The sequence below is a fragment of the Rhinopithecus roxellana genome, chromosome 13, assembly GCF_007565055.1.
Source record: "Rhinopithecus roxellana isolate Shanxi Qingling chromosome 13, ASM756505v1, whole genome shotgun sequence".
NCBI lineage: Eukaryota > Metazoa > Chordata > Mammalia > Primates > Cercopithecidae > Rhinopithecus > Rhinopithecus roxellana.
The window spans coordinates 70,450,842-70,519,089 of NC_044561.1; the positions used below are offsets into that span (position 1 = coordinate 70,450,842).

Sequence of the window (68,248 nt, forward strand, 5' to 3'; positions counted from 1 at the left end):
GCTGTCCAAGGTAGCAGGAGCCCAGCTCCCATGTCAGAGAACGGGGGAGTAAAGACCCGGGCAGGGGTGGGGACACAGGCCCTGAGCCAGGGACCCAGGCACACCCCTGGGCGAGCCCCCACTCCACTCCCAGCCCCACAGCCCAGATCCCACTGAGATGTCAGCAAACAGGCACAAGACGCTGACCTGCCCGGCACAGGGAGAGGCAGTGGGGGCTTTCCAGAGCCTCAGCCCCACCTACCTCCTTTCTGCCAAAGGCCTGAAGCCATCCACTGCTTGGACTTTGTTCCATTTCAGGTTCTCCAAGGGGAGGGGGTGGCAGCTCCCAGTGGCCGCCCCAGCACTGCTCCCCCAGGTGCTCTCTGACCTTGTCCCCACAGGCCTGCGTAAGTGAGGAAATTGCTGATCCTGCTCCTGTGGACTCCAGCCTCAGCAACCAACCAGCGACAATGCCAGGAGCCCCCAGGCCTTGGGACGCACCCCCACCCGGCACCCTCCAGGTGGCCGGCAGCACCTGCCCTGGGTTCTAAGTGCTGGACACCACCCAGGGCGGCAGCCACAGCCGGCTGCAACTTCAAGAGAGTTTGTAATTTTCTTTCTCTTAAAAAAGAAAGCAAACAAGCAAGCATACAAAAGAAAAGGCAGAGCCCCACATGCCCACCGCCTCCGGCAACGTGGGGGACACAGCTCTGCCCCCAGGCCGTCGTCGCGTGGAGGAGCCCCTCTCTCAGGTGCCCAGCTGGGGCCGCTGGACCCTCGGGCTGCAAGCACCGCTGCTGGGGCGCAGCGAGGCGGGAACGGCACAGCACCCCAAGAAGTCAATGTGAGCCCTGAGACTGTGAGCCCCGAGACCCGGCAAGCGGCGAGGGCCCCCGTTGAACATGGAGGGTGCCCAACCCCAAACTTGCGCCAGAAGAACCCCCACCGCCGCCAGGAGCTGAGGCTGATGGAGTCCTGGGGTGTGGGCTGGGCTTGACCAAGAATGGCAGAGCCAGGCCCCAAGGCATAGCGCAGGGCATGTGGTGGTGACAAGGGGGCGGTACCCTTGTAAAGAGGGGTCTTGGGCAAACAGTCCCAAAGGCTCCCCCAGGTATCATCAAGTTGGTAAATAAACAGGAACATGGCCCTCGCCCACCCTCCAGAAGATGCCGAGTTTGGGGGACAGTCGGGTACAATCTCAGGTGGGGCCTGAGGCCTGCCTGTTCCAACAGTTCTTAAAATGCTGGAGGACAAGCGCGAGGGGAAGGAGGCGAGGGCCCCGGAAGCGGGTGTCTGCGGGAGTGCGGGAAATTTGGGGAGCAGCCCGGAGCCGGCTCCTGGGCAGGTGCTGCCCTGCCGGCCTGGAGAGGTGGTGACCTATGTCAGATTGGGCCGGTGGGGAGGCAGCTCGTGGTCTGGAACAGGCTGCTGGGTACCTCCAGGGAAAACCCACTTTATTTCTATTCAGAAGCATCCAAACAGGTACAGTAAAGGCATCCCCCACGCCAAGCAGCGGCTTCCTTCTCCTCCCTGGACGGTGGTCAGGGAGTCAGGGTTCGTGGGTGCTGGATGGACAGCAGCTCTGCCGTCCTCAGCAGGCCCAGAACACAGTCCAGGACAGGCAGGCAGGGGCAGGGAGCCCACTCTGCAGCCCACCTGGCCAACCACGGTACCTAGAGGGAGAGGAGGGGTGGGTGAGTCAATGGCTACCAACGGGGCCCACTGAGCCAGGGGCCTAAGATCCCAGATTTCCCTGCCCGACCACTTTGTCCCCGCCAGAAGATCTTCAGACACATCCCGGGGGTAACTACAGAGGCTCTGGAGAGCCCCAAGGCAGTCACAGCACCCATCCCTCGGCCAGCATGGGGCATCCCACCCACTTCTCCCCGGGGGTAACTACAGAGGCCCTGGAGAGCCCCGAGGCAGTCACAGCACCTGTCCCTCGGCCGGCATGGGGCATCCCACCCACTTCTCTAAGAACAGGTTCACACACCCCCTTCCCATGCAGGCGTTCCCACCATGCCTTGGCCCCGGTTTGGGGCCAGGCTGGTGTCTCGCTTGTGTAAGCCCAAACCGGCCCACTCTGTTTCCCCAGACGCTTCCAAAGCCGGCTTTCCTTGACCACTGAGGAAAATCAAGGCCAAGAGGAGCCAACAGGCGTCAGTTAATGCAGGTGGGCAGAGCCATGGTGGCTGCCAGGGCATGGTGCTGAGAAGGACCAGGCCCCAACCTAAGCGTCAAGGCAGGTAGTAAGACTGATGGGTGGTATCAGTGGGGCCTGGTGAGCGGGGTAAGGACGGGCTGACACTGCCACCTGGGAAGGGCCTGCCGTGGGTTCAGGAGGGCTGGGCACGGCCGGCTCAGGGCCATCTCTGCAGGAGGGCTGGCTGTGCGTGGTGCTGGGACGCTCACCTGGCCTAGGACAGGAAGGTGCGCACACGGCTGCGGATGGGGGCTCTGCAGATGGGGCACAGCTGCAGGCTGGGGGCACACTCAGCACAGACCAGGTGGCCGCATGGCACAAAGACGATGGACACGGCACGGTCCAGGCACACCTTGCAAGTCCTCTCCTCCTGCAGCCGTCGCAGCTGCTCCTCCGCATCCCTGGCTCCTGGGGGCTCAAGAACCCACCACCCGCTCTGGGCCTGGGCTGGACTGGCTCCTCCTAGGAGGACAGGCCTGCAAAGTGTCCCCACACCCTGGCCCCCACCCTCTGTGGCCTGTGGAAGACTGGCGTTACCCAGCCCTCCAGGTTCCGTCAGCCCTCCCCTGTCCCGGCCCCCACCCCAGGGGGTCCCGGGCCTGCACCTGGCTCCTGGGCACTTTCAGACTGGACCTCTCTTCTCGGCGTGGGCAGCTCAGGGTCCCCAGGGGCAGGGACTGTGGACAGTTAGGATGGACTTGAGGCCTAGCTCCCTAAGGGAAGCCGGGCTGACCCAGAGACAGGTCTGCAGCCTGTGGGGTCCAGTTCTGGCCAGGAGTGGAGGGACTGCAGAGTACCCCTGCTCCCGACATTTCTTTCCACCCCTCCCACAGCATAACAGGATCCAAAGGCTTCCTGGAGGGGCCACCAGAGAGCCTGCCCCTTGTCCAAGGCCCTCTGCACATCCAGCCCATCTGGCAGTGGCTGCAGACACTGTGTGCTGGGCACTGTTGGGGGTGGTGCGGCTTGGGACCATGGGCTGTGCCCAGGGGGTGAGCTGGGAGAGAAGCAGAATGGGGACCTGGCACTGGCGGAGGCCCCTGCCGCCCCACCCCACCTCACACGGCACAGCCCCCATGAAGCCAACCCAGGCAGCGGCCTCACACCCGGTCACGTGCCCGTCACTCTCCCTGCTGTCCGGCAGGGTGGGGACACCCAGTGGTTTTGCCAAGCACAGGCTGCAGGTGCCCAAGGAGTCAGTAGGGTGTTGGCTCTCACCGGAGGGGGCCACAGGGGCTGCATCTTCCGGTTCTTCCCACGGGTCCTGGAAGCAGCCAGAGGCCGTCGGTGCCTTGGGGAAATAGGAGGGCAGGACCCCACTGCCGCCCGGAGCCCCGAGGGGAGGTGGCGCTCACCCAGGAGCCCAGCAGCTGGGAATGAGTCTCCTGCACACTGTGGACAAAGTCTCTTCCTTTTGACCGGAGCAGGAACTGACAGCTGCAGATGCCCCACAGATGTAGGTTGGGGTTCAGGGCCCCCACTGTTCAAGCCCTTGGATCCCCAGGGGTTGGGGTTGGGCCCCCTCCTCCCGCCGCCCTGCAGTGCCCGTGGGCATGGGCAAGGAGGGCTGCTTTGGAGACACCTCCGTGGGGCTTCAGGGTAGTCCCATAGGAGAGGCATTTCTGCCCCCAGCAGCCCTTCCGAAAAGGGGCCCTCACAGGAAAAGTGGGTGCCTGCCGGCCAGAAGCACCATCCACAGGGGGGCCTCCCCAGTGCCCTATGGGGCCAGGGAGGCAAAGCAGGCCTGGTGTTGGGTCGACAGAGCCCTTTGGAGCCCACCCCTGACCTGTGATCAGACCCGGGGCCCCACGGGGACAGCTGGTACCTGGGGAACCACTTGGCATGCTCCGTCCAGGGGTCGTCCCCGCGCTTCCAGCTCTGCAGGCCCCCATAGCAGAAGAAGCACCTCACCTTGTCCTGCTGGCCTGGGGTGCAGAGAGATGGTGGCCCCAGCCAGGCCCCACCCAGCCCCCTGGCCCCGGTGCATCCTTCCAAGGCTGTGAGAGCTTCAACTGGAGGGGAGTTCCCAGGTGGCAACAGGGAGGAGGGGTGGGCAGGGGGTTGGGTAGGGGAGGACACTTGCACCTCACTAGCATCAAAGGTGAAAAGGGGACAGAGGTGTCTGGAGTGCCAGCCAGGATGGGTGAGAATGTTCAGGAAAGGACTGAGCTGACATTTGCATTGTTCACAGAGTGAGCAGTGGGGGCCCCCCAGGGCCTGGCACATTTATAGCCCTGAGGCTTCAGAAGCCAAAAGGGCCCCTCCCCAGGTCTCTGCTTCCCCAAGATGAGTCCCAGGGAGAGGAAGAAGGGAGGCTGCCCTAGAAGACCAGTCTGGGGCCAGGCTTGGTTTTAGGAACTCATGCCTCCCTTTGGGGGTGGGGGACCCCTCCTCGCTCTACCTCCTGGCGGCCCCGTCCCCTCATCGGCAGGCATGCGATATGTCACCTGCCACTGACATCACAGGTTTGGGCTGCATCAGACACTGGACCTCGACCAGCCCCAAAGACCCAGGCTCTGCACCTGCCATGCCTCCTGCCTGACCTTCGCCTGCTGAGCCTTGGACCTCCAGGGAGTTGGGAGGGCTGGGCCTGCGCCTTCATACCACGGTTCCTGACTGTCCCAGCCCCTGTCCCCCCCGACCAGCTGTCTTAAGTTGGTCCAGCCTTACACCAGGATGGTGCCCCCCCAGAGCCCACTGCTGACAATGACCTTGGCTGTGCCAGTACTCGTAAAGCCCTCAGTGAGCTCTGCTGCCCTGTCCTTCAGCCAGGAAGTGGCAGAGCTGGGACCTGAACTCAGGTCTGACCACATGGTCCCCAGCTGTAAGGCCGAGGAGCAGGCCCAGGCCAAGACGAGGATAGGTACTCCGGGGACTTGATTTAGTCGGGGAAGACCAGACAGTGGCTGCAGGTTGGGGCCTGGAGAAATTCCCCACAGGCTGAGCTGCCAGGACCTTCTGGCTGACCACACCTGCCTTGGTCACCCTGATCCTGTTCCTTAAACATCTCCTCGCCCCGTGCAGACCAGCATCTGGGACGGTAAGGGCCCCAGGCAAGGTCAGCCCTACCCACTTCTTTTTTTTTTTTTTTTTTGAGGCGGAGTCTCACTGTCTCCCAGGCTGGAGTCCAGTGACCGGATCTCGGCTCACTGCAAGCTCTGCCTCCCGGGTTTACGCCATTCTCCTGCCTCAGCCTCCCGAGTAGCTGGGACTACAGGCACCGCCACCACGCCCGGCTAGTTTTTTGTATTTTTTAGTAGAGACGGGGTTTCACCGTGTTAGCCAGGATGGTCTCGATCTCCTGACCTCGTGATCCGCCCGTCTCGGCCTCCCAAAGTGCTGGGATTACAGGCTTGAGCCACCGCGCCCGGCCAGCCCTACCCACTTCTATCACAAAAAGGTACTTGCGCACCAAGCTGGCGGCCTCCACAGCTGAGACCCCCAGACCGTGGCCAGAGGCAGCCCCTCCTCATGTCCCACAGTCTGACACACTTGGCCAGCAGAGACTCCGGGGGAGGTGTCAGGTAGGAGCACGTGGGCACTGAAGTGCTTGCAGGACCACTGCTCCATCATCCGGCCAGACCCTTCCTGTTGGGGGATGGAGGCTACGGAGGAGGCAGAGCCCTGGGCTGGAAGGGTCCAGAATCGTCCCCAGGCCCACGGCAGGAAGGCCCCCCTACCCGGGACTGACCTGTGTGGAAAAAGCCAGCAGCGGCCAGCAGCTCGGGCGGCACCCCAGCCGTCAGCGGCCAGTCATAGAAGGAGGCCAGACGCAGCTCTTCAGAGCCCATGCCAGGGAAGGCAGGCCCCCTGGGCGACGTGGCCCCGGCGCCCTCCTCCTCTTCCTCCTCTGCCAGGGGCCGCAGCTGGCCCAGGATCTGCCCATCCACATGGTCCCAGGCTCTGCAAGTGTCCAGGCCTAGGGCAGGGCTGCCCAGAGAGCGGGGTCCACAGCGCTCCTGCGCGGGACGGTCACCGGCTACCCAGCGGCTCAGCTGTGGTCCATGGCGCAGGCACTTGGCACTGTCTTCAGGCCCCATGGAGGGAACACCGGCTCTGACCAGGTCTGCAGCAGAAATGGGGGCTGATGGCCAGTCCCAGAATATGCCCAGCTGGCCCTTCGGGAGCTCCTGACCCCCGGGCTCACCCCGGGGACAGCAGGGATAGGCATAGGCCGGCCACCAGACACCCTGGGAGGGGAGTATCCCAGGGTCCACCCCTTTCTGGAAGGGGCCAGGGTGGCCTCTGGGGTCACATGCTCTGTGCAGCGGGGGCGTGTCATGGGGCCCCTGGCAGGGCTGTGGATCCTGCTGATGGCACGTGGGCAGGCAGTGTCTCTCTGAACAAGACGGGAAGGAACTGGGCATGGAGACCCCTCCCCAGACTGGCACCAGTCCCAGGGCTGTGGGGGAGGGGTTGGGGAGCTGGAGATGAAGGTTCCAGGGTCAGGCGCCCAGGGCAGCTTCTGGAAGCAGAGAAGGCTCAAGTAAGGACAGATGGGCTGTGCAGCCCGTGCAGGCAGGGGCCGTGACCCCCCACCTTGCAGGGGTGACGCTGGACTCACAGGAGCCTAGTGCTGCGTCATGCAGAGCAGGGAGGCAGGTCACCCGGGTGTTCTCTGAAACATCCCTCTGCTCCAAGGGGCCTCTGCAGGTCTGAGAGCAGCTCTTGTCCTCAGGCCGTGAAGATCAGAGCAGACAGAAGGGCCTGAGCTGCCCTCCCCTCCCACTCCCGCTTCCTGCTTCACCTCCTTCCTCCTCCCCTTCCCCCTTCCCCCTCCTCCCTCTTTCCCTCCTTCCCCCCACCTCCCCTCACTTCCCCACGTCTCCCTCCACCTCCTCCTTCTCCCTCCACTTACCTCCATACCAGCGTCCCCAAGTAGCCAAGCAAGAGGCTCTGATGTCCCCAGAAGAAGAGCAGTCAGTGCTGGCCCCGGAATTGGAGCTCCTGAGTCTGCTGTGATCCTGACTGCCAGTCCAAACTCCACAGCTGTGCCATGCTGCCAAACCCCACAGTGAGGGAACAGGGAGTAGGACTTAACCCTAGAGAAGCCGGGGGCAGAACAGGAACCCCAGGGACACCTGGGCGGGACAAAGAGGACAGCTGGATGGGTCCCAGGCTTCGACGCCCCCCGACCCCCGACTGCAGACCCAGCTCATCTACCCAGCTGGCCCTAAAGGCCCCCTGTCATCCTTCAGCCACTCGCCCCTGCTGTTCTGTCCGGGATGGGAGCGTGCAGGCTCACAGAGTTTGGAAGAATAAAGAGGAGTCGCACACTGCAGGGCTGTTGGTTGCCACGGGGAGTGCAGGCGGGCAGGAGAGGGTTAGCTGCAGTGAAAACCGTCCCTGAGCTCGCCTGGAAGCCTGGCCCGCTCACTTTCCACTGCTGAGCCGCACAGACCCGCTGCTGCCCACCACACTTTCACACCCGCCCCCTCTCCCCCTACTCACGGCGGGGGCTGGGGCTGCACCCGCCCTCCCAGGAGGCCTCTGGTGACTGTTCTGGTCATACTCAGGCCAGTGTTGCCGGGCCCCAGCGAGACCCCCAACCCTTTCCTATCCAAGGCCCAGAGCCACCTCGTTTCCTGCAGAAATCAGAGTGAAGGGTGTGGCTCTTAAGGCCCCTGGGGTGTCTCCAGACCCTGCTGAGGATACAGCACAGAAGCCAGGGCTGCCGGGGGCAGAGGGAGACGCACCAGGAAGCTCAGGGACATAGGAAGGGAGGGCTGTGTCTATTGGGAAAGGGCCTGGGGGCCAGCGAAGGAGTTAGGCTAGACACAAAGTAGAACTTCCCAACGTGTTTTCTGGGATGATCTCGGGGTACCACGCCTTTGCCCCCTCTCTGTCCTCCAGTGCCCCTTCAGCACAGCAGCTACCTTTGGTCACTTCAGCAACACCCCGGGTGTGGGCTTGGGGCCCTTTCAGGAGGACGCCGGCCTCAAGCTGGGTGGATTTTGCTGCCTGGTTCCTAGTCCGCCCACAGTGCACCCGGGAGGTGGGACGAGGGGTCACTATCTCCAGCCTGCTCTTTCCAGGGGAGGGACACATGCAGCACCCAGGTTTGCTCTGAACCCTCAAGCTGGGGACCCTCTGAGGTGGGCAGGCAGCAGGGGTGGCCTCTCCCAGGCCACTACCATGGCTTGTTATGGGACCCTCTCTTCCCACTGCTTGGGGCTGGGAGAGGAGACAAGATTGGTGTCGCTCCTGGAAATGGAAGGAAAGGCCCTGGAGCCCACTGGGGAGTTCAGGGTAGCTGGGCCATAGGCCGAGCCCCGCTCCTCTGGTGGGATCGCCCCCTGAGGTCCTGTGCACCTCCAAACCCAGTGGGTGTTCTCCACACGCATCCCAGCGCGTGGCTGTGCAGGGAGCTGCCGAGGGGCGCTCAGCCTCTTTGCTGTGTGCGGCCGGCCCAAAATTCTCAAAACAAGGACTATCCATACGTTGCTTATTTAATTAAATAAGAAGAAATAAGGAGCTAAAATTAACAGTCACGTGCCTATTCCAGAAGTATTGGGAATACTGGGAGTATAAAGAAAGTAAAGTTCCCTGTCTGAGCCATCCCTGTGGGTGCTGGGCGTGCGTGTCTGGATTTGGCAGTTGCCCTGCAGCTTTGCAGGATGACGCCGTGGGGGTGGGGGCGGGGTGCATGGAGACCTCTATAGGCTTCTTTGCAATTCTGTGCATCTACAATGATTTCCAAATAAAAGATGGGAAAACCCATGCGCCTTCTCCCCACTGAGCGGCAAGCACTGCTGTGACTATTTTGCTGTTTTCTTCCAAACATCCCCTAAACATCTTTATTTGCTATTTGCCCATTTTTCAAAATGAATAAACATCTGTCAGTACCTAGGAGGGCTCCCCGTGATGCCCCCAGGTCCCTGTGAGTCCTTCCAACTAAGTCTCCCAGGTAAGAAGATGTCAGATGGGGAGCCACGGGGAGAGGCCTCCAGGTCAGTGAGAAAGGAAGCCCTGGGCCCATCAGGGACTCCCAGAAGCCCCAAGACCCTGCAGCAACTGGGATTTGCAGCTAATGGAGATGCTGGTCTCCCTGCAAGATTCGGAACCAGCAGGAGTTTGAGAATATCCCCAAATTGAGGCCCCCACAGTGGTGAGGACTAGCCTATAAAGGCAGGAAAAGAAGACCGTCATCAGGGCTGGGCTCAGCATTCTCCACCAACAGCTCCCACCTCCCCCAAAGCCACCCAGCCATCCGAGAAAGTCCATGCCTGAAACTGCGTGTGGGTGCCACACGAATGAGCCCTGCTCCACTCCAAGAAGCCTGGGGCTGGGGCCACGTGGGCAGATAGGTGGACCTGCTGGGCACATTCCTATTCCTGTGCAGAGATGGGGGTGTCAGGAGGGGCCTCCAGAGAAAAAAACATCTCCCCCAGGGCTGATGCCTGACCTTTCACCACCGGAGCCTCAGACTCTCTTCCTGTTAACTTTTCCTCTGGGAATGCTTTGTAAGTCATTAACACTTTAGTATAAACGACTCAACTTTCTCAGAAAGAAGGTAGTGGGGTTTTTAGACAGGGATGGGATTAGCCTGGGATAAGAGGGCTGAGTCAGAGCCTGTGGAGGTCCAAATGCTCTGACTAGAAGGTGAAACTGTTAGTCATGTGAACCAGAGCAACTCCATGTTGAACAGGAGCTGGGTAAAATGAGGCTGAGACCTACTGGGCTGCATTCCCAGGCGTTGAAGCCGTTTTAAGTCACAGGATGACACAGGAGGTCAGCACAAAATACAGGTCATAAAGACATTGCTGATAAAACAGGTTGCAGTAAAGAAGTGACAAAAACCCATGGAAACCAAGATAGTCACGAGAGTGACCTCTGGTCGCCCTCACTGCTACTGTAGTCCCAGCTACTCGGGAGGCTGAGGCAGGAGAATGGCGTGAACTCGGGAGGCGGAGCTTGCAGTGAGCCGAGATCGTGCCACTGCACTCCAGCCTGGGCGACAGTGAGTCTCCGTCTCAAAAAAAAAAAAAAAAAAAAAAAAACGTAGCTGGGCACAGTGGTGCACAACTGTGGTCCCAGCTACTCAGGAGGCTGAGGTGGCAGGATTACGTGAGCCCAGGAGTTCAAGACTGCAGTGAATTATTGATATGAGTGGTGGGCAGGGAAGTGCTGGGTAGAGGAGGGCGTGGTCCCTGGCTAGGACTCCACCCACAGGCCTGTGCCCATGGACCTAAGTGAGGACCGACACACCCTGCCTTCATGTCCAAATGTTGCATTTCCCAAGACCACCCTGTCCTGCCATGCCTCCATCCTGTGCCTATAGAAACCCCGAGACCTAGCGGGCAGGAACCCAAGCACTGGACATGGAGAGGAACCCATTGGCAGAACACACAAGCGGCTGGATGTCCAGAGGCCGTCGGAGGAGCACACCGGTAGAAGAGCGTACTGAGACCCTGGCAGGCCATCGGCTGTTGGAATGATGCAGAGTTTGGCTGGGGTGGTCGGAGGAGAGCCCGGGCTGCTGAGAGGCCTGACTCCAGGGGAAAGCCATCTCCCTTCTGGCTCCCCCATCTGCTGAGAGCTGCTTCCATGCAATCAAACTTTGCACTCATTCTCCAAGCCCACATGTGATCCGATTCTTCTGGTACAGCAAGAACCCCGGGATACAGGCCTCTGTCCTTGTGGTAAGGCACAGGCCTAATTGAGCTGGTTAACACAAGCTGCCTACAGATGGCCAAACTAAGAGAGTGTCCTGTAGCACATGTCCACTGGGGCTTCAGCTATCAACATTCACCCCTAGAAGCTGCCATGGGGCTCCCTGCCCATCTGTATGCTCCCCTGGGGATTTGAGCAGTGGGGCACCAAAGAAGCAAGCCAGTCCCCCATTGCACGCCCTGCGAGGGGACAAGGGAATCTTTGCCATTTCACTATGACTGTGCCCTTGAACTCCAGCGTGGGACCCTGTCTCAAAAAACAAACAAAAAATCACCAGACCAACACCAAACAACAGCAACAACAAACCCTAGCCCCAGATTCCTCTGGGAGATGGATTTGAGGTTCCCTCCCAGCAACTTCTTCAGTGACCCTATGATTAACCCCTTCTCTGCTGCAACCCAGCATCTCAGCATACAGACTTGATGTGCGTGCATCGGCAGCAAACTATCATGGTTACAAAGAGACAACTGGGGCTGGGAAGGAAGAGGGTTTCCCTCCAGCTGTAGCAGGAGGAGTTGTAGACAAAATTCCTGACACTGGATTGTGGAAGGAAAGAGCTTTATTCAGCTGGGAGCATCGGCAGACTCACATCCTAGAGATCGAGCTCTCCAAATAAGTAATTCCTGCCCCTTGTAAGGGCTCACAACTCTAAAGGGGCTGTGTGTGGGGGGTTGTGATCGATTGAGCAAGTGAGGGGTACATGACTGGGGCCTGCACACACCAGTAATCAGAACAAGACAGAACAGAACAGGGAGTTTCATGCTTTTTTATATACTGTCTGGAATCCACAGATAGCACAAGTAGTGAGGTCAGGGGTTGAATTTTAACACCAGGCCCGAAATGTGGCACCTGGTTGTCTACGATTTTTCGATTTTTCACTTCTGCCTATTCTTTTAACTTCTACTTTTTCAGCAAAGAAGAAATTAAGTATAAGGCAATATAAGGAGTGGTCTCCTCTCTGACAGCTAGATGTCAGCTTGCTTTGGGATTCTCTGGGAGGGTCCCAACCAGGACAGTGTGCCAAGCCCTGTGCTAAGGCCTCACTGATCTCCTCAGTTACCCTTTGAGATGGGCACGGAGCTTATTTCAGAGGTGAGGAAACGGAGGCTCAGAGAGGGGCACAATGAGTTGGCTGAGAGCGGAGATGCAGACCCAGGAAGCCTGTCCAGGGAGGCAGCGGCAGTCGCTGCGGGGGGAAGACGTTCCCCATGCGTGGGGTGGGGCCGCAGGAGGGCGATGGCCTGAGAACCCCCCGGGAGGTTGGTGCTCCTGTGCCCTTCCTCATCCGGGAGGGGAGATGGGGAGTGTGGACAGTTCTTTTGATGGGGCATAAATAATCATTAGCGAGAACAGAGGGACTCCAGAGACAGGAATTAACTTGTAAATGATTCCCTGTGGAATCTGAATGGTCTCTAGAGGAGACATTATCTGGGGGACGGGTCTGTCCGGGTGGGGTCTGTCCGGGTGAGGCTGCATTGCTGCTGCCCTCTTTTTTTTGTTGAGAGTCTCGCTCTGTCGCCCAGGCTGGAGTGCAGTGGCCGGATCTCGGCTCATTGCAAGTTCTGCCTCCCGGGTTTACGCCATTCTCCTGCCTCAGCCTCCCGAGTAGCTGGGACTACAGGCGCCCGCCACCTCGCCCGGCTAGTTTTTTATATTTTTTAGTAGATACAGGGTTTCACCGTGTTCGCCAGGATGGTCTCGATCTCCTGACCTCGTGATCCGCCCGTCTCGGCCTCCCAAAGTGCTGGGATTACAGGCTTGAGCCATCGTGCCAGGCCAAGAAGCATCTATCTCTACAGGAGACATTCACCTTATTTTATGCAAGTGCAGGTTTCCGAGCATGAGAGGAACACACAGCTGACGATTCCCCTGCCTGCTCCTCTTCTGTTGCAGCATGTGATTACCAAGGCCTCCCTCTTGCCCCTCTACCTGCTTTCCCCCCTTTAAATGGTGCAGCCCTCAAAAACACCTTTGGAGAAAGGCAGAGACCACAGACTGTTTCTATGACTCCATGTGCTTTTCTTCTGGGCATGTCCTTAACCTTGGCAAAATAAACTTCTTGATCGACTGAGCCCTACCTCTCATGTTTTTCGGTTTACAGCCCCCTCCCCGAGTCTTAGGTGGAGCTCTCCAGAGCACACCCCAAAACAAAAATGAGCAGTAGGTATGTTCCCGAGGGGTCACTGCCCTGGGCACCCCACTGAGGGCCTCCTAGAGCCCAGGGACTCCCCAGGTGTCCTGCCACGGGGCCAGCATCCTGGCATGAGTCCATCCCTCTGGGCTTTGGCTGCGGTGAGCGCCGGCTCCCAGCCAGGGGCTAGAGAGCCACAGGCAGAGTTGCAAGAGGCCAGCAGGGAACGTGCTGAGAAGACCAGCGTGGGCCCAGAGCAGGTCCCACCATGGGCTTCTCCCCACCTGCTGGACTGGGCTGGGCTGGATGCTGACCTGACCATGGGTCTCAGTCTGGATGGTCAACATTCCTCAGCGTGGCTGCAGCTGTCTGGACCACACCTCCCATGGCTGCGGCCCCACTTGGGTCCATTAGTCTGATTTATTTCCCTGGCATGCCTGGCCCAGGTCTGTGGGGGGCAAGGGTGGGGAGAAGCTTATTCAGCACAGCTGAGCCTGGCTCCTTCCTGCACGTTCCCAAGCCCCTGTGGCTTGTGAAGCTGAGTTGAGAGGCCACCTAAGGCCAAGGATGGACAGAAGGCCTGTCTTGATGGGGAGGGCGGGAGGATGAGAGCAGCAGTCCTCTGTTCCCACAATCCTGCAGAGCCCAGACATCCACCGGCCAGCCCTGCTGTCTGTGAGCTTCTGGGCATCATTTGAAAACATGAGATGCTCCATCTCTGGCCCCAGATTCCAGCCTGGGAATCCAGGAGGTGGTTGAGTCAGCTTTAGGAAAGGCTAGATCAGGGAGCTCTGGGGCCACAGGGAGGACTCTGGAGAGGGAAGTGGAAGCAAGAGGCTGCAAGAGGCAAACTGGACACTGCACTCCCCAGCTTCACACACAGAGTGAGTGGCGCCGGTGAGCACTCCCCAGCTCCACGCAGCAGTGAGCAGGGTGGGTGAGCAGGTCTTAGGAGTCTGCTGACCTCGCTGAGTGTTAGGCACGCATGGAGCCATCAGGCTCACCTGGAAGTTTCAGACTCAATCAGAGGCCTCCTGGACATGCAGGTCACCAACTCCACTCCAGACTACTTCAACTTCTCTGTTGGGGGCGGGTGGGGGGCAGGGGGGTAGACATGTGTGTTAATTAAAGGTTTCTGGGAGTGTGGAGGACCAGCGTTGAGTATCACTGCCTGGAGTCTGAGCTTGGCCGTCAAAGACATTGGCCACTAGTTGCGTGTGTCCACTGGAATTTAATTAAATAAAACTGAAAGTGCAGTTCCTCAATTTCAAGGGTTTAATAGCAGCACCTGCTGGACACAGCAGCCCACAAGTTACAGGATGTCCACCAGGTGGGGTGAGCCCCTCTGGCACTGCCTTCCACATGCTGCCTCCCAGCTGGGGAAACTGAGGCAGGTCCCTGGGGAGCTGGGAGGTGAGCGCCAAGGATCTAACTCCTGATTCAGAGCTCCCTCTGCTGGACAGAAAGGAGGTGATAGCACAGAGGTGACACCAGAGGCCTTGGAGCTGTCCCTGCAGACAAGTGATGACCCGGTGGTCCCACGTGTCCCAGGGTGAGCATGAGATTGTGAGGAGCCACACGAGGCTTCGGAGAGGAGGTGAAGCAGGCGACTTCAGGCAGAGGGAAAAGCATGGCCCTAGGGGATGTGGCTGGCATCCTGGGAACTGTAGGAAGATGGGGGTGCAGAGGTGTGTGGGGCTAGCGTATGGGGACCTGGAGCCCCTGGTCCAAGAGGGGCTGGGAACCAGGGAGGGATCTGAGCAGGGCTGGGTCTTGGGCAGTACCTGGACTGTCCAGACACCGTCCTCTGTGGAACTGTGGGCCAGGCCCGAGGTTCGTATGTTATGCTTGTGCCTGTGGTCAGGAGGCTCAGCCTCAGGTGACAGAAACTCAAAGCTAAAAATGAAATGTATTGGTTCACCCAACCAAAAGCACAGAAGCGGACCGTTTCAGACTCGGCTGGATCCTGGTGTTCAAGCATCTTCATTCACTCGCTTCTCCCTCTCCGGGCTGGCATCACTTCCAGGCAGGGGCGGCCGCTGACAGGTGCAGTGCTCACAGCTCAGCACTGCCAGGGAGAATGCATCCCATTCCAGAATTCCAGCCTCTGTCCTGGACGGGTGCTCACAGGCTCCAGCCAGGCCGGGTGAGGCATCCACTCCCGAACCACAGGGACTGAGGAGGGGACGTCCTGAAAGAATATCAGGAATGTGGTCACTTGACTGAAGGGAGCTGCGTGCCAAGCAGGCCAGCAGGGTCACCCAAGACAACTAGCACGCCACGTGGAAGGGTGGGGGAGTCCAGGTGGCCTCCCCATCCTGGGACAGGTGCTCCGCTGGGGAGAGGCTGCTGTTTGCAAGAGCAGATGAAGGCAGCAGCGTCTTTTGTTAGCACAATACTCAGCACCCAGCACGCCGCCCTGTAGCACTGCCCAACCCCAGGTCCTGTTCTCCAGCGCCAGCCCTGCCCACTCTCATTCCTGCCCCACCTGGGGCCCTCCCCAGGCATCTGGCCGAGGTAGATGCAGCCACTGTGGGGCCTCCGTTTCTGGGCCACCTGCAGCAGCTGTGAAGTCGGAGCCTGCAGGTGCCTATCTGTGTCACCTGATCATATTGACTCCTCTGTGGTCCTCCTCCTGGTGTGGTTTCCTCCCTGCTTTCTAGCCAGTCATCCCCATGGTCTCCCGCTTTGAAGACCTCTGGTAGAGCTCCAGAGTCCTGGTGGCGTCCAGGGACTGCTCTGGTGTCTTTCAGATCCTATGAGGGCCGGCCTCATAGGATGTGACCCAAGTGGCCCCACACCCAGAGGGTGCTGTAGTCACCATCTTGATATTAACACTTTTGTCTTTGAATTTGTGTTTTGTGAGTGCTGTCTGATGACAGGGTGGCATGCGCCTGCACTTAGGGTCTGGGAGCCTGGCTTGGCACAGCCCTCCTCCCCTCACCCCCAGGAATGGCATTTGGCACCCAGTGACCCCTGCCAACCTTCATCCCAGCAGGGACCTGGGTGTGGGCACAGAGGGGTCAGGGGCATGGCCCATGCATGGAGCCACAGGGACAGGTTCAGGTGCCTGTGAGAGTTTCCCCTCCCCCTGCCCAAGAGCACATGATGTCAAATAACAAATGAAAACACCATTGCAGGTGCAGAGGGGGGCGCTGGAAGGAAGGAAAGAGTCTTCTCTTGCTGTTTGAACAAGGGCCCTGAGTGTTCATCTTGCCCTGCTGGGATCCCGCCTGGCCACCAGGTGAGGCCTCTCCTCACCAGAGCAGAGCCCAGTAGGCACCTCTTGTAGCAGAGTCTGCGTCGTCTCACTGCTGAGGGTGGCCCCGGAGGCCGGTGGTGAGGAAGTGCAATGCAGGCCTGCAATCCCTGCAATCCCTGCAGTCCCTGCAATCCCTGCAATCCCTGCTGTCTGCGGCGACTGTGACGGGCAAAGCACGCTCACATCTGCTCCCTGAGCCTCCACCTTGGGGCCAACGCTCTGGAGACATCGGCCCCAGAGCACCTGACACTGGTACTTACTGGCAGATGACAGTTCTCTGTGGTGGGAAAAGGAGCTCTTGGCCAAGTGGAGTTGATACAGCCCCGTTTCAACTCCTGGAAAAGTAAGGAGGGAGCTGAGGCCTGGAGACCAGCAGGACCAGGGCTGGCGGCTTCACTGTTCAGGCTGGGCGGCTGGGCCCTGGGGTATGCTATGCCATGCTGACGGAGCAGGGCCAAGGACAGGGCAGGTGCCAGGGCTCAGGAGCAGGTGAAAGCTCAGGGAGCTGCTAAAGTTAACTATGTGGCCTGCACAATTTCATTAACTTCTCAGAGGCTTAGCTGCTCCAGCAATCCAGAGCTGCTCTAACTCCCTCTGCTCTCTAGATGCAATGCAGACCTTCCTTCCACGTGCTGAGCTGTCTTCCCAGCACCCGCTCTCGGCAGTGGCCATGGGGTCCCTGCTCAGGGACCTGACCTTCCAGTGGGCAGGGAGGTGCTGTTGTGTCCTACCTCCTGCTGTCCATCCACCGGGGACACCTTGCCCACTGCCTGCATCCTCAGTCAGCGAGTGCCTGCCTATCCTGAGTCTCTGGGCTCCTCTCTGTCCCACGTCCATCACAGCTCAGATCCACAGTGACCCATATACCTCTGCCTCCTATCTGGGTTGCAGGAGCAGCACCTGGCCTGTTCCATCCCCATGTGTGGAGAACAGCAGGTACTCAGTGGAGCTAGACGAACCTTTGCGGGGCTATGGAAGGTCCCAGCACCAGGAGCTCTGCTGGGCAGGGCCACCTCGTGCCCCTGCGCCCCACACACATAGTAAGTATGTGCTCAGTTCACACTTGTGCGGTGAATGGTCCAATGAGAAGCTTACAGACATGAGGCTTGAAAACTGTAAAGTGCTGTGCATCATGGGAGGCATGTCAGCGCACTCCACGTCAGCGCACTCCATGTCAGCTCATTCCACATCAGCGCACTCCACGTCAGTGCACTCCATGCACTCCACACACTCCACGTCAGTGCACTCCACGTCAGCACACTCCATGTCAGCTCATTCCACGTCAGCGCACTCCACGTCAGTGCACTCCACACACTCCACACACTCCACGTCAGTGCACTCCACACTCCACATCAGTGCACTCCCGAGGCACAGGGAAGCAGGAGGAGCCAAGATACGAGGAGCTGGTTTCATGGAGGACAAAGCAGCCCCACCAGGGAGTGCAGTGGGGAGCGCTTTTGGAAGGAGGCCTGCCGACTGGGCATGAGCCCGGGGTTGAGCTGAGGGGGGAGATGAGGACCGGAGACAGAATTCGTGGAGAAGGCAGCTGCATGAGTGGCTGGGTGTCTTCACATCAAGACAGACGGGTGTCTTCACTGAGAGTCCCCAGAGGGCAGCTGCAGGGTGAGCTGTGTCCAGCACTCAGGAGGGGTTTGGTTCAGCCAGGAATCATCTGAATTCAGGGCCCTCAGCGTTTGGAGCCTGCACCCGGCTCAGAAACCTCCTCTTGGCTGGGGGTTTTGGTACAGCCTCCTTGGGGGCCATCTGACAACATGAGCAAAAAGGCCAGTGTAAGCACCTTTGGACCCAGTGACTCCACAGGCAGGAGCCTCCTGTCAGGTGTCTTCGCACACGTATGCGTTCGTGTGTGTTGGGGTCAGGACACTCACTGGAAGAGGCTGGAGCCCACGCCCTCCCTGGAGACGGACGAGGTGGGTGGACGGTGGGTGTTGATACTCGGCAGCACCGTGGATCCCCAAAGTGCGGTTTCCCGACAAGTGAGATGCAAGGGCAGACAGTGGAGACAGAGACTCACGCTTGCACACACAGGCAAGCATCTGGAGGGCTCCCTCTGTCAGGGGTTTGCAGGGGGTGGTTTTTGCTTCCCACCTTATATCCCTTGAGGGCAAAGATAGATTTTTTTTTCTTTTTTTTTTTTTGAGACGGAGTCTCGCTCTGTCCCCCAGGCTGGAGTACAGTGGCCGGATCTCAGCTCACTGCAAGCTCTGCCTCCTGGGTTTATACCAGTCTCCTGCCTCAGCCTCCCGAGTAGCTGGGACTACAGGCGCCCGCCACCTCGTCCGGCTAGTTTTTTGTACTTTTTAGTAGAGATGGGGTTTCACCGTGTTAGCCAGGATGGTCTCAATCTCCTGACCTCGTGATCTGCCCGTCTCAGCCTCCCAAAGTGCTGGGATTACAGGCTTGAGCCACCGTGCCCGGCCAAAGATAGCTTTTTAACCACCCGCCTATATGACTTTGAAATAAATAAAAACCCAAACCTTCTTAATGCTAGTCATGTTTAGACAATCCCATACCACTTGGGGGTGCTGCCGGGAGGGGGTACTGCCGGGAGGGGGTGCTGCTGGGAGGGGTCTTGGATGAGCAACAGGTTCTCCGAGCAAGAAGGCTCCCGTCTGAAGGCAGACAGCCCACAGGGGATGGGCTCTTGTCTGTCATTGAGGGCACAGGCTTAGAAACGGCATTGTCTCAAGACCGCTGGGCCACCCAGAGAAGGGGCCAAAGCCCTGTGACCCGTTTCCATCCATGACGTGAGGAGCTGTCTGCTCCCTGTGAGGGAGAAACAGTTGGCCCCTGACATTCGGTGGTGGGTGACATCCCTTTTCCTGGCCGAGAGCTGGGCTGGGGTATGAGCCTGGGCAGGCTGGACAGTGCATGTGGCCCTCCAAGGTTACAGGAAGCTCAACTGCTGGCTTCTTGTGACACCCTCCCAGGTCCTCAGGCCTGGCCAAGGTAAAGGCTTTCCCCCCAGGGTTGGCCTGGGGACCTCAGCCTCCCCTACTGGTGCCACAGTCTCTGCATTCAAGTCACTTTAGGGCCCTGTTCCCGCCAACTGGACCTGTCCTGCCCCTAGGAAGCCCTCAGTCTCCTTCTGTCAGAGTCAGCATGGAGCCTTCTGGAGTTCAGGGCAAAAGCTGGCGTGGGTCTGGGCAGTGGCTATGGGATCCTGTCAGCCTTTTCCCTGGCCAGTGGGACTAGGCTGGCATGGTGGTGCCTCCTCAGGCCTCACTGTGGGAGCCTCTCCTTCCATCTACATTTGTGAGTAGCACCCACTCAGCCCCAGGAGTCACCTTCCAAAATCTCTCCACAGGCATCACTGTGAGGCCTCCCCAGTGATCTCTGTAGTGAGCTGGAGTGTACCCCCAAAACTCATGTCCGCCTGGTACCTGTGTGCCTTTATTTAGAAATAGGTTCTTTGCAGATATAATCGCATGACGATGAGGTTATCCTGGACTAGGGTGGGCTCTAAATCCAGATGGGTGTCCTTGTAACAGACACAGGCACAGAGAAAAAGGCCATGAGGCACCAGAGGCAAGGAGGAAAGACCAGGAAGGGCTGCTGGCCTCCACCGGAGGCTGGAGGAGGCTAGGATCCTCCCTGAGGGCCCCGGAAGGAGCCCACATCTCCACTTCAGCCCAGTGATACTGATCTGGGACTTCTGGCCTCCAGAACCGGGAGAGAATACATTGCCATTATTTTAAGCCCCCCAGTTCCTGGTACTTTTAAGACAGCTCCAGGAAACGGAAACACCCCCACGGTCCTGCATTGCTGGCACTCAGCCATCTGAGAAGGCCCCTAAGCTCAGAGTGGCCACTTCCTGCAGGGCCAGTGCTGCCTCCTGTGACTGGCTGGGCATTTGTGGGTGAAGGCAGCAGGTAGCAGCCAGTGTTAATAGAGTCCCGGCCTGATGCCAAGTGCTGCACGCCCAGTTTCTTCCGCACACTCATCCTGTGAGAGGGGAGTAATTACCCCACCAGTGAGGAGGAAAGGAGGCCTGAGGCTGAAGGCCCTGTAACTGGCTGTGAGGCTCTGAACTCCAGTGGTGACCACTGCACCATCCTGGCCGAGAGATGGGAGCTGGGGGAGAAGACAGACAGGGGCTCTGGGAGAGAGTCTGAGTCAGTCTACTCTGACCACCCAGACACCCCCTTGCTGCAGTCATGGCTGCCAAGCAGTTCAGTGTCCTGGGAAGCAGGCACTCAGGCCCTGCCTAGGATGCGCAGGTCTCATCACACAGAGGCAGGTGGCACAGTGCCCCCAGGAATCCCGCTGGCCCTACAATCCCCACACATCTTCTCCATGTCTGCTCCCATCCTGGAAATGTGCTGTTTATTTTCGGATCTACCCCAAATGCACAGATTTCATTTTGGCCTGAGGTGCCTGCCCACAGCCCAAGCATATCAAAGTCCCAGTGGATCCAGATTTATCCTCAGGGCACCAGATATCCCTGAGCTCTGTTTCAGGGAAACATGCCGAGCCTGCTTTCCCCAGCTTTAGGCGAGGCGGGGCCCCAGGGAGGCCTAGTGATGAGCAACTTGGAGCAGCAGTCCTCTCTGTGGCTGACTGGCCCACTGGGGGCCGTTTCCACCTCCTCCTGCAGCAGTGTGAGAGGCTGTCTGCTGCCCCACTGATGTGGATGTCCAGGCTTGGAGCCGTCTTGGGACTCCATTGCCGTTCCTGCTGTCACTGTCCGCCCTGCCTAGCACATCTGCCCGGGCCCACTTTGTGGAAAACACTCCTTTGACGTCAGAATGCCTGACACCCCATTCCAGGTCTTTCTCCTTCAGCAGGACCCAGATCCAGGCCACGTGAAGATGTTACACCTGCCAAAGCTGGAAAGAAAAATATCAACCTCGAAGCCTCTGTAGGGAGTTAGCCACACGGGTGGCAGGACTGGATGCTGGCTGCAGGGAGCGAAATTCATCACCTGACCAGAAGGGCGTCCAGACTGGGGATGCTGAGGGGTTAGGAACTGAGAACTGGGCTCTCTTTGCACAGTTGCAGCTAAGAAGGGGCTGTCCATCCTCGAAAACTCCCCTGGCCCGGCCTAGGCTGCGGCACAGAGCACTACCGTAAGTCTCTTTTCCTCCTGGTGATGAAATCGGGGTCAAGAATCTAATATGCGAACTTCGTTATAAGCCGGCGAGCCTCTTGCAGGTCCAGAGGTACATCCACAGAACAACTGACCTTCGGGACCGGGCCCCGGGCTCCGCTGCTGCTGAAGGCCAGGGTTGCAAAGCGAACAAAGCCCGCAGGTCCCGCGGCAAGGCGCAGGGGCTCGCAGCTCTGGGCGGGCAGGGGTCTGCGCGTGGGGGCAGGGCGGACCGACCACGGACAGACCCGTAGCCCGGCTGTCAGACCAGAGCAGCGTTTAGTCTTCGGACCTTGGGGAAAACCACAGAGGCCTCAGTGCCTGTAGCGCGTCGGCGACTGCGGCCGTGGCCGGGGTGCGGGGGCTCAGTGCACACCTGGACGCAGCCCGCCAGCTCCTTCCCGACAGGCCCCGCGGCTCCGCCGGACACGCCCCACGTGACTTCCCTGGCTCGGGGCTTCCCCGCCCAGCCGGCTGCGGCCCCCGCCCCGCCGCGCGAAACTACGACCTGGGAGCGAAATCTGTCCCGTAAGACAGCAGCGCGCAGGCGCGAAGCGTGGCGGCCCGGCGCGGCGCTCCCGGCCTGCCCCGCGTGCGCGCTGACGCTGCGCAGTCTCGTCCCCCGCCGCCGCCGCCGCCGCCGCCGCCGCCGCCGCCATTGGAGTCGACGCCTCCTCAGCGCGTCCGCGTCCGGGGCTCACCGCCGTCGCCGCCTCGCCAGGGGCCCGCGCGCCCAGCAGCCGCCGCCGCCCGGCCGGCGCCCGGGGAGTTGGCGGCGGGGCCCGGGGCCGCGCGAGCTAGGGTGACAGGCCCGGCCTTTCGGGGAGGCCCGAGCCGGCGGGCTCCCCGGCCCCGCGTCTAGTTTTTCATGAAGCATGTCGGTCACCAGCGTGGACACCCAGGTAGTGGGGCCGGGTTACGGGGGCCGCGGCCGGGGCCGAGTCGCGGGGGCTGGGTTGGGGTCCTGGGGCTGGACCGCAGAGGCCGGGGTCTCGGGGCCGGGGTCGCACGTGACCGCGCCTCGGGGCCTGCCGAGCTCGCTGCCCGCTGGAGACCAGTTCTCTGGTGAATAACTTTGTGTTTCCTTTTTCCCCGGGTTGCATGTACCCCACGTCCCGGCCTGCGGCGGTGCAGAGAACAAAAGGACAAGATAATAAAGGTGAGCGGAGTCCCGGGACGGCCAGCGCGGGCTGGAGTGGAGGAGGACGGGGAAGGAACGGTCCAGGAAGCTGCGTCTGGGACCGGAAACTTTCTCTCTTCCGCCGGCTTCAGGGAGATAAAACTTGAGGTTGTGTGACGATTCTGGGAGACTTGACAGGTCGAAGACAAGGGCTTCTCAAGAAGCGGATAAATGAGTGCTCAGAGTGATTTGGGCCCTTCTCTCCCCACTGCATGATCATGGATTTGCTTTGGGGAAGGGGAGGTGGGAGAGGAGGCTTTGCCGGGTGGACATGGCCGCAGAGGACGAGCGACTTGCCTTTTGCTGCCCAGTAGGGGCTGCTCTAGGAGAGGGGCAGTCCGAGGTTCTGCAGGCTAAGCTCCATATCCCGGGTAGTTTCAGCCCGTTTTCCAAGTCTGTTAGCATCTCTTGTGACATTATGGCTTGGGATAAACCCTCAGAGCGCACTGGTGTGAAAATTGAAAGACTTTTTTAGCTAGTTTGTGTGTCAGCCCAGGTGTAACCAAATACTACCGTTCATCGTGTTTTAAGATTGGAAAAGGCCCAGCACTTTATTTACCTTTGCTTTCTTTTTCTGACTGAGCATAATAACGGTGGGAAGGTACGTGGTGTGAAAGGAAGATCAGTCTTGGGGCGCCCAAATCACTGAGCCAAAGGGCGAGAGCTATGCTGGGAACTGCTTACGGCAAACCTGCCTCCCCTCTATTCTTGAAAAAGATAGTTTCTAAGACCAAAAAAGTTACATACCTCCCCACAGTTTGCCCACAAGGAAATTCCTGGTGGACAAAGGACAGAACTCAGAGTCACTCCTCCTCAGAGATAAATGGTTATCTGATTGCTTCCTTTGGAAAGGCTAATCAGAAACGCAAAAGAATGCAGTCTCTTACCTACCTGTGACCTGGAAGCCCACTCTCTGCTTCAAAGTTGCCCTGCCTCTCTGGGCCAAACCAATGTACATCTTACATTGATTGTTCCCATGTCTCCCTAAAATGTATACAACTAAGCCGTGTCCCGACCACCTTGGGCACGTGTCGTCAAGACCTCCTGAGGCTGTGTCGTGGCTGTGTCCTTAACCTTGGCAAAATAAATTTCCTGAATTGACTGAGACCTGTCTCAGATATTTGGGGTTCACTGTGGAGAGTCAGATAACTCCCAGCAGTCCTTCAGTTGCAGCCCCTTCCCTCCTGTTTTCTTCCCTCAGTTCTCCATATATTTGGGCATACATTCTGCATTTGGGTTTTTGGAGGCTCCACTTCTATTTGCCACACATAGGTCTTACGAGACCATGTCAATTTCACCCTGGTTTTGTGTTCCTTGCATTATGTGTTAACACTTAGTTTGGTCAGTCTCACCAAATTATGATTAAGCCTTTAAAATTTAGCTTAAATTATTGAAAGTTTCCTGTCACCCTTCTAATTAGTTGTGTAAACATCAGTTCTATACTGGTTTTATTCCTTTTAAAATAAAAGCATAATTTCTACTAGAAATAGATGGAAATAGACTTTACTAACTTTGACTTCTGTGTATAAAAGTAATCTTTTGAAATTTGAGGGTAATATTTTGCAACTTTTTGTTCTAGTACAAAATGGTTCTTTACATCAGAAGGATACAGTTCATGACAATGACTTTGAGCCCTACCTTACTGGACAGTCAAATCAGGTGAGTTTATTTTGTTAGCATATATTTGTTTTTAAGTTGGTTTTAATTGTTGTGTAATACACCTTTGTTGTCATTTCTGATTTTTAAATTATCCTAAACAACAAAGCAGCAGACTATAAAGTATTAGAAATGATAGAATGCTCATGAAGATATGCCTGCTGTTAACCCTGGGCATGAGTGGGATGAAAATGATTGACCCGTGGAGGAGGCCGCGTCCCAGTGGGGCCGGGATGCGGACAGGTCTAGTTGGCTCCAGTGTTGGTGGGTCACTGATGGGTCTTGCCTTTGACGCAGTGGAGGTGTGTGTTTCTGAAGCTTACTGGTTATTTTTCGCTCTGGATGATTGGAATTGTGGTCTGGGGAAGCAGCTGAGAGCTGGGCTGTGGAGCGACTGTGGAGCCAGACGCTGCCTGGTTTTCAGTCTTTTTTTTTTTGAGACAAGAGTCTCACTCTTTGTCACTGAGGCTGGAGTGCAATGGCACGATCTCAGCCCACTGCAAACTCTGCCTCCCGGGTTCAAGCGATTCTCCTGCCTCAGCCTCAGGAGTAGCTGGGAGTACAAGCGCCCACCGCCACGTCTAGCTAATTTTTGTATTTTTAGTAGAGACAGGGTTTCTCCATGTTGGCCAGGCTGGTCTCAAACTCCTGACCTCAGGTGATCCACCCGCCTCAGCCTCCTAGAGTGCTGGGATTATAAGCGTGAGGCACCGCGCCTGGCCTGATTTCAGTTTTAACTCTACCACTGACTGGCCTGTGTCTGCCTTCTCTTGCCTCAACTTTCTTTTCTGTGGAAGAGAGAGAGGAGTAATTCTTTGTAGAATTGTTGGGAGGATGACATCAGATGGTGCACATAAAGCGCTGAGACAGTACCTGATACAGCAGGGCCCAGTGAGTCATAGCTGCCCTGTTTTCTTAGGTAATTCAGGCTTTCTCTCCCTTGGCACTGTGGACATTTTGCATGGGAACATTCTGTTTTGGGGGCTGTCCTTGCATTGTTGGATGTTTAGCAGCCTCCCTGGCTTCCCACCCACTAGATGCCATTATCAACTCCCTCTCCCCATACCCAGTTGTAGCAAGCAAAACTGTCTTGGCGGATGTTTTTTGGGGAATACAATTGCCCTGGTTAAAATCTACTGGGAGCTGCTCTCTCTCCTCCGTGCTACTGTTGCAGCAAAACTCCCAAGAGAAGCCATGTCTGGTGAAGAGTCCAGCTCGGGAACCAGCCTTCCCCTGCCTCCAGGCCGGTGGCTTGGATGAGGGGCTGCACCTCTGTGAGCTCCTCACTTTGGTGAGCAGGCCTCATGGGGCAGCACAAAGCAGGTGCTCGCATTCCTTCCTTCGCCACTCCAAATAGCCCTCAGCTACTGGGCATGTTTTAACGTAAAACCAGGCTTCACCTCTTCTCTGTGAAGGAATAAAACTAGGCTGCCCTTTTCTAAGGTGTCTGAGAACTTAGAATGTTCCTTCGTCCGCCTCTCTCTTACTGCACTTGGCGAATCACGCAGCTTGGAGACCGAGAAGCCTTGTACAGGTGGAGCCTTGGCAGACCCACCCCCAGCTCCAACCCTGCTTTTGTTTCTTGTCTCTTGGTTGCCTTCTGAGAATCTGCCCCTCCTCTGGGCGGAACTGACTTGACTTCAGTGATGGGCCTTTGGATAGAGGTAATGGCAGGAAGTTAATTGATTTTTTGAATGTCTTGTTTTCTACTGTTCTTATTATTTTAGTACTTTAATAGTATTATGTACTGAATTTTAGCCAATAAAGGGGGAGGGAGGTTGCATCAGTACACTTAAAAATGTATGCGTGTGTGTGTGTGTGTGTGTATGTGTATATGTGTGTGTATACGTATATGTGTGTATATTTTGGAGACAGGGTCCTGCTCTGTTACCCAACCTAGAGTTCAGGGGCATGATTATAGCTCACTGTAGCCTCAAATTCCTGGGCTTAAGCAGTCCTCCTGCCTCAGCCTCCTGAATAGCTGGGACTACAGGCTGCACCGCTATATCTGGTGATTGATTGGTTGATTGATTGTAGACGCAGGGTCTATGTATATTGTACACAGGCTGGCTTTGAACTTCTGGGCTCAAGTGATCTTCCTGCTTTGGCTTCCCAAAGTGCTAGGGTTACAGGTATGAGCCACCATGCCCAATCAAAAATATTTTTATAAAGTTGGAGCTTTTGTGTTGTTTGGGAGGATTTCTTTACAAATGGATTAGGTTATTTTTATGTCAGTGGGTGTCTTAGCTCTGTATGTATACAGTACAGTTTTATAACTTTTGACTTACACAGACATACCTGTGGAGCCGTGGCCACAGTTAAGATAGTGAACATATCCATTAGCCCCGGGTCCTTTTTTGTTGGAGACAGGGTCTCACTCCATTGCCCAGGCTGGAGTGCGTGGTGTGATCACAGCTCACTGCAGCCTCGACTTCCAGGCTCAGGTGATTCTCCCACCTCAGCCTCCCGAGTAGCTGGGACTACAGGCATGTGCCACCACGCCCAGCTAATTTTTTAATTTTTTTTTTTTTTTTTTTTTTTTTGAGACGGAGTCTTGCTCTGTCGCCCGGTCTGGAGTGCAGTGGCCGGATCTCAGCTCACTGCAAGCTCCGCCTCCCGGGTTTACGCCATTCTCCTGCCTCAGCCTCCGGAGTAGCTGGGACTACAGGCGCCCGCCACCTCGCCCGGCTAGTTTTTTGCATTTTTAGTAGAGACGGGGTTTCACCGTGTTAGCCAGGATGGTCTCGATTTCCTGACCTCGTGATCCGCCCGTCTCGGCCTCCCAAAGTGCTGGGATTACAGGCTTGAGCCACCGCGCCCGGCCTAATTTTTTAATTTTTAGTAGACATGAAATCTTGCTGTGTTGCCCAGGCTGGTCTCGAACTCTTGGGCTCAAGCAATCCACACGCATCAGCCTCCCAAAATACTAGGAGCATAGGCATGAGCCACTGTGCCCAGCCTAACCCTGGGTACTTAAAAGAGAAAAATCCAGATATGGTTTGTAGTATCTAGTTGGAGGCTAGTTTGGTTCCTGTGTTTTGTGTGAAACTGTAATACTTAGAATGGTTTAGAAAGTCTTAGGAGAATGCCTGCCTGTTAGGTTGGTTTAACTTGTAATGGGCTGTGAAGGGTTGTTGCCGTGTGGTGGGGGTCTTTCCCTCAGAGAGGCCTCACCTCACCCACTTTGCTGTGCTTCTGGTACTAGAGTTTCAGTCCTAGTTGCCCCTGAGGTGCTTGCGACTGTAGCCGCTCAGTATCTGTCTTCTAGTCTGTGACTCGAATGGGAGTTGGGGGAGCAGAGGAACTGGGAGTGAAGGGCTCTGGGTTGGGCTTGATTGTTGTGATTTTCTCTCTTTTTTTTTTTTTTGAGACTGGAGTTTCGCTTTTGTTGCCCAGGCTGGAGTGCAGTGGCGGAATCTCAGCTCACTCTACCCTCTACCTCCCTGGCTCAAGTGATTCTCCTTCCTCAGCCTCCCAAGTAGCTGGGATTACAGGTGTGCGCCACCACGCCTGGCTAATTTTTTTTTTGGTATTTTTAGTAGAGACAGGGTTTCTCCATGTTGATCAGGCTGTTCTGGAACTCCCGATCTCAGGTGATCTGCCCGCCTCGGCCTCCCACAGTGCTGGGATTACAAGCGTGAGCCACAGAGCCTGGCTGATTTTCTCTTTTGAGGCTTTGCCTGCTCAGGGACTTCTAGTTTCCCAGTTTTCTGTTGTTTTCTGAAAGGAAAGACTGTGAAATGACCCAGAAGAGTTCCTACTCAGAGTTTAGAAGACCCTGTCTCCACATGATGCCTGAGTTGGGAATAGATGCCGCCGGCCCCCCAGGCCTCCTGCGCACTGGCTGACCAACAGACTGTGTTTGCTGTGACCCCACTGACAGAAATTACCAAGGCTACCTGGGCATGGGGGAGATGGCACCTGTACCTGTGCTGCTCGATGAAGTTTTGGTCAGCAGCAGACCACAGTATGATAGTGGTCCCATAAGATTATGATGGTGCTGAAAAATTCCTGTCACCTGGTGATGTTGGAGCTGCCATGTTTAGGGCAGTGCATTACTCATGTGTTTGTGGTGCTGCAGGTGTAACCAAAGCTACTGCCCCAGTCATACCAGGGTATACACCTACAGTTACATACAGTTACGTACAGTGAGTAATACTTGACTGTTACTACTTTATGTATTTACTATACTTTTTTTTTTTTTTTTTTTTTTTTTTTTGAGACGGAGTCTCGCTCTGTCGCCCAGGCTGGAGTGCAGTGGCCGGATCTCAGCTCACTGCAAGCTCTGCCTCCCAGGTTCACGCCATTCTCCTGCCCCAGCCTCCCGAGTGGCTGGGACTACAGGTGCCCGCCACCTCACCCGGCTAGTTTTTTGTATTTTTTAGTAGAGACGGGGTTTCACCGTGTTCGCCAGGATGGTCTCGATCTCCTGACCTCGTGATCCGCCCGTCTCGACCTCCCAAAGTGCTGGGATTACAGGCGTGAGCCACCGCGCCTGGCCATATTTACTATACTTTTAAGAGCATATTCTGTCTACTTACTAGAACAAAGTTAGCTGTAAAGCAGCCTCAGGCAGGTTCTTCAGGAGGAATCCAGAAGAAGGCATTGGTGTCACAGGAGATGACAGCTCCATGTGTGTTGTTGCCCCTGAATACCTTCCAGTGGGGCAGGATGTGGAGGTGGAAGATCCAGACCTCGTGCAGGCTAATATGTGTGTTTTTTGTGTCTTTTCGTGTTTTTTTGTGTCTTTGTTTTGTTTTGTTTTGAAGCAGGGTCTCTCCCTCACCCGGGCGGAAGTGCAGTGGTGACTCATTGCAGCCTTCACCTCCTGGGCCCAAGAGATCTTCCTGCCTCATTTTTGATTTTTTGTAGAGATGAGGTCTCACTGTGTTGCCTGGGCTGGTCTCGAAATCCTGGGCTGAAGCAGTCCTCCTGCCTCGGCCTCCCAAAGTGCTGGGGTTACAGGCTGTGCCTGGCCATGTCTTCATTTGTAACAAAAAAGTTCAAAAAATTAAAAAAAAAAAATTAATAGAAAAAAGCTTATGGAATAAGGATATAACGAAAAACGATTTTTGTACAGATATGTGATATATTTGTGTTTACAAAAGAGTCAAAAACTTTTAAAGCTTTTTAAAAAGTAGTTTGTAAAGTAAAAAAGCTATAGTAGGCTAGGGTTTATTATTGAAGAAAGGAAAATTTTAAAATTGAGTGTAGTCTTAAGTGGACGGTGTTTCTAAAGATGACAGTGGTGTCCAGTGAGGGCCCAGGCCTTCACATTCACTCCCTGACTCACGCAGAGCAACTTCAGGCCTACCTGTTCCATTCACTGTAAGTGTACAGGTGTCCCGTTCTTGATCTCTTATACTGAATTTTTACTGTACCTTTTCTGTGTTTAGATATGTTTAGACACACACATACGTACAGAAGTTATAGTTACTTCTGTTATTCAGTACAGTTACACACTGTACAGGTTACGGCCTCAGTGTGTGGTAAGGATACTGCCTCCACTGTCACATGTCTCCATTTGTGTAAGTACACTGACCACACACTGATGAAATTGCTTGTCAGATTTTGGGTGGTTTTTTTCACTGAACACAATGCCTCATCAGAGCGTCTAGGAGTTCCTTGAGAATAGCCTGGAGACGCTTGGCACAGGGCTTCCTGCTGTGCCTGCGCAGCTCTGGTAGGCCCAGGATGACCCGAGGGCCAGCCGGGGGGTGTCAGTTTCTTGTGGCTACATCTAAAAATACGGGCTTCCTTAAAATACCCAGTGGCAGAGCCTGCTAAGTAGGCATTTGCCATCCCAGCGGCTTCCCAGAAACACAGCTGGAAGGACACAGTGGGATCTTAACATGCTTCTTATTGGCAAGTTGCTGAAACAAATGCAGGGATTCTGTCAGAAACTGCTGTCTCTGCATATTGATGCTGCCAGCTGAGGGACTGAAATTGCAGCCTCAGAAGGACCAGTCCTGAAAACAGATCTGAAAAGTGAGCAGCCAAGTAGGTAAATTAGGGTTTTTTGGTTATTTTCCTCTAACATTTTCTCTGTGCTCTCTAAGACTTCTCCTGAAGAGCCGCAGGTCATCCTGGTAGGCCTGTTCCCTGTCCTGGGTCAGAGCTGGTTCCCAGGAGCCGTGTCACTCCCTCACTTGTCAGCAGTTCCCTTGATACTTTTCCCTTTTACATAATTTGTGTGTGTGTTTTTTATTAAGCAAATGATTCTCTCTGTTCCTCTTGGGCTTCTGAAGGGATCCTTTCAGCTTTAGTCTCTCCTGTTGGTCATTCCAACTCTATCTCAGAAAAATGGATATAGGAAGTAAACATTTTAACTTCAACTTAAATGGTTCTGTTCATTTGGATGGAAGTTTCTTTTTTAGAATGTCGTTAAATTTGAGTAAATACGTAAAACTGCTCTTAGTTCTTCTTTGTTTGTTTTTTTGAGACGGAGTCTCACTCTGTTGCCCAGGCTGGAGTGCAGCGGCGCTATCTTGGCTCATGGCAACCTTCGCCTCCCAGGTTCAAGCGATTCTCCTGCGTCAGGCTCCTGAGTAGCTGGGACTACAGGCACCTGCCACCACGCCCAGCTAATTTTTTTATTTTTAGTAGAGACGGGGTTTCACTGTGTTGGCCAGGCTACTCTCAAACTCCTGATATCAGATGATCCACCTGCCTCGGCCTCCCAGAGTGCTGGGATTATAGGCCTGAGCCACTGTGCCCGGCTGAAAATGTGTTAGCCTTTCTTCGATGAGGTCTTCAGTTCTCCACAGGGGCTACAGTGAGGGGCCTAGCTTGTGAAAGTGTTTAGCAGTCTTCTGTGGAGGTGGCTGCAGAGTAGCAGGATCATGGTTTTGCCTGTATTGTCCTTAAAAGGTCTGTTTATGCCACTCATTTACCAGGACCAAAATACACTTGCTCAGAGGTAGTAATGTGTTAAGAACAAGCTTTAAATTTGTTCTTTTTTTTTTTTGAGACGGAGTCTCGCTCTGTTGCCCAGGCTGGAGTCCAGTGGCGCAATCTCGGCTCACTGCAAACTCTGCCTCCCGGGTTCACGCCGTTCTCCTGCCTCAGCCTCCGGAGTAGTTGGGACTATAGGTGCCCGCCACCTCGCCCGGCTAGTCTCCCCAGAGTGCTGGGATTACAGGTGTGAGCCACCGCGGCCAGAGTTAATGCAACTATATCCCTGAGGAGTAAACTTTCACACTCATAACTCAGTGCCCATGGAGCCATGGCGCTAAGGAATGTTGAGGGGGCAGCACAGCTTGCCTCCAGCACTTGGCAGCAAGTGAGCGCTGAACCTGTGCCTGGCTTTGTATGAGACAAAGGGAGATCAAAGGCCCTGAAAGGAGGCTGCGTGTGTTTTCCAGGCAGCCCGAACTGTGTGTTTCCATTTGTCTCCCACACGCTTTGACCAGGATTGTGAGTGGGACAGCTTCTCTCACCAGGGAAGGAGTGTGGGACAGCAGTCTGACATGTGGCTCATAAAGAAGGCAGAGGACAGCATTTCCAGGTTTTCTTATGTACAGAATGACTTACTTCACATAGCGTTACAGATTAACCTGCTGCTTTACCTTCAGAGTTTTGAAGGAAAGATGGCAGATGTAACAGGAAATGGGCTGTCAGTAAGACTGAGATAAAAATGGAAATCGGGCCCACAGGACCCCAGGTCACTACATCCAGCCTGCCTGTGTGGCTGTGTAACCCGGTGAGGACAGAAAATGTCAGGAGGGTTTAGGGCTGCTGGCAGAGCTGATTAGTGTCACCATCTTCTGTGGCTCAGGGTGTGAATAGTGGTGATCTGGAGCTGAAGGGTTTTGCAGAGTACCAGCTGGAACTGCAGGCCCTGCACCTTGGGTAGAGGGAAGCTGGGTGGGTCGTTTGTGGGCTCTGTGTCTGTGTGGCCTGTGTGCTGGGTGTGTCCATTTAATGCTTCAGTTGGATTTTCAGGATGTTACATGCTTAATGTAATGTGCATTTTTTCATGTGGTAAGTGATGTCTTGTCTTGGTTAAGGCTCTAAGTGTAGTCAGAAGTGTCCCTGGGCATGTGTGTCCATGGCCTGACTCCTCTGGTTGGTGTTGTGGCCGAGTGGATTAGAATACCACATGGCCATCAAGGTCTTTTTTTTCATCTGCTCTTTTTGCCTGAGAAGGAGGATGTGTTGTGATTGCACCGCTGCTGAGGAGCATGTGTCCAGCCGATGGGAGGAGGAGGGCTGGCTTCCCTGTGGGGGCACTGTCCCCTTGCCTGCCGTCCTTGAAGGCACCTGTGGCCAGCGACTCAAGGAGCAAGTCCTCTGCACAGACCGCCCCCTGATTTGCTCACCCTCCTGTCTGGGCCTGTCGGCCAGGGCAGCACGCGAGGGAAAGGCTGCAGCAAAGGAGCCAGCATCATGGGAGTTGTTTGAGGGAGAATAAGCTCAGGTTAATCTCATGTTTGTACAAAACTGATGGCATCTCACTTGTCTTCTTATACCCCCAGAATCTCAAATTTGTATTACAGGGAAACAGCAGTTAGTGCATTTTGAAAGATGATTCTGGGGCCAGGCGCTGTGGCTCACTCCTGTAATTCTAGCACTTTGGGAGGCCGAGGTGGGTGGATCACCTGAGGTTGGGAGTTCGAGACCAGCCTGGCCAACATGATGAAATCCTGTCTTTACTAAAAATACAAAAATTAACTGGATGTGGTAGTGTGCTTCTGTAATCCCAGCTTCTTGGGGAGGCTGAGGCACGAGAATCGCTTGAACCTGGGAGGCAGAAGTTGCAGTGAGCTGAGATCTCCCCACTGTACTCCAGCCTGGGCAACATAGTGAGACTTTGTCTCAAAAAAAAAAAAAAAAGGTTCTGAGATTGTCTGCTCACAAGTGGAGAAGTCACCAGGAAGAAAATTAGAAAATAGAATTTCTGAAGCCCTCGGTTTTCTAGGATGGGAACAGGAGGCAGGAAGTGGTGGCTAGGTCACCGGTTCGTTAGTCCAGCGGTGTTGGCTGGTGTCGGGATACTGCCCCCAGGGAGAGCTGCTTGTGGTCACCTCTCCAGTGAAGCAGGCCTGTTTCATTGTCTGAGATCCCAGTCTCCCTCTTGCCTCAGCTACCTTCCCCCCTGGTGTCCCCGACTGGGTGCTGTTATCCTTCATAGTGTGGCCTTTGATGCTAACATGAAAGGTCAACGTGGCAGGGATGAGGTTGGGAGATGAGGTCTGGAGCATATTCTCTTTATGTAGAACTTTCTGGTTACTTGGACGACTGGGGAGAGGGGAGCAGGAAAACTGCAAATCCAAAAACGGGCATCACAGGCTGGAGAGCTCTATGTTTTTTACTTCCTGCTCTGTTTTCTGTAGTAGCATTTTGACATTCTTAGACAATGCATCTAGGCGGGAGCCTTCTTGCATCACACTGGACCCCTTCTCACCCGCCTGTGTGCATGTGTGCGCATAAACACACCTCACACGAATGCACACACACCCTCACACGAATCACCCGCCTGTGTGCATGTGTGCGTATAAACACACCTCACACGAACGCACACACACACCTCACACAAATCACCTGCCTGTGTGCATGTGTGCGCGCATAAGCACACCTCACACGAATGCACACACACCCTCACACGAATCACCCGCCTGTGTGCATGTGTGCGCTCATAAACACACCTCACATGAATGCACACACACCCCTCACACGAATCACCCGCCTGTGTGCATGTGTGTGCGTATAAACACACCTCACACGAACGCACACACCTCACACGAATCACCTGCCTGTGTGCATGTGTGCGCGCATAAGCACACCTCACACGAATGCACACACACCTCACACGAATCACCTGCCTGTGTGCATGTGTGTGTGCGCATAAACGCACCTCACATGAACGCGCGCACACACCTCACACGAATCACCCGCCTGTGTGCATGTGTGTGTGCATAAACGCACCTCACACGAACGCACACACACCCCTCACACGAATCACCCGCCTGTGTGCATGTGTGTGCGTATAAACACACCTCACACGAACGTACACACACACCTCACACGAATCACCTGCCTGTGTGCATGTGTGCGTGCATAAGCACACCTCACACGAATGCACACACACCTCACACGAATCACCTGCCTGTGTGCATGTGTGTGTGCGCATAAACGCACCTCACATGAACGCGCACGCACACCTCACACGAATCACCCGCCTGTGTGCATGTGTGTGTGCATAAACGCACCTCACACGAACGCACACACACCTCACACGAATGCACGTGCACACACACACCCCTCACACGAAAGCCGTTTTAAGGCAATGTTGGAGGGACCCAATCATGACCAGACCCTTGGTTGTCTCTCCAAGGAGATGCCGTCCCAGAACTGCTGACTTAAGTCTAAATTTGTGCCCTGGGCAGCTCTTCTGAGACCCCTACGATGGGGCACTCAAGCACTCACCTTCTGTAGCAGACCTTTTCTGCCTCATGGTTCTGTCACTTTAAAACCACTGTCTGAGGTTTCAGTCACCTCACAGACATGTTTTCACAAGGAAGTCCAGGTGAGTTGGCATCCAAAGCGAGGGCTGCTCTGCACCCGGATTCCAGAGTCCTCCACTTATGATGCTTTCTCTTGGCTAAGGAGCTGGAGGCAGCCAGGGCCCTCTGTGCAGGGGCCTACTCCAAGATCCCAGTGCTGTGCCCAGGACATCATGGGAATGTGAACCCCCTTGGACTTAGAGGCAGGGGCTCTCTGCTAGGAAGGGTGTGTGGAAGGAGGCCTCTGAAGCACCCTTGAAGGATGTCTGGGAGAGCTTTGTTCCAGGTATGGAAGAGTGTCCCAGGAGGAGTGTCAGGGCCCAGAGGTGGGTGCCTGAGGCATGCTGAGTAATTAGTGAGCTTAGGGTCTGTTCTCTGGAGCAAACTGCCTCACGGCCCTGCACATCCTGGTTTGCCAATGGAAGTATCTCTGCCTTACAAAGCTATTTCAGTGCCCATGATACCGTCCGTGTCCGTCGTAAGCATTGTCGTCAGCAGGGCAAGGGTTTAGTCCTAACTCTAGATTCCTTTGTAGGTAAGAGTAGAGGGAGGGGCTGCTCCCTTGCCAGTTCTAGAGAGGCTTAGCTTAGTCATTTCGCCTGAATTCAGAGCCTTGCAAATGATGCTTCGCATTTTGAGATGACACCCTGGTTTGTGTTCATTATTAATTTCTCTGTCTTGATTTGGTTCTCCTATTGGTGACCACAGCTTTCCTTCTGGAAGGAGTGGCCCAGTGCTGTGCAGGTCTTACTTTTGCCCCGCCTGTGCTTGAGCAAGAGGCGGTTGGCATTTTCATCATCTCCTCATGTTGTGGAAGTGCTGTAACTTGTCACGTTTGCTTTTGCAGAGTAACAGTTACCCCTCAATGAGCGACCCCTACCTGTCCAGCTATTATCCACCGTCCATTGGATTTCCTTACTCCCTCAACGAGGCTCCATGGTCCACTGCAGGGGACCCTCCAATCCCATACCTCACCACCTACGGGCAGCTCAGTAACGGAGACCATCACTTTATGCACGATGCTGTTTTTGGGCAGCCTGGGGGCCTGGGGAACAACATCTATCAGCACAGGTTTAATTTTTTCCCTGAAAACCCTGCGTTCTCAGCATGGGGGACAAGTGGGTCTCAAGGTCAGCAGACCCAGAGCTCTGCGTATGGGAGCAGCTACACCTACCCCCCGAGCTCCCTGGGTGGCACTGTGGTTGATGGGCAGCCAGGCTTTCACAGCGACACCCTCAGCAAGGCCCCCGGGATGAACAGCCTGGAGCAGGGCATGGTTGGCCTGAAGATTGGGGACGTCAGCTCCTCTGCTGTCAAGACGGTGGGCTCCGTTGTCAGCAGCGTGGCACTGACTGGTGTCCTTTCTGGCAATGGTGGGACAAATGTGAACATGCCAGTTTCAAAGCCAACCTCATGGGCTGCCATTGCCAGCAAGCCTGCAAAACCACAGCCTAAAATTAAAACAAAGAGCGGGCCTGTCCTAGGGGGTGCGCTGCCCCCTCCACCTATAAAGCATAACATGGACATTGGCACCTGGGATAACAAGGGGCCTGTGCCGAAGGCCCCAGTCCCTCAACAGGCACCCTCCCCACAGGCTGCCCCACAGCCCCAGCAGGTGGCTCAGCCCCTCCCAGCACAGCCCCCACCTGTGGCTCAACTGCAGTATCAGAGCCCTCAGCAGCCACCCCAGACCCGCTGGGTTGCCCCACGCAACAGAAACGCGGCGTTTGGGCAGAGTGGAGGGGCCGGTAGTGATAGCAACTCTCCTGGAAGTGTCCAGCCTCATTCCACCCCCAGCGTCGAATCCCACCCTGTCCTTGAAAAACTGAAAGCTGCTCACAGCTATAACCCTAAAGAGTTTGACTGGAATCTGAAAAGCGGGCGTGTGTTCATCATCAAGAGCTACTCTGAGGACGACATCCATCGCTCCATTAAGTACTCCATCTGGTGTAGCACAGAGCACGGCAACAAACGCCTGGACAGCGCCTTCCGCTGCGTGGGCAGCAAGGGGCCCGTCTACCTGCTCTTCAGCGTCAATGGGAGCGGGCATTTTTGCGGGGTGGCCGAGATGAAGTCCCCCGTGGACCACAGCGCCAGCGCTGGGGTCTGGTCTCAGGACAAGTGGAAGGGGAAGTTCGATGTCAAGTGGATTTTTGTCAAGGACGTGCCCAATAACCAGCTCCGGCACATCAGATTGGAGAATAACGACAATAAACCGGTAACAAACTCGCGGGACACCCAGGAGGTGCCCTTAGAAAAAGCAAAACAAGTGCTGAAAATTATCAGTTCCTACAAGCACACAACCTCCATCTTCGACGACTTTGCTCACTACGAGAAGCGCCAGGAGGAGGAGGAAGTGGTGCGCAAGGTGGGTCTGGGGGTTGCAGGCAGCCGCCATGCAGATGTGTCCTTGGTGCTGCACGTAGACCAGGTGGCCTGGTGGTGAGCAGATGCGGCAGGTCCGCCAAGCTGAGTCTCATGACAGGCCCCTCCCAGTTGGCCGCAGGTGGGCGGACCCAGGTCTTGGCAGCCTCGTGGGCTTTCCCCGCGGAGGGTACTGCTAGTAACCAGTGATGATGTTTGAGTGGATGTCACCAAACGACTTTGATCACTCTCCACTTATAATTGAATAATTGGGGCCACAGTGTCCACATTCTGTGCACTGTGTCGAATTTTCTGTGCACTGTGTGGAATTTGAGGGTAACTTTCTCCTCCCCTTTTTGAGTCGTGGTACTTTCTTTTTTTTTTTTTTTTTTTTTTTTTTTTTTTTTTTTTTTTTTGAGGCGGAGTCTTGCTCTGTCGCCCAGGCTGGAGTGCAGTGGCCGGATCTCAGCTCACTGCAAGCTCCGCCTCCCGGGTTCCCGCCATTCTCCTGCCTCAGCCTCCCAAGTAGCTGGGACTACAGGCGCCCGCCTCGTCACCCGGCTAGTTTTTTGTATTTTTTTTAGTAGAGACGGGGTTTCACTGTGTTCGCCAGGATGGTCTCGATCTCCTGACCTTGTGATCCGCCCGTCTCGGCCTCCCAAAGTGCTGGGATTACAGGCTTGAGCCACCGCGCCCGGCGAGTCGTGGTACTTTCTGGAACAGTGCTTCCCAGCCTCTGTCTGTGAGGAACACTTAGGTGATACTCACGCAGCACTGCAGTGGGCACACAGGGCATTGAGACCTCACTTGGCCAAGGGCCCTTGTTTCCCAGGGCACTGACCCTCAGCAGTTGGTCTTTGATCTGGAGGTCGTTGCTTTATTTTTCTTTTAAAAACTCAGTATCCTGCAGTTTCTGGAAACAAACTCACTCCATCTAGGTCCTAAAGAAAATGGTGGTGGGGTAGGTTTGGAATCCAGACATTTTATAATAACAAATACGGATCCTATATCAAAAATCCATTGATGGGGCCTTTTTGAGACAGTCCTGATTGCCTGGGATACTTGTAGGCAAACTCCTGAGTCTGTGCCTTCGTGTGATGTATGACAGGACTGAGTGTGTTGGCTCTTCAGAAGGGCGCAGACGCCCATAAACTGGTACCAGCAATGGGAAAATGATGCTGCTGACATACTTCATAATGCTTCCTTTATTCAAGAGAGTTCATCCTGAGATTCTCTCCTGCTTATAAAAAATATCCCTTCCTGAAACGTCAGTTGATAATAGATGGGTTTTCAGTGCTTTTTCAGTTCTCTATGTTAACAGGGATTATTCACCTGTGAGCGCCAAGTGTCCTAATGTATTTTGGGCCGAAAGGCGTGTACTTGGCATATATGGGGATATGTATATCCCTATATATATATATAGACCTGCACTGTCTGCAGTCTTAACATTACGCAAGTCCTGAACAACTTGGGGCTTGTAGAACTTTGGAAGAGTATCAGTCCCTCTTTTGTGAGAAGAGAAGAAGATGTCATTTATTTCCAGTTACTGGAATCTGAATTAGTTACTGATATTCTGTGTTTTAGCCCTTTTTTTTTTTGTTTTGTATTGAGATGGAGTTTTGCTCTGTTGCCCAGGCTGGAGTGCAGTGGTACAATCTTGGCTCACTGCAACCTCCGCCTCCCGGGTTCGAGTGATTGTCCTGCCTTAGCCTTCCAAGTAGCTGGGATTACACACATAGCTCTTTTAGGTATAAAATAAATACTGAATTGCTAAATTTGCAGGGATAATTGCTACTGAAGCTTTAGGTCCTTAGCTGGCTACACTGGAAGCTGGCTGTGTGTGTGCGTGTGTGTGTGTGTGCAGTTTTTCTTCTTAAATACCGTAATACTTGGGTTTTCGTAAAGTGTGTGGACTCCTGACCTGGTTGGTGTTTTTAAAAATCGAGTGTCCTACAACTTGCATTATAAAAACTTGATCCTTAGATAACTGCTTTTTTGTGTCGGGTCTTGGGTTAAGCATCTTGGTGGGCGGCCTGCAGGGCCTGTGAGCGTCGGCCTGCAGGATCCAGTGTTCCTCAGACCCCTCAGGTGTTCCGAGGCAAGTCCAACAGAGCCACTGGTGCCGGTGGAGCAGTCACTGGACGGACCTTGGTAACCCTCCCTAAACTGTTCAACAAACTCTGGGCCCGTGTGGGTCAGTGTTAACATTAATTCATATTATTGAAAGTGACAAATGAGAACCTGATTTGTTAATGTTTGGTGGAATTTCAAATAGCTTTTTTTTTTTTTTTTTGAGACAATCTCACTGTCACCCAGGCTGGAGTGCAATGGTGCAACTTTAGCTCACTGCAGCCTCAGCCTCCCGGGTTCAAGCAATTCTTCTGCCTCAGCCTCCCAAGTAGCTGGGATTATAGGCGCCCACCACCACGCCCAACTAAATTTTGTATTTTTAGTAGAGTTTGGGTTTCACCTATGTTGGCCAGACTGGTCTCAATCTCCTGACCTCGTGACCTTGGCCTCCCAAAGTGCTGGGATTCCAGGCGTGAGCCACCACGCCCGGCCGAGTCAGTGCGGTTTTAAGAACACAGTAGTGTACTGAAGAGAGAGTTGTGGGGAAGCGACTTCTTCCTCTTGGTGGTAAACTGCGGTTGTGCTGGTGGAGCCCCGGGCAGTTTTCTCAAGGTTCTCTCAGGACTTGGAAGAACAGACCTACCTTTTCTTTATCATTTCGAGTTTGGCCGCATTGCTCTAAAGCTCATAAACAAGTTGACCGTTGAGAAAGTAAAATAGAGTTAGCATTTTGCAAGATTGCTGTCCAGCTATAAATTTGGAAACATACTGATTTCTTAGGACAGCAGTAGCTTTTATGTCAGCAGAGTCAGACCAAGTCCTGAGTTGATACGTTTTTTGGTTTTAAAAAAATCTAGAAGCTTCTTAGCTTAAAACAGTGAAAGTGGTGAGAGTTCCACATGTTGAGCATCGCTTAGTTCCTCAGACTAACTGTCCTTGCCCTGGCGGCAGGTGCCCCTGACCCGACCCCACATCGACCTCCAGGCGGGCTCTTTGAAACTAAGAGCAAAGCAGAGAGAATCTCAGGCGTAAGCATTTCCTGGATGCTTGTTGAGCATTCCTGGAAAGAACAAGCTGTACTTCTTTGTCTTATTTTTTTTTTTTTTTGAGAAATTTTATGAGGAATAGTATTTTTAAAGAGCACACAGTAGGCCAGGCGTGGTGGCTCAAGCCTGTAATCCCAGCACTTTGGGAGGCCGAGACGGGCGGATCACGAGGTCAGGAGATCGAGACCATCCTGGCTAACACGGTGAAACCCCGTCTCTACTAAAAAATACAAAAAACTAGCCAGGCGAGGTGGCGGGCGCCTGTAGTCCCAGCTACTCGGGAGGCTGAGGCAGGAGAATGGCGTGAACCGGAGAGGCGGAGCTTGCAGTGAGCTGAGATCCGGCCACTGCGCTCCAGCCTGGGCGACAAAGCCAGACTCCGTCTCAAAAAAAAAAAAAAAAGAGCGCACAGTAAACTTTGTAGCTGTTTATAAGGGCTGGAGGGAGGTGGGGTGTTTCCCTGTGAGTGGCTTTAACATCAGCTAGTTTGAACTCAGATTGGCATTTGCTTTTTAGGAACAGCAATACCTCTTTTGTTAAGAGATTGATTGATTGATTGATTGAGACAGTTTTGGTCTGTCCCCCAGGCTGGAGTGAAGTGGCACAGTCTCAGCTCACTGCAACCTCTGCCTCCTAGGTTCAAGTAATTCCTGTGCCTCAGCCTTCAGAGTGGCTGGGATTACAGGCGCCCACCACCACACCCTGCTGATTTTTTTTTTTTTTTTGTATTTTTAGTAGAGACGGGGTTTTACCATATTGACCAAGCTGGTCTTGAATTCCTGAGCTCAGGCAATCCACCCGCCTTGGCCTCCCAAAGTGCTAGGATTGCAGGCGTGAGCCACCACGCCCAGCCTGTGAAGAGGGCTGGAGTGCAGTGGCCGGCTCTCAGCTCACTGCAAGCTCCACCTCCCGGGTTCACGCCATTCTCCTGCCTCCGCCTCCCCAGTAGCTGGGACTACAGGCGCCCGCCTCGTCGCCCGGCTAGTTTTTTGTATTTTTTAGTAGAGACGGGGTTTCACCGTATTAGCCAGGATGGTCTCGATCTCCTGACCTCGTGATCCGCCCGTCTCGGCCTCCCAAAGTGCTGGGATTACAGGCTTGAGCCACCGCGCCCGGCCTGTGAAGAGATTTTTTAAACAGTATTTTTAAGAGAATGCAAAATAGAGTTCTTAATTTTTCCAGTTTTACATTTGAGGATAGGGAGGAAATGTTAATTCTTAAGAGTAGGACCTGCCTATCCAGGTCCTTAATCCAAATACTCTGGAGCCTTCTCAGGACAGAGAACACCACAACGGCTTGTGAGAGCAGCCACAGTCGAGGAGGATGGTGTTTATTCCAGTGCCCAGCAAAGTTTATTATTAACCGGAAGACACATTCAGTCCATTTTTAGCAAAAGAGGAGATTTCAGGTTAAATGTTTGGGTGTCCCACCCACTGGCTTTATTAGTTTGCGTCTTTTTATTTATTTATTTATTTTTTGAGATGGAGTCTCGCTCTGTCCCCCAGGCTGGAGTGCAGTGGCCGGATCTCAGCTCACTGCAAGCTCCGCCTCCCGGGTTTACGCCATTCTCCTGCCTCAGCCTCCCGAGTAGCTGGGACTACAGGCGCCCGCCACCTCGCCCGGCTAGTTTTTTTTTTGTATTTTTTAGTAGAGACGGGGTTTCACTGTGTTAGCCAGGATGGTCTCGATCTCCTGACCTCGTGATCCGCCCGTCTCGGCCTCCCAAAGTGCTGGGATTACAGGCTTGAGCCACCGCGCCCAGCCTGATCACACATTTTCATCTTTGGATGCTGCCTTGTAAGGAGACTGAAGGGGCTTCTAGACACTGCTACTCAGGGAGGCCAGTGTGGGAAAAGATTCGGGTGTAAGTCTCAAGCTTGTGTGTCGTACACTCTCCGGAAAAGATGATTCTTTTAACGGGAGTCGGCAGCAGACCTGGTCAGAGGAGCTTTGCCTTGAGCCAGTCTAGCCACGGGGGAGTGGGGAAGGGCCTGAACTGGACAGGCCCACACGGGTCCTCCTGCCCTTCATTAGCCACGTGACACAGCACTTTGTTAGCCAGTTGGAAGGATTTTGGTGTCCTTTGAGCCACTGAGAAGTTTAAATGAGATAAAATACAGAAGAACAGCTTCCGTCTCCCTGGCCTGCTTGAGAGCCTGGTGCGTGCCAGCTCCTCCCTCTGAGTGTAGAGATTTTCACGTTGCTAAGTGTCTTTCCATGTGGAGTGATAGTGGCACACGAGGGAGACAGCTGTGGGAAGTGAGGCTTCCCAGCAGACAGGTGGCCCATGTGACCGTGGTGGTGGATGCTTTTCTCCTGGTAGAGGGGGTGGGGAGAATGCCGTGCCCAGTGTGGCCAGTCCCCCACAGAGCAGGCCCAGCGCAGCCCAGAGTTGTAAGAGTTGTGTGCTGGTGCGGCCTGGGTGCCATCCAGGGTCCTGCCTCCAGATCTGCAGGCACAGCTACGGGGCAGCTGTGGACCCCACTTGCAGGAGGGTTCATCTGTGTGGTTACTCAGTGTGTTCAACTGCTGTCTTTTCTTTTTGCAGGAACGGCAGAATCGAAACAAACAATAAGGACGAACCAGTTTCTTACATGTTCTAACGTTTGACTTTGAAAACAGTTTAAAACACGTGTGCTTGGTCAGCTCCAGTGTGTCGTCCCTTGCGGGGGTTGAGTGTTGCATCTTTGCCTTTCTTGTCGTTTATTTTTGCCCAGATGGATCTGCATTTATTTGTACTTTTTCTATGTATTATAATCTTGTAGAAGTCACTAATAAAGGAGTATTTTTTTGTCAACTTATCAATCAGACTGATCTAATGTGAAATACAAGTATCCGTATAAACAAAGCATCTATTTTGGCAGAAATCATGTTCTTAAATTCAGTCATTTGATATTGTTCTATGAGACTTCGTATTTCTCATCCCTTTATTGGTTTATAGCAAACATAAGAAACCATGAGTCATTTTGTCATTTATTCTGGTAAAATCTCTTGAAAATACTGAAATCAAAAGGTTGATGATTATCTTGTTCATTCTGATTTGTCATTTTATTTGTCTAAAGTGCTATTTTACCCATTTGATTTTTCTACTAGTCAGATAATTTTTAATTTTTTAAATTTGGGAGACACTTTTTTTTTGTTTTTGGAAAATTTTTCCTTCCAGATCTGTTGCCCACTGAACGGCCACCCGTCCCTCACTGTCCTGGTGTCCGATTGGGCTGGATGGTGTTGGGGCATGATGTGTGGAGGAGTTGGAAGGTGCTTCGGTCTGGTTCAGGTTCGGGCATTTTTCGTTGTTTGCACATCTTTTTAAATTTTACCCCTTTTCTTAAGAATCCTAATGCCGTCATAATATTTTATACCAATAATGCTGAGCTTTCAGTGTAGGGTCTGGTAGTACAGACAGTGTGATGGGGGATGCTGCTGGTTGTAAATTTCACTGTGTGTGTCTAATTTTTTTTCCTGTTGAATGGGTAAAAACAAAACAAAACTTTTTTAGAAAATGAATTTGCTGTCATGTTTTGTGGAATGAGGGACCTTTGAGCTCACTACCACCTGGAGTTTGAGTTGAAGCATGAAAATGGTGCCCATGCCTGACGCTCCAGCGCCTGGATCTGCACGTGCCCTTGTAGAGGATCCTTACTGTCCTAGAGAGCAGATGCTTTCTGAAAACTACTTGCTCCAAAAGACCCTCTGAGTAATGTTTCAGCTGTATCATTAGACTTGTATTTAGAGCGTGTCACTTCCTCTGAACTGTTGCTACCTGAATGGAGTCCTGGACGACATTGGGTTTTTCCTCTAGGAGAATACAAGCCTTAATAAACAGTACTATTTAGCAAGCCTGGTGTCACCTCATTCTTCACCCTACTTGGTGAGTTTATGTGTTGGAGCTTTTTAAGCTGCAAAGCCGTTGGGGGAGTCACCGTAGAAAGCCCCTGTGTTTTTCAAGGTGTGGGATTCTCATTCTCTCGCTTTGGAAAAGGGAGCTCTTCATTTCTTTAAGACTATAAACTACATGGCACCATCACCCACCCCTCAGCACACGAATGCACAGACGCAGCAGTGCGTGCAGCACCTGGGCACTGCTTCCTCCTCTCCAGACTTGGCTCCTCACCATCTCCCTCCATTCATCCTCCAATGCCTCTTGTTTTTTATGCGATAAAAGAGTTTAATGCCTGTTTAGTTTGTTTTCCTTTTGAGGTAAAATTTACAAGCACGGAAATGCACATTGTGTACATCTGCAGAAGTTGACAAGTATGTGATAAAGTTACACAGTATTAGCATCAGCCCAGAAAATCCTGTCGTACCCTTTCCCAGGCAGTCACCGCCTCTGCCAGAAGTTAGTAGTTGGTTTAAGGAAACACAAAATGCAAACAGGGGAAAACGTGTCTGTTCTGACGGGCCAGTTAGAGGTAGGCTGTGTGTGCTCCCACCTGCAGCTCCAAATGCTGCTGTTATTTTAGGGAAGTGTGTTTTCAACCTCGAGTAGCTAATTCCTTCATATTTTATGCCATTTTCTTGAGTCCAGGGCTCCTTTAAAGATTAGTTCCCGGCTTTTAGAATGCTGGGCCGAGGCCGGGCATGGTGGCTCACGCCTGTAATCCCAGCACTTTTAGAATGCTGGGCCGAGAGGTGCTGAAAGGTGGCGAGCGTGACGGCGGGCGCCGTGCTTTTAACTTTCGTTTGTTGTTTCGTTGTGGAAGAAGTGGATGCTATTGTCCCCACAGAGTGGGAGGTGATGGCAGGGACTCTGGCAGGTGGTAGTTGCTGACTGGCTTGTGAATGGATAGTGGATCGTGCGGTCTAGACAACACCTCCCCTGAGGCCTCCAAACAGGAGGAGTCGGTGGCTTCTCCCTTTGCCAGCTTGGAAAGTTTTGTAGAACTGACACCGTATCTGGGTGTTAAGGGCCTCCTGCCTGCATTCCTGGTGCATGGTGATGCCAGGCAAGGAGCCAGGCCTACCAGGGGAAGGGAGAACCGAAAGGCATAGGTTTGTGGAATGAGAGAATTGGGAGGGGGGCGGGGGAGGGATTTCATCTCATTTTGCTGTATAAAGAGCTTTAAGTTGTTAGTATTTTTCACCCCTGCCTCCCTAAAAGCCAGCCACATGAGCCCTATTCCTTTTTCCCTCTGCCCATCCCCAAAGCCCACCATGCTAGAATTCTCTCTCTTTTTTTTTTTTGAGATGGAATTTCGCTCTTGTCACCTAGGCTGGAGTGCAATGGCGTGATCTCGGCTCACTGTAACCTCCACCTCCCAGGTTCAAGTGATTCTCCTGCCTCAGCCTCCCAAGTAACTGGGATTACAGGCATCCGCCACCACACCTGGCTAATTTTTGTATTTTTAGTAGAGATGGGGTTTCACCATGTCGGCTAGGCTGGTCTCTAACTCCTGACCTCAGGTAACCCACCCATCTTGGCCTCCCAAAGTACTGGGATTACAGGTGTGAGCCACCGCGCCCGGCCTGTGCTAAAATTCTTGTATGTCATATGAATTCTAAGCTATTGGAAAAGCTGGATTTGCTGTTTGAGGTGCCTCTGGCTATAGAAGTTTCCTTGGAGGGTCTGGGTAGTAGCTCAGGTGCAAGCCCACGTGTCCTCTGGGCTTCTGGTGGGTTACAGGATGGCTCTGCACGTTGCTGTCTGCGCTGGGCCTTAAACGACTGGGCTAGCTTGGTGGGTTACAGGCTGGCTCTGCAGGTTGCTGTCTGCATTGGGTCTTAAACGGCCAGGCTAGGGGATGACATGGAGGAAATGTGTGGCCAGTGGTGCTTTGGGCTGAATCCTGTCCCTCCAGGCCCCTTGCTGTTCAGAATTGTTGCAGTCTTTGGTAGGACAGAAATGCCCTCTTTGGCTGGAGACCAGCTGTGAGCCCAGGCCGGCTTCTGCTGTGGTCTTCTCACCATAGGAGGCCCGTGAGAAAGGAGTCTGCACCTCAGCTCCCAGCTTGGAAAAGCTCCATTACTCTGACTTCAGTCACCAGACCACAACTCATGGCTCCCCTCAGTATCCGTCTCCATCCCGTGGACTCCACGCGGTGTGGCAGGGCATTGGTGGTCCGCCCTCCTCCCTGCACACCACGTGGCCAGCGCTCACATTCCCCTGCAGCCTCGAGTTGCTCGTCACATAACTGGCTGACTTTCGGGTGCACACATCTGGAGTTAAAAGAAGCACCTTGGCCGGGCGCGGTGGCTCAAGCCTGTAATCCCAGCACTTTGGGAGGCCGAGACGGGCAGATCACGAGGTCAGGAGATCGAGACCATCCTGGCTAACAGGGTGAAACCCCGTCTCTACTAAAAAATACAAAAAAAAAAACTAGCTGGGGGAGGTGGCGGGCGCCTGTAGTCCCAGCTACTCGGGAGGCTGAGGCAGGAGAATGGCGTAAACCCGGGAGGCGGAGCTTGCAGTGAGCTGAGATCCGGCCACTGCACTCCAGCCTGGGCGACAGAGCGAGACTCCGTCTTACAAAAAAAAAAAAAAAAAAAAAAAGCAGCACCTTGGCCGGGTGCAGTGGCTCACGCCTGTAATCCCAGCACTTTGGGAGGCCAAGGCAGGCGGATCACCTGAGGTCAGGAGATCAGGACCATCCTGGCTAACATGGTGAAACGCCGTCTCTACTACAGATACAAAAAGTTAGCCGGGTGTGGTGGTGGACACCTGTAGTCCCGCTACTCGGGAGGCTGAGGCAGGAGAATGGCGTCAACCCGAGAGGCGGGGGTTGCAGTGCCCTGAGATCCGGCCGCTGCACTCCAGCCTGGGGGAAGGAGCAGGGCTCTGTCTCAAAACAAAAAAAAAGCCTCACTTACTCCTTCATAGTGCAAAAGCCTCACTTACTCCTTCATAGTGCTTACATGGTAAGAAGAAGAGAAAGCCGGGCACAGTGGCTCACACCTGTAATCCCTGCACTTTGGGGGGCCAAGGCGGGCAAATCACCTGAGGTCATACGTTTGAGACCAGCCTGACCAACATGGAGAAACCCCGTCTCTACTAAAATACAAAAAAATTAGCCGGGTGTGGTGATGCATCCCTGTAATCCCAGCTACTTGGGAGGCTGAGGCAGGAGAATTGCTTGAACTGGGGTGGTGGAGGTTTTGGTGAGCTGAGATCGCACCACTTCAGCCTGGGCAACAAGAGCGAAACTTCATCTCAAAAGAGAAAAAAAAAGAAAAGTCAGGTTCAGAGGCTCCTCGAGCCACTAGGCTCCACCCTGGAAGGCCTCTGCGTTCTCAGAGTTCCTCCTTATGACTGAGAAGGATTACCCGGGAGGAGAACCTGTGGAGGTGTGAGAGAGAGTGGCCTGTGCTGGTAAGTCATGGGGTGTTCAGATGGTGAACAGCAGTCTAGGTTCCTCCTTTCCTGGCAGCCGGCCACAGGCCTCGGTGTCTCATGCATCGCTGCCAGCTGGACCAGGGGGAAGCGTCAGCGTGGGGCGCGGGCGAGGCCTCGCCCTGCTGCATCGCTCAGCTCGTGCGAGAGGGAGCCAGACATGCTGAGCTGATCAGGCTCCAAGTGTCGAAATGAGCATCAGGCCCAGGCCTCAACTTCGGTAAATTCCGGGGTGCCTGCTGGATCTGCTGGCTTCCTGCTGTGGCCCGGGGCTGAGGCTCCTATCTCAGGACAGGTCTGCCACAAGGTCCCTTTGCTTTTGGGAAGTCCACATGGCCTGTGGGGCTGTTTGGGGCCAGCACCCTCCCTCCCCCAGGCGTCCTGGCCACCCAGAGTCAAAGAAGGACCAGCGACTGCTAGCATCTGGGCAGAGCTTGGGCGCAGGGCATCCAGTGTATCCTGGACAGAGGCGTGTCTTGGGGACTCTTCCGAGCTCTGCAGCCGTGGAGAGGACGAACTGCCCGAAGCTGGTCCTAAGCTGTGACAAGCCACAGCCCTGCACACGCCCGTCACGGGGCTCTGTGGATGACAGCATGCTGACGCTCTTGCTGTCCCGCGGCGGGTGAGGCTCGGAGATTGCAGTGCTGCTTCCCGTGGGTGATGGCAGGGCTCCCATGGGCAGACGGGGAGCTCGGACACCGCAGCACCACTGCTTGGTGCCGGGAGAAGCTGTGGGATGGGAAGGGTCTCCTTCAGGGCCCAGGGCAGCCTTCACGCGCTGCCTTGGACAGGGCTGGGACCCTGCAGGCTGGGCAGCCCCGGGGCAGCTTCTGAGGGGACAGGGGAATGGAGTAGGTGGTGCACAGGTGATGAGGCCCTTGGGGGCTTTGGGCTTTGGCCACCACTTGTGAGACCAGGAAGAGTGTTGCCTCAGTCCTGTGGAACTGTCAGGCTTAGAAGGGGAGACTTTCTGTGGGTGGGCGGCAGCTGCTTCTCTGGAACAGCATCCCCCGCTTGGCCCTGTGGAGGGTCCAGGGCACGGGGTGGGCAATGGTGTGATTCCGTGTTAAAACTCCCTGGGGCCGGTGTCCAGCCCAGACAGGAGGTGCGTCCAGAGCTGGTGTCGTGGTTCCCCTGCCTCCCCCATGTGCCGACTTCTGCCGTGATCTTCTCATCATAGGAGGAGACCTCAAGGTGCAGTTTGCTGCTTGGGCTGGGCTGAGCTGGGCTAATGTAGCCATAGCCATCTCCAGAGATGGTGGCAGGTGGCAGGTGAGATCATTCCTCAGTATGGGTACAGGTGTGCAGGAGGGTGGCCTTGACGGGGCCCCAGAACACCAGGTCCCTAGGCCAACCTGCTCTGCTAGGCCTCAGGGATGGGATGGCCTCCCTCCCCCTCTCCCTTATATTTTGGGAAGCTTGCTACACCCTGGGGCTGGGCGTGAGCACCTGGAGGGACAAGCAGAAGCTTGGGTCTGGGCTAGGGGCACAGGCGTCTGTCTTCATTAGCTGGGACACTGCATCCCTGCAGAGGAGCAGTGAGAGAGGGACCTTGGTCCCAACATCAAGAAGAGCTGCTTGAGGTGTATTCGAGGGGGTGGTACCGGGTGGTGGCTGCTGAGGTGAGGGCCTTCCTTTTTTTTAAAACTTACTTTGGAAATAAAGTCAAATACACAGAAAAGTTGCAAGAGTAAGCATGGTGTAGAGAATACTCTTCACCCAGATTCACTTATTGTTAATATTTTGATCCCTTTCCTTGATCATTTGGTTGCCGTGTGTGTGCATGTGTATTGCATGTTTGTGCATGTAGTGTGATGCTTATGTGCACACATGTATATGTGTAGATATGTGCATGTAGTATGTATGCCAGTGTCTGTGTAAGAACGCATGTGCAGTTGTGTTTGCATGTGTGTGCCTGTGTGGTGTGTTCACTTGTGTGGTGTGTGTGCACGTATGTGTGCCTCTGTGGTATGTGTGCACATGTGTGTCCCTGTGTGGTGTGTGCCTGTGTGTCTGTGGTACTGGGCACATGTTTGTGCCAGTGTGCACTCGTGTGTGTGCTTGTGTGCACTTGTGTGTTTGGTGTGTGTGCACATATGTGTGCCTCTGTGGTATGTGTGCACATGTGTGTGCCTGTGTGGTGTGTGCCTGTGGTACTGGGCACATGTTTGTGCCGGTGTGCACTCTGTGTGCCTGTGTGTGCACTGTGTGGTGTGTGTGTGCACATATGTGTGCTTCTGTGGCATGTGTGCACATGTGTGTGCCTGTGTGGTGTGTGCCTGTGTGTGTGCCTGTGGTACTGGGCACATGTTTGTGCCAGTGTGCACTCGTGTGTGTGCCTGTGTGTGTGCCTGTGGTACTGGGCACATGTTTGTGCCAGTGTGCACTCGTGTGTGTGCCTGTGTGGCGTGTCTGTGGTGTGCTGTGCACAGGTATGTGCCTGTGTGGTGTGTGTTCACATGTGTGTGCGCGCCTGTGTGGTATAGATGCACGTGTGCGTGTGTGGTGTGTGTGCAGGGGTGGCATTTGTTTTGGGAGCCCTGGGCAAGAATGGGAGGATGCAAAGCCACTGCTTTCCAAACCTCTCCCCTGCCTACTCCAGATGGTGACTCCTGCCTCCTCATCTGCAGGTGCAAGCCCCTCAGCCTGGTGGGGTCTGGGTTCAGTGGGAGCCTCAGAAGTTGTCTGGCTCCTTCCTGCTGGGTCCCCTGGGGCTGGTCCCTGAACCACCTCTTCTGAGCTCTGTGTCATCCATCCTCCTGTCACCGGTCCCCCTGCCGAGGTCCCTACCTCGAGTTGTTCTAGTTTGACAACCAAAAAGCCTCCACACCCCAAGTGGCAGGATGGGGAGAGAATAGGGGGTCACTGAGGTCGTGGCAAGGTCTGGAGGGGCCACACCAGTGGGGGACCCTTGTCATCACCAAGGAGAACAGTCCCCAACTTGGGGGGGTTCATGGAGAAGCCAGGCTGGTTGGGGGAAATGATGGCTGCAGCAGGTTTGGTTTTGCAGGTGGACCAGGCAGGGAGTGTGCTTGGGTGGAGGCTGGGCGGGGCCTCCGCCTGTGCACAAGGTTGGAGGGGCATGGGCAGGCGGCAAGGGGTGCCGGGGCTGTGCGGAGCAGGGAAGTGGGCCCCGCTGTGGGAGCAGGGTGCAGCGGAGTGCAGGCCTAGGGACAGCCTGAGAGCCTTGGGACGTGGGTGTGGTGCGGGGCACGCCGGGATTTGCGCCCTGAAAGAGTAGCACCTGTGGAACGGTGGGTCCTGGAGGAGTCCCGCGAGGGGGTGTTTCTGTCCTGGGGGTGGTCGCTGTCCCAGGCACGAACTCCCCTTTGTGTCTGGGGAAGCCCTGGGCAGTAGAGTCTGTGGAGCTGGAGGTGGGTTTCGTCCCTGCCAGTACACAGAGGAAAGGGAGTGGCTGCAGCCACAGGCAGGAGTCCCAGGACCGGGCCAGGACCACAGTCCCTTCTGCCTTCCTGAGAGGCACTGAGGGGCCCTGCCCCCTGGGGTCTCTGTAAGCCTAGGGTGGTCTCCTTGTCTATGAGACTGACCACCCCTGCTGGGAGGCCCTTCTGAGTGAAGCCGTCCGTACCCCCTGCCCCACCCCTGGGAGACTGGCTTCTTTACACCCGGCACCTGCTGCCGATGGAGGTTCCACTTAGGACGGGCCTCTGTGCTTCGTGCCTGAGGCTGAGACGATCCCGCCGGAGGCCAATTTCCAACCCCGCTCACCAGTGGATCGGTGCGTGGCTAGTGCCTGGGGCTCAGCCCCTTTTGGGGTCCTTCCACCTCCCCAGGGCTGATGTCTGGGTTACTTTCCTCTCCCAGGAAAGGGCCCAGAGCGCAGGACCCTGGGCTGTATGAAGTGCAGGCAGCTCCATGGCCAGCATGGAGGCCCCTGGTCACTGAAAGTACCTTTATGCAGCGCCAGCAGGGCCTCCCCACAGTCTCCCCATCCCTGAATTCACTTGGAACCTGCAACTGAACCTTCTGGGGTTCTGGTCACTGGCTGCCTTCAAGGGAGTGGGACCAGGTGACCGGGACTGACAGAACATGATCTGAGGCCAAGAACGGCCGGCCGCAGCAGCTCAGAGGAAGAGGAGGCTGGTGATGGACCGTATGTGTCCTGGAGCCTTCCCCAAGGAGGTAGGGGTGCATGAGGGCCAGGCTGCAGGGCTGCTGAGCCCTGGGGTGGGGCCTGAAGTCTGCGGTCTCCCCAGCAAGCACAGTTGCTTGTTGTCCAACAGGCGGGGAGGCAGGTGGTGGGGTGATGGCAGGCACAGCCCTGGAGAGAGGGCAGAGGCTGGGATGTGAGCCCATATCAGGGCGGGGCAGGAGGTGAGGGGACTTTGGGGTGCAGAGGCGGGAAGGGCATTGGCAGCCGGGCACCTGTGTCTGAGGGTCAGCAGCAGGCGAGGGCATGGGGTTGTGGTCTGAGGGGGGACTTGGTTAAGTGTGGCGTTGAGGAGGCCAGGGCCTGGGGTGGGGGTGTCTGCTGGACAGTCCCAGAGAGACCTGGAGTGCAGACCCAATCCCTGCCATGCCCGAGCCCCTCGGGGCTGGCCCTTCCCTCTGCCACAGCCCTGCTCCAAGCAGACCCCCATTTGCCCTCCACCTCTCTGTGAGCCAGGGGCAGGCAGCTCAGCCTTCTAGGGGACTTCCTGACACTCAGGGGCCTGGCCACAAGGTTCTGTCGACACACGCTTGTGCTACACAGTGGGTGGAGGCCCAGGGGACACGGCACTGGGAGGCAGGACTGTGTGTTGCCCAGAAGGCAAATGGTCCCACCTGTGGCCTTCCTGGGATGGAAGACGCCCCTGAGGGTGTCGTGGCCCCAGGACCATATGGGGAGCAGCTGATGTTGGGGCTGACCACTCCGGGCCACACCCAGCCTGGGATCCCTGCGTGAGGCAGCGTGGAGCCTGCTCTGGATCCCTGCGTGAGACGGCGTGGAGCCTGCTCTGGATCCCTGCGTGAGGCGGCGTGGAGCCTGCTCTGGATCCCTGCGTGAGGCGGCGTGGAGCCTGCTCTGGATCCCTGCGTGAGGCGGCGTGGAGCCTGCTCTGGATCCCTGCGTGAGGCGGCGTGGAGCCTGCTCTGGATTCCTGTGTGAGGCGGCGTGGAGCCTGCTCTGCTCTGCTCTTGCCCCCTCCGCAGGTTCTCGGGCTGCTATCTGGGGAGGGATGCCACCAAGCAGATGTCAGAATGGGGTGGAGGAGGCCCCGCCTGGCCTGGGAGGGTGGAACCTGGTTGGAGGAGGTGGACTAGCAGCACCTGGTGACTAATCCTGGTCTGGCCTCTCCTTGCCAGTCACCACCCCTGGTGGCTGGTGAGGGACTTGAGAGTGGGGCTGCTTTGGGAAGTGGACGCCAAGGGGAGCCCATGCCCCAGGAGTGCCCGAGCTTTGACGCACATGGTATGGCCAGGGAACCCTCTCTGAGACAGACCAAGTTGGGACCTGAAGGATGAGTTGGGAAAGGGATGTGGGAGTGTGAGCATGATAATAGCCTTCCAGCCGGAATATCCTCATGGGCAAACACTGCCAGGCAGGGGGGCCTGAGCATTCTGGGAGTCCAGAGGGCCCAGCGTGGTTCTTTCCTACCCTGGAGCTGCCCTCTGTACCTCAGCATCCCCCTACACAAATGCACAGGTGCACACAAAAGCATACATACATGCATGAGCATCTGGGTGCACATAGCCACACACATGCACCCATGTACAGAGCATACAACATATAAACGTGTACACAACACATGTGCCTACCATGGGCATGCAGACATGCGTGATCATATGCCCTAACATGGGCACGTACAGACATGTGTGATCATATGCCCTACCATGGGCATGGGCATGCACCAACACGTGTGATCATATGTCCTACCATGGATACACACTGACATGCATGATCATGTGCTCTAACAAGGGCAGGCACTGACACGTGTGATCATATGCCCTACCATGGACACACACCCACACACGTGATCATGTGCCCTAACATGGGGATGCACCAACACACGTGATCATATGTCCTTCCATGGAGACGCACAGACACGTGTGATCATATGCCTTACCATGGGGATGTACAGACGTGCGTGATCATATGTCCTAACATGGGCACGCACAGACACACATGGTCGTATGCCCTAACGTGGGCACGCACTGACACACATAATCATGTGCCTTACCATGGGAATGCACAGACACGTGATCATGTGCCCTACCATAGGCACACACTGACATTGCGTGATCATATGCCCACAGGCATCCCCAGGCATGCACACACACACGCACACAAATGTATACACATGCACATACACATACAGGCACGCGCAGGCACACACACATGGGCCTTGTAAAACTAATGTAAAGATGATAATGGTCCCAGATAAACGAGCCCCTTGGGAAGGATCCACCTTCTGCTCTGTCTGGGTGCAAGCCACAGCACCTCCTCAGGTCTGTAATTCTTGGGAGTCTGCACATGAGGAAAGGTGGGGTTTGGCTGGAAATGGGCCTTTCTGTGGGCTCTTTGGTCCTCAGGCTCTTGGGACATCTTCAGTCTTTTGGCAGGTGGGCTCTGAAAGCGGGTGCCACCCTGCCCAGGGTAGCCACCATGTCTTCTAAGCAAGACTGCCTGCCCCCAGCAGATTCTGCACTTCTGTGGGTGTGAAGTCACTGGGAAATACCTTTTGGGGACCAAGACAGGGGTCTTCTCTGGACATTTGGGAAGACTTGTGGGGAAGGGACATTGGAGACTGTCCAAGGTTAGCTGGGTCAGGGACTGCTTGGGCAGTGATGACCAGGGCCTCCGTGGCAGGAGGAGAGCTGTCCTTATGTGGAGTCGGGGACCTGAGCATCACCAGGCTGATCTGGCACTGAGGTCCCGTGGCTTCCCCTCCTGTGTCCTCAGCATGCAATCACCCTCTTAGAAGTATATGGGTCTACGGAGTGACCTTTGGGTGGCCAGAGTTCAGTGGATCTGCATCTCTTCCTCGTCACCACTGCTTCAAAGAACTGAAAACAGGACCAGCCAGAGGGAGTTTAAATGGCCCCACTCTGCAGGGTCCATGGTGATGGTGCTCCTGCCACTGCTGCTGCTGGTGATGACAATGATGATGGTGGTGATGGTGAAGATGGTGGTGATGGTGGCAATGGTTATGTTGATGGTGGTGGTGGTGATGGTGGTGATGGTACTGATGGTGGCAGTGATTATGGTGATGATGACTGCTCACATTTACTGACTCCAGGAGTCTAAGACATGCCCTCGTGTCCTTGTACCAATGGCTGAGTGGGCCCTGCCTTCCTGCCCACTGTGACTGGGATGCTCCTGCTCTGTTCCAAACTCTGTTCCAGGTGGGTTCCAGGCAGAGCCCAGGTTATCCTCTCTACCCATGGAGGTCCCGTCCCTGCAGGCTCACCCAGACTTTGGTGGCACTTGTAGCTTCGTTCCTAGGAGGGGTTCAGAAATATCTGTTGAACGAACGAATGAATGAACAAAGAGCATCCTGGTGTGCAGGGGCCCCTGTGTGTCCCTCCTCCCCGGTCTGAGGTGTGTGGGGCAAAGGGCAGTCTCCCCGTGGGGAGGGGCCTGCCTCCACCCATTGCTCATGCAGGTGGCCTTCAGTGCTCGAAGTCCCTCGGGGGCCTGCTTCTGCCAGGGTTCTCTCTCCATCCCTGTCCAGGTGCAGGATCCTGTGGCAGCTCCAGGGCGCCCTCACGTGGTAAGCGCAGGCACCTGCAGGAGGGCCTGGCCACACATACCAAGGTAGCCACCAGGTGTGTTGGGGAGCTCTGCCTGGGCCCCTAGGTGGATGGTTGTGTGCCACGTGGTTGTACGTTGAGACCTTACCTCAGCTTGGTCTGTGTGCTGCGTGGACATCTCCATCCTGTCCCTGCAGAGACATGCCCACTAGAGAGCACGGACCCTACGTGCTGTGTGGACTGGGTGCAGCCTGGGGCTGGGAGCCTGGTCCCAAGCCTGGTCTTGGTGGTTGGTTCATGTGGGGCTCAGATCCTGCTCACAGGGCTGGACTTTCCTGGGGTTGGCCAAGGGTCTGTGTCTCAGCTGGGGCTCTCAGCAAGAGGGTCCGGAGTGGCTGTGCCCCAGCCCAGCCCACATGCCTCCCAAGTGTTCAGAGGTGGTGGCATCAACTCGTGTGGCAGAGCAGCCCCCGGACCAGGCTGGAATGCTCAGCCCACTGGATTCTGGGGCTGTCTCTGGCCCATGTTCCCAGCTGGTGGTGACTCGGGGCTGGGGAGCCAGGGAACGAAGGAGCTTCAGGGGCCACAGCACCTTAGGAGCAACCTGACCGGGTCTGCTGAGATCTGCCGAGGACTCAAGGTGGGGCCCTGCCCCACCCTCTGTCAGAGGGGCTGTGTGTTTCCATCTTGCTCAGTTTTACCACTCATGGCCCTGAGGAGGGGGCTTAGCTGCCCTCGGCTTTGAGCTGGCCCCCAATCCCATGGCCCCATCAGAGCATCTGTGGAAATGGCTTGTGGTGGGGGAGTCTCCCCTGAAACACTCCTGTTCCCCAGCACCAGGGCCTATTTCCGCCCCTGTATCCCTGTATTCCTGCTGTGAGCCTTCTGGGTGGTGAGGGCTGCCTTCTGGGATCTGGCCTGGCCAGCTGGGGTGGGGGTTGCAGAGCTGAGAAGAGGAGGGGTGTGGCCATCTCTGTGGCGATGATCATGGCTTGGCTGATGTGTGAGTTCCAGAAAAGGAGCCGGAATGACCTGCGTGTCTCAGCCCTGCAGGGATGAAGATGGCAAGGAGGTGGGGTGCCTGGCTGTTCTCCCCCTGAAACATCCCCAGTCCTGGGCTGGCCACACCCTGGCCTCAGCTTCCCCTGGAGAGCCTCTTCTTGATCTCATTCACGGTGTTACCACCGGTTACCCCCAGGCAGCCCTGGGAGACACTGGCTTTATTCTTCCCCTCCACCAAGGAGGAAATAGAGTGTGGAGGGAATCTGATGCTGGGGCGGGGCAGGGTGGCTGAAGACACGGAGCCTGGACCTCTATCTGGTGAGTAACCAGCAGCTTCCATCAGGCCAGGCCAGAGTTCAGGGTGGAGGAGTGTGGCTATGGCGGTGCATGTGAGGGACGGTTCCGCTTTCCGGCGGCACATGTGAGGGAGGGTCCTGCTTTCTGGCTGTGGCAGCCCTGGGGGCCTTAGGACATAAGGCTCCAGGGTGTCTGTGTGAGCACGTGAATGTCATGAGTGGTCCAGGACCAATGCAAAGCCTGCTGGACTCTGGGGCTGCCTCTGGCCCATGTCCCTGGCTAGAGGTGACTTGAGAAGACACTGCCACCCTCCTGGCACCTCTGGGACAGGGTCACCAAGCAGAGGCAAACTTCTCCTGGGCTCTGGGCCCTCACCGTCGGACAAGGCCTCTCCATCCCTCTAATAAGTTGGAGGGAGTCACCCTGTATCTTTTTATTTTTTAGTTTTTAATTCATTCCCAAACATTATCCCCTGTGCCCCACCCCACCCAGCTGCCAACTGTTCCTGGCACCCACAGCCCCGAAACAGCAGCTGGCCTGGGCAACAGGGGTGAAGGCTGGGCTGTGAGGGTCTGAACTCTGGGATCATCACTGCCAGGAGCCCGGCTTATGGGCACGGCCAGGAGGCAGCCAGGGGCAGAGAGGCTGAGAGCCAGCTCCTAATCTCTGCCCTGACCAGAGACCTGCCAGGGGGCTTGGATTTGAGGGGAATGAGGGTGGGGGCTCCTGGCCAAAGGCCACACAGGGAGCCCTGCCTGGAGGTGAGATCAGGGTGGAGCCCAGGGGCTGCAGAATGGAGGGACTGGCTGCCCTGGCCCCTGCTGATTGTGACCTGGCCCCTGTAGCTCCTCCCACCTCTGCTGCCCATAGACAGGAGGGATTTGGAGGAATTTCAGAGGGGAGTGTGGGGCCTGTGGCTTCAGCCTTAGCAGCTTTATTAGGTTTTATTCAGAATAAAAATCTTCGGCCGGGCGCGGTGGCTCAAGCCTGTAATCCCAGCACTTTGGGAGGCCGAGACGGGCGGATCACGAGGTCAGGAGATCGAGACCATCCTGGCTAACACGGTGAAACCCCGTCTCTACTAAAAATACAAAAAACTAGCCGGGCGAGGTGGCGGGCGCCTGTAGTCCCAGCTGCTCCGGAGGCTGAGGCAGGAGAATGGCGTAAACCCGGGAGGCGGAGCTTGCAGTGAGCTGAGATCCGGCCACTGCACTCCAGCCCTGGCGACAGAGCAAGACTCCGTCTCAAAAAAAAAAAAAAAAAAAAAAAAAAAAAAAAAAAAAAAAAATCTTCGGGCCAGGGAAGGGGTGTCTTTTTCTGGCCCCACACTGGGGAGGGCCCTGCTGCACAGCCCTGAGCTGGCCTTGCTGGGTGCCATGGTCTGGCCAGGGGGTGTCCCAAACCCTTGACTCAAGTTTACTGTCCACCAGGACCACTGCCTGACAGCTGACCCAATGCAGGCTGGGTGCTGAATGTCAGCTGGGTGCTTAGGATTCTGTCAGGGGTATGTGCCCAGCTCTTCCTGAGTGGAGGCGGGCAGTGTCTGTGTGTGCGTGGGAGGTGAGACTGTGTGAGCATGTCTGTGACTGTGGCTGCGGGTGTGAGCAGGAGGAGGAGAGGCTGAGCTGGACACGCAGGGCAGTCCCTGTTGGCTGCAGAGCATGGTGATGGTGGCCCCTGCCCCAAGGGCCTCTCACTGAGGGTCCGAGTGGACCCTGTGGCACATGGGGCCCTCCCCGCACTGCGGCAGACGTGCCACAGCCACGGTAAGGCCTGGCCCAGGAGGTGCGCACTCAGCTCTGCAGGTCCTGCGTAGTGAGCTTCCCACTGTGGGCCCCGTACCTACTGGGCTGCCCACCTTCCCGTGTCCCCCCTGAGCTGCAGCCCAGAAACCACAAGTCTGCCCTGGGGGCTGGGGCCCAGGTGCACCGCTGGGGGCAGGCGTCAGAGAGGTAGCTCGCTGACCGTGGCAGTCCAGGAAGCTCTTCCTAGGAGACCCCACAGAGACTGACTGCCTAGGGACAGTGCCAAGGACAGTTTGTCCCTGCGCTCCCACCAGCTCTCAAGTGTCCCCTTCCCCAGGCTACTGACATGGAAGGTCCATTCTGGCCAGGAGCCAAGTCCCCAGGAAGGAAAGTGGTACAAGAACAAAGCGCCAGCCCCCATCCCTGGCCCCAGAGGAGGGAGCAGCCAGGGGCCACCTTCCCTCTAAGGGAGGGGTCAGGCTGGAGGTCAGAGCTCCAAGACGAAACTCCAGCTAGGCTAGGGCCACATCTTGTACCCCGAAGGAACACCCCACTCCCACCAGCCCCTTTGGTATTGTCCTGGAATGACCCTGGGGCCCCTACTCCTTCTCTAGGACCGGAAGTGCCCCTGGGGGGTGCCGCCTGTCCCCTCACAGCGGGAGGAAGGACGAAGGGGGCGCCAAGCCCCGGGTCGGTGCTGTGGTCAGGCCAGGATTGCTGGGGCTGCCTATGCCACTTCTGCGCCCTCCAAGGGGAACCTGCCCCTGAGGAGACTGGTGGACCCTGCCTTGCCTCTGCCTGGCTGATTGGGGTGGGGGTGGGAAGATGGAGGCACCAGTGGCTCCCGCTTGTGTCTGCAGCGAGCCACTTGGGTGGAGGGGCTGGAGGTCTGTGCTGAGGAGAGCCACAGGGGCAGGTTCCCTTTGTGGCCCTGCAACGGTGGTAGTGGGGGTGGAGACGCCAACTGCCTGAAACTCAAATGGTTCCTTTTATTCTGATTTTCTGCTCCCTGCCTTGGGCCTGGGGCTGGGAGAACTTCAGGCGACTCAGACTCCTGCCTCGGAGTGAAGCCGGGGAGGAGAGGCTAAGCCTCTACCTGGTTAAGAGAGAAGAGGCACAGCTGCAAAGCCAGGTCTGGCACTCGCCCCAGGGGAAGGGGGCGCTTGGGGAGGGGGTCGTCCTCTGACCGTCCCGGGGCATCGCAGCCGGGGCCCGGGATGCGCGCGGGGGAGGCGGCGCAGAGGCGGAGCCGGGCGTCAGCAGGTGGCGCTGGCTTCCGGGGACAGAAAAAAACCCTGCAGCAAACCCGAGTGGGTGTCACTGCGGCTGCAGATGGCGGCGGGGGAGGGATTTGTCATTTTCTCCCTGGGCTGCGGAGTCTCACGTGCCTGGTCCTGCACAACCCAGAGCGGGCTTTGGGGGCGGGATGCGGTCCGGCGTGTCCACCGCCCTCGTTTGGACCCTGGGCGCGGACGCAGACCCTCGCCCCAGGCGAGCCTGGTCCTGGGCTGCGGGGGCTGCTCCCGCGGCTGCTCCGGGGCCACAGCGAGCGCCGCCCCCGCCCCGCCCCGCCCCGCGGCGCAGCGGCCTGAGGCAGGGCAGACTTAGCGGTGACCTCAGACCCTGCCCCACCTCCTCCCACGTTGCCGTGGCAACTGTCCGGGGCGCCCGCGGTGGGGGCAAGGGCCGCACTTGGCCGCGCTCCCGTCCCGCGGGGACCGCCCGGCCGCCAGCACCGCGGACAGCGCCGCACCCCAGCCCGCCGCCCCGCGCACCCGCCCGCCGCTCCCCGCGGACCCTCCCTTTGTCTCCCGGCCCCCGCCGCCCTCTGCGGGCGCCTGGGCGCTCCGCGCTGCGGACACACGTGGCCGGGGGCCGGCCGGCCGCAGCCTGGCCTGGGCCACAGGCTCCCCCCTCGGCCGCCCTCGGCCGCCCCCACCCGCCCCGCGACGCCGGAGGCGTGCGGGCCCCTTTGTGTCCCGCGGCCAGATCCCCGGCCCGGCAGCTGGGCCGCCCTCTGGGCGGGCGCATTGTTCGCCGGATTTGTCCGCGGCGCGAATGGCCGCCGGGGGCCGGGCTCGCCTTCCTCCCGCGGGAGGGGCGCTGGGCCGGACGGGCTCGCGGGCCATTTCCATGAGAAAGGAGCGGCGGAGGCGCCTCTCTTGGCATTCACCGCGTGCCTTAATTGTATAGACATTAAATCAAGGTCCGCTGTGAACACGCAGAGGGGCCCTCAGGGCTGTGGCGGGCGGCGAGCGTCGGGGCCGGGGCCGGGACCGGCTCGGGCTTGCGTGGGGTCCTCGCCCGAGGGGCGCGAACGCTCAGGCGTCTTCGCCGCGTGGCGGGCAGGGCGGGGGCGCTGCGCTCAGCGGACTGTGCGGTCCCGGTCCGCCCCCGACTCGGAGGAGCCCACACTTCTCCCCTTTCCGCGGCACAGTGGGCCCCCAAGTGCGTCCCTCCGGGCGTTCCTGGAGCTGGGCGCCCAGGAATCGCGGAGACCGATTCCAGGGGTGGGGGTGGTGAGCGCGTGCGCACCCGGCCGCCTCCCGCGGGGCTCCGAGGGGCGCAGAACCGCTCCGACTGGGCGGCGCGAGCTCCTCCGCAGCTGCCTTCCCCTGCCGTGCCCCCTGCCCGTGCCGACCCAGGAGCGCGCCCCGAATGCGGTTAAAAGAACGAATCTTGATGCTCAAAGATGAAAACTCGTCTCTTTTTACAACCCAGCGAGCTCGTCCTCCCCGCGCGCAGCGGGCCCGCGAGAAGCTGTTCGTGGAGAGAAAGACGGGGAGACCCAGAGAGGCCGCTTGCCCGGCTCGCCCCGGCCCGGCCCCGAGCGTAATTACCAGTCCCGGCGGGAGCCGCCGCTGCCGCCTCCGCTCCCTGCGCCTCCCGCGCCGCCGCCAGTTCCCGCCTGCTCTTCGGCTCCCGGGGGCCCCGCGCGCTGCTGCCCTGGGCGGAGAAGGGCGCGGGAACCCCGAGAAGGGAGCCCAGGCAAGTCCCCGAGCGCCGCGGGCCGGCTGCGAGCCGAGTGTCCACCGGGTCCACGCTGCGGGCGCCCAGCTCCTGCTCGCCCGGCCCGGCCCGGCCCCGATGCGACTGTCCCCGCGCCCGCCGCCGCCGCCGCCGCTGCCTCCGCGCGTATCCGCGCTCCGCTCCAGCACCGGGCGATTATCACTGGGGCGCGCGGTGACGTCACCCGGACACCGGCCCCGCCGCCGCCTCCCCGAGGTGTCCTTGAGAACTGCGGGGCACGCGCGCCGCGCACACGCGCACACACGCACTGCGCGCCTCGTGCCTCCCGCGCATTCGCGCCGCGTACCGCCCCGCGCGCTCCTCGGCTCACGCGGACGCAGCCTTCGAGCGCCCTCGACCGTGCCCTGCGCCCCGCGGCCCCAGGAAGGCCCAAGGAAACGCCTGTCCCACACACTCCAGCCCCTCATACTGCCCTCCTGCACCCACGCGCGCAGCCCCTCCAGCTGCACATGGACACCCCAGCCACACCCCGCCACGCGCACGCCTCGCCACGCGCACGCCTCGCCGGCACGCAGCCCAGCGGCACCCGCAGACACGCACCCGCACTCGGGCCCTGACCGCGGGTTCGCGTCTCCTGTCTCGCCCCCGCCTCGCCCCCGCAGAACTCACTCTGCCGCGCAGCTCACACCGCAGCCCTCCAAGCCTCTCAGTCCTGAGAAAGGCAAGGGTCCCGCCGGCCTCCTGCAGATGGCTCTGCTGGGCTCCGTACCGGGAGGGGGGGGAATTAGAGGTCGTCGTTCCCCGCCCCCATCGGAGCCTACGGTTCTCACTGTTTCTGACCGGGATGGGAGCTCTTGCCCCTAGGGACCACGGAAGCACAGGCGACACTCCACGACCCGACTGCAGTCACTGCTAGCTCGATAGGGTCCTTGGGGCGCCCCCGATCTGGCCCTCTAGGGCCAGGGATCAGCGGCTTCCCCAAGCCTCACCGTCTGGAGCCTCCCCCGCGGGCCTTTGTTTAGACTGCAAGGAGCGCAGGCCCGGCGCGGCCGGCCGGCCTCTGTCCCCTTCTCCTTCCTCCTAGGGCCAACGCAGTCCCTGCGCCATCTGCCCTCGGAGCCGAGCCTGGGCCTCCCTGGGCGCAGGTCCTGCTTCCTTCCTTTTCTACCCTCTCCAGCACTGCCCAGCCCATGGACAGCGGGTTAGGGAGCGGGGCAGGAACTCGGGTTGGCTCTGCCCCCACCGCCTCAACCATCAGGACGCCCCTCCCCCTTTGGTGCGGCTTCAACCTGACCCTTCCCAGCCGCAATTCCTCGCCCTTCGCAGGTGTCAGGGACAGCCTTTCTCTCTCACAGGTCATGCACAAGCCCTCTACTCCTCCACAGCCCAAGGGGAACCTTCTGTTCCAAGCGCAAAGCTCTGGAAGCTGCCCCAAGCCTGCGGGTGCCGGCAGCCCCAGCGGGTGCAAGCTGGACGCTGGAGGGGCTGGAGGGCTGGGGAGGCCAGGCTGCGGCAGCCCCGATTCATTGGAGACCATTGCCCTTGGCCTCCAGTGGTCGGGATCGGACCCTCACCCTAATGAAACGGGGGCAGTCCCCAGGGCGGTCCTAGGCTCCCAGGCGGAGGCATCCGCTGTCCATGGTTTTGAAACGGAACCCTGAAACCTCTGCCTCGCCTTCGGACTTTACCCCCAGCCCTCTTCTCTACCAAGGATTGGGGCCAGGAAGGCTGGCTCCCGGCCCCCTCCCCTCCCGTCCCCCACCCTTAGCTTCCTGGACGGGTCCAGGACGTCTCCGGATTCCAGCTCCCTGGAGCTTGTTCCCATTCTAAGGGGAAAGACTCCTTAGCACCCCCCATTGGTGCCTTGGCTTCGGGGACCCCAAATCTTTCTTTGGGTCTCTTTTCCATACAGGACCGGTCCACCTGGAGCAGGGTGAATCGCCGCCCCTCGCAGACCTGTTCCCTCACCTGGCAGAGCACCTTCCTCCTGCCCACCTTATCTTTGGCGGAGGTCTCTCTGGCAGGCCAGGGTGGGTAAGGAGGGAGGCTGGGGGTCGCCCCCTTCCCTTGGGTCAGCGCAGATTTTTGTACATCCCTAGGAGAACCCGGCCCCTCTTGGAGTCCTGAGTAGCGATCGGGGTCCCCGACTCCCCACTTCCACCCCCGGTGTGCAGCGGCCCCCAGACAGGCGGGCTGGGGGAAGGGCCGTCCAGGGCTTGGGGGCGGAGCCGGCCGGTAGGAGCGGCGCGGGAAGGGGAGCCCGCCTGCAGCCTCTGCCCCACCCGCCCCGCAGCGTCCACTCCGGTGGGGACCTTTTCGGTGGCCCCGCGAGCTTCATAGGTTTCATAAAAGTCAACTTACTGCTGCCGGGCCCGGGCTGGGGTCTGTGCTCAGCCCGCTCCGCGGGGGCCTAGTCTTGCCTTGCCCGGCGCTTTCTCTCCGCCGCCGCCCACGCCGCCGACTCTCCGGAGCACACAGAGAATTTGTTTGTGGATTTGTTTATTTGCCAGCTCCGGGGACAGTGAGGGAGGGAAAAGGGGCGCGAGGGTGGGGGGGCGGCGGCGCTGCCGGGCCGACTCGGGCTCCGGGTTCCCGGCGGCCGCCTCGGTGCGCACAAAGGCCGGCGTGCTGCGGGGCCGGCAACTTCGCTACGGGTCAGGTGGCTCCGGCGGGGGCGGGAGCGGGAGGAGGAGGGGAGGAAACACGGGCCGAGACCCCCACCCTCTCCCCCTCCCTCCTGTCTGCCATCCGTGAAAGCCTCCGAATAGCGTGGGATTAAACAAATCAACAGAACCCGTGGAGAACCCCTCCCTTTCCGCTCCTTCTCCCTCGTCACCACCCGCTCCTCCTCTGCTGGAGGCCTGTCATTCCTCCAGAAAGAGGAAAGGCCGAGGCCCACATCTGGGAACAGCTGGCTCACCACCTCTTGACCCTTGACCCTGCCCTCCTTTGGAGTCTGCTGCAGACCACCCCCCACCCAATCCCTGCAGCATGCGCAGGTGGGGAGGATGTGGGAGGCCAGATGGAGGTACCCACAGTACAGATGTGGGTGGCAGAGGGGGTGAGGCCCCTTGTCTCCCAGTGGCTCACAGCTTCCCAGTTCCAGCTGGGGTGGTCAGAGGAGCTCAGAGGCCCCCACCCAGTGCCTCACCCAGGGATGGTGGAGACCTCTGTCTGGCTCTGCAACAAGGCCTGGGTCCCCCTCCCACCCAACACCTGTGACTGTGACCCCAAACATCTCCCCTGTGGGTAGGGGGGCCTCCCATTCCACCCACACCAGGCTAAACCTCCCAGAAGTGGGCAGATGCTTGGTGCCATGAGGAGCAGGGGCCCCCGAAGGCCCATCGCACCCAGCAGGGGCCCTCTTCCACCCCCAGGAGCTCCAGGGACACTGCCAGGCGGCTTGATCGCCAAGACTAGGGGGTGGGAGTGCACACATGGCAACTGCCCCCACCCACAAACTCAGAGGCGAGGATGGGGGCTGGGGCAGGGAGGCTCCACCCGCAGGTGCTCCTTCCACACCTGTTCCCTGGGCTTGAGTCTGGACAAGGCCAGTCGTGGGGCCCGGTGCCTGGTGGGGAGAGGGAGGGCCTCTCCTGGTCTTGCTCCTCCTCACCCTTTGTAGTGGGTGGCGGGGACCCCGCCTGCCTGAGTGCTGAGGGTGGGAGTGCAGCGACCGACCACAAAGACCTCGATTGTTAGCCCGCCCAGGCGCACAATGGGGTGGGGACAGCACAGGGCCTGGGGCCTCCGCATGGAAATGAGGCCACGGCCCCTTTCTCTCTGCTCTCAGCCTCGCCCCCTCCTCCCTGGCCCCAGTGAGAAGGAACGCACAGACCTCGGACTGACCATCCCAGAGGCGGAACTCCTTGCGGGTCCTGCTAGAGCTGCTGGGCTGAGAGCTGGGCAGAGTAGGCATGAATAGAGGCCAGGTAAGCGCTGCACCCGGGTGGGCAGGGAGGCGGGAGCCGGTGTGGAGCGAGGGGAGCTGGGTGCCTGGCCCATGGCGGGAATAGGCCTTTTGTTCCCCAGGGACCAATATTTCAGCCTGAGGTGTGAATCTGCCCAGTCCTAGCCTCCCTGGCAGTGCACTGTTGCTGGGGAATTGGGGATATGGAGCCTGGGCCAGCAGCCCCCGCCCCCACCCCTTGCCCAGGGCCGGCCCCCTCTACAGGATACCTCTTGGTTTTGGGCAGCCACCTCCCTCCCATTGCTTCCAAGCCTAGCCTAGGGTCCCAGAGGGTGTGTTGTGGGGAGGGTACCGAGGCTGGCCCCTGCTGGCCCCACCTAGGGATCTTAGTGTCAGCAAATTACCCTGGAGGAGTGAGGACTGAGCAGCTTGCCCCAATACTGCTCTCTTCTCTAGAAACATGGAGTTTGGGAGCAGGAGCTTCGAGAAGGCTCTGGGGCCTTGTGGCTTTGACTCCTCCAGTGGGAACCCCTCCTGCTTGGCTTTGGGGCCACCCCAGGCATGCAGGGCCCTGCAGGACACCCATTTAGGGCACTTTCCTTTTGAACCTGGGCCTCAGGACCACCCAGAACAGACCTGCACAGAGCAGGGGCGGGGTCTCTCCCAGCCATGGGTCCGCCTCCGTGGGACCCAGTGAGGTTGGATGTGGCCAGCCTGGCCACAAGGTGAGGGCCCTGAGTCCACAGGGGGTGGGGGCTCTGTGTGGCCTCCTTAATAACAGCCTGACCTCTAAGTGGGAGCAGGGGGCATCTGACAGGGAGCCCTCCCCTTCCTCAGGCCCTCGGGTGCCCCCCATGGAGCCCCTCCCGGTCACAAGGACGGGACTTGGCTCGATGCCCTTCCCCCTAAGTTCTCAGAAGCCCCAGCACTCAGGACCCCACCAGAGGGAGCTCCGCCACAGAGGCGCTTGTGGGGCCCAGCTGGCCCAGGCGCCAATCCTGCAAAGGTGGAGCCCCCTTAGAAGTGGCTTGGCTTGGGGTGCAGAGAACAAAGCCATCCTTGGCTGGGCTGACAGGTGCTGGATGGCCTGCAGCTCATGGTCTCGGGGTAGGGCTGGAATGGTCCTTGCTCTGTCCCTCCCTCCAGGACACATCTGCCAGTCCTTTCTCAGGGTTCAGGTCCCCATCACTCTCTGAGCACCTGTCCCTGGGTCTCTGTGTCTCTCCCCTAGTCTCTGTCTCTCTCCTGTCTCTGAGTCTCTCCCCTGGTCTCTGTGTTTCTCTCCTGGTCTCTGTCTCTCCCCTGGTCTCTGAGTCTCTCCCCTGGTCTCGTGTCTCTCTTTGGTCTTTGAGTCTTTCCCCTGGTCTCTGTGTCTTTGCCGGTCTCTGTGTCCCCCCGGTCTCTGTGTCTCTCCCCTAGTCTCTGTCTCTCTCCTGGTCTCTGTGTCTCTCCCCTGGTCTCTGTGTTTCTCTCCTGGTCTCTGTCTCTCCCCTGGTCTCTGTCTTTCTCTGGTCTCTGTGTCTCTCACTTGGTCTCTGTCTCTGCCCTGGTCTCTGTCTCTCTCTTTGGTCTCTGTGTCTCTCCCCTGATCTCTGTGTCCCCCCTTGTCTCTCTGTCTCTCCCCTGATCTCTGTCTCTTCTCTGGTCTCTGTGTCTCTCCTTCTGGCCTCTGTGATTCTCCTCATTTCTGAATGTCTCCCCCATAGGTGTATGTGTTGCCATCTCTCCTTTTCTTGGTTTTCTCTCATCTCTGCACCATCTTCCTCCCCAACTCCTCTTGCTCATCTCCATCTCCTTCCATTTACCTCTCAGGAGTGACTCCAGTAAGGAACACTCCAGCCATCAAAGGGGCTTCTCAGGCTGCTGTCTGCTCTCAGGGACATGAGCATTCTCTTACCTCACTCTTGGGGGATGCCCCCTCCACCGCTAAGTCAAATGCCACAGGAGTGTTCCATGCTGGGAAGAAACTGGAGCCTCCACCCCAGGCCATTGCCCTAGGGCCCCCTACCTCCCTGTGTAACTGGGACCGGGCATCTAGGGGCAGGGGAGGAGAGGACAAGCCCAAGGAAAGATGGGCTTAAGAAATGGGAGGGGTTCCTGGGGCGGAGCAGAACAGCGGCCCCCCAGGCAGAATGCACCCCTCCTGTCTGACCAGTGCAGACCCTGCAGGGAGGGGGCATGAGAGCCCTGGGATTTCCCCGGGTCACGGAGAGGTGTGGGTCTCTGTGCTGTCCTGGGTCTTGCTGCAGGGAAGGACACACAGCCTGTTCCTTGTGCCCAGCCCTCTGCCTAGGGTCAGCCCTCTGCCTGGGGCAGCTATAGGAAAGCAGGCAGGGTGGACCTAACAAGGTGGTATCATGGAGAGAGGGCTAAGGATGGCACACCTGTGGGGTGCAGAGAAAGGACCTGTTAGTACTGGCTTGTCTTCCTTGAGTCTCAGACACTCCAGAATGTCCTTGTTTTGACAATGAGGCCAGGCACTGGGCTCAGAGCCTTCAGTGGCCATGGGACATGGGTAGAGGCAGGTGAGCCTGTTTGAGTGCAGTTGTGTTCATTTAGGGTATTGTTTATTTAGGGCAAGTGATAGTGATTTTCCACTAATAGTGGAAATAGAAAGCTCTCTTTAAAACACAGTTACTTAAACGAAAGAGTGGATAGAAGGGAGATCTGCTGTCGGGAGAGCAGTGGGAGGGCCTTTGTCGCCACAGGGGCTTCCATGCTTCTGGAGGGCCTCATAGTTTCTGCACAAAAGGCTTATGTCAAGCATTGGGTTTCATGCTCTGATTTGTGACTTCTGAAAATCTGCTATTTTCCTCCCATGCTCGCTTGGTGGGAGGTGTGCATCAGATTGGGGTGGGCTGACCCTGGGGCTACCTGGGGCACTGTCCTTGTCACCGGGGGCTTCTCAGGCTGGACAAGGGAGTGTGGGCCCGCATTCTCGGGAGATGCAGCTGAATGTGTCTGCTGGGGAGGAGCAGAGGCAAAGGATGGACTGGTCCATTGGAGGTGTACCGTGGTCTCATCCCTTTGCCATCCCCAGGACCACTTTGTGCAGCTCTCTATTTCCCACAGTCTTTCCAAGCCTTCTTTCTCCCTATATCTTCCCTTGGAAGTGGCTTAGAC

The 68,248-nt window shown here is 56.8% G+C and overlaps 3 protein-coding genes across 7 annotated transcripts in view; 2 read left to right on the forward strand and 1 right to left on the reverse strand.

The window, feature by feature from the left end:
- NKAIN4 (sodium/potassium transporting ATPase interacting 4) overlaps positions 1-1,129 on the forward strand; it is a 20,086-nt gene extending 18,957 nt beyond the window's left edge. For 2 of the 3 annotated variants that reach the window (XM_030914500.1, XM_030914501.1), the window contains one exon: positions 381-1,129. In XM_030914500.1, coding sequence (XP_030770360.1) covers positions 381-390 — 10 coding nt within the window. In that variant the 3' untranslated portion in view covers positions 391-1,129. The remainder of the gene's footprint in view (positions 1-380) is intronic. The other variant, XM_030914499.1, reaches the window with a different exon arrangement.
- A 271-nt stretch (positions 1,130-1,400) lies between these two features.
- Positions 1,401-6,429, reverse strand: BIRC7 (baculoviral IAP repeat containing 7). Of its 2 annotated transcripts, none has more exons than XM_010365219.2 (7): positions 5,874-6,429; positions 4,008-4,107; positions 3,538-3,619; positions 3,401-3,446; positions 2,788-2,859; positions 2,392-2,590; positions 1,401-1,652 (listed from the first exon to the last, which is right to left on the reverse strand). In XM_010365219.2, exons 1-6 carry the CDS (start codon positions 6,220-6,222, stop codon positions 2,397-2,399), a joined length of 843 nt encoding a protein of 280 aa, XP_010363521.2. In that variant the 5' UTR covers positions 6,223-6,429; the 3' UTR covers positions 1,401-1,652; positions 2,392-2,396. The 2 variants fall into 2 exon arrangements, with proteins under 2 accessions (XP_010363521.2, XP_010363520.2); XM_010365218.2 differs by having other exon boundaries at positions 2,392-2,644.
- Positions 6,430-21,900: 15,471 nt separating this feature from the next.
- YTHDF1 (YTH N6-methyladenosine RNA binding protein 1) lies at positions 21,901-44,018 on the forward strand. Of its 2 annotated transcripts, none has more exons than XM_010365217.2 (5): positions 21,901-22,260; positions 22,493-22,517; positions 24,118-24,197; positions 35,547-37,067; positions 42,728-44,018. In XM_010365217.2, exons 1-5 carry the CDS (start codon positions 22,234-22,236, stop codon positions 42,752-42,754), a joined length of 1,680 nt encoding a protein of 559 aa, XP_010363519.1. In that variant the 5' UTR covers positions 21,901-22,233; the 3' UTR covers positions 42,755-44,018. The 2 variants fall into 2 exon arrangements, with proteins under 2 accessions (XP_010363519.1, XP_030770362.1); XM_030914502.1 differs by having other exon boundaries at positions 22,165-22,260; positions 22,462-22,517; positions 42,728-44,015.
- Positions 44,019-68,248: the final 24,230 nt, after the last annotated feature.

What these genes read in the sequence shown, in the direction of transcription:
- BIRC7 (XM_010365218.2), bottom strand. Translation starts at nt 6,222, where the DNA reads ATGGGGCCTGAAGACAGTGCCAAGTGCCTGCGCCATGGACCACAGCTG. An exon ending in CATGCCAAGTGGTTCCCCAG is followed by an intron (nt 3,620 to 4,007) that starts GTACCAGCTGTC and finishes GGGCATCTGCAG; the next exon opens with CTGTCAGTTCCTGCTCCGGT. An exon ending in TGAAAGTGCCCAGGAGCCAG is followed by an intron (nt 2,645 to 2,787) that starts GTGCAGGCCCGG and finishes CTGTCCTCCTAG; the next exon opens with GAGGAGCCAGTCCAGCCCAG.
- YTHDF1 (XM_010365217.2), top strand. Translation starts at nt 22,234, where the DNA reads ATGTCGGTCACCAGCGTGGACACCCAG. An exon ending in TCACCAGCGTGGACACCCAG is followed by an intron (nt 22,261 to 22,492) that starts GTAGTGGGGCCG and finishes GCGGCGGTGCAG; the next exon opens with AGAACAAAAGGACAAGATAA. An exon ending in AGGAGGAAGTGGTGCGCAAG is followed by an intron (nt 37,068 to 42,727) that starts GTGGGTCTGGGG and finishes TTCTTTTTGCAG; the next exon opens with GAACGGCAGAATCGAAACAA.